General features: G+C 43.3%; 1 protein-coding gene across 2 annotated transcripts; it reads right to left on the bottom strand.

The window, feature by feature from the left end:
* Positions 1 to 28,173: 28,173 nt before the first annotated feature.
* On the bottom strand, positions 28,174 to 52,619 carry LOC126327349 (uncharacterized). Of its 2 annotated transcripts, XM_049995880.1 has the most exons (3): positions 52,359 to 52,619; positions 32,854 to 32,928; positions 28,178 to 32,684 (listed from the first exon to the last, which is right to left on the bottom strand). In XM_049995880.1, the coding sequence occupies exon 3, from the start codon at positions 32,661 to 32,663 to the stop codon at positions 29,055 to 29,057; it is 3,609 nt and encodes a 1,202-aa protein (XP_049851837.1). In that variant the 5' UTR covers positions 32,664 to 32,684; positions 32,854 to 32,928; positions 52,359 to 52,619; the 3' UTR covers positions 28,178 to 29,054. The 2 variants fall into 2 exon arrangements, with proteins under 2 accessions (XP_049851838.1, XP_049851837.1); XM_049995881.1 differs by lacking the exon at positions 32,854 to 32,928 and having other exon boundaries at positions 28,174 to 32,684; positions 52,359 to 52,511.
* Between the last annotated feature and the right edge of the window lie 19,470 nt (positions 52,620 to 72,089).

Here is a 72,089-nt window from a genome sequence, read left to right as displayed (position 1 = left end):
TGATCTGTGCTGTAATAAATTAACATATGTTTGTGTCCCTCGTCACGGAAATGGAACCGCATAATGTTGCGCTATGGCATGTCATTTATTTTTGCGTTAAATTGGGTGAAAACGCGACAACTTATGATAAGCTTCAGATGGCTTTTGGAGAGGAGGTTATGTCAATAGGTCAAGTTTTTCGTTGGCATAAAACGTTTGGTGAAGGCAGAACGAATATTGAAGATGAAGACAGCAGTGGACGACCATCAACCTCACGGAGAGATGATAACTTGGCTAGGGTGCGTGAACTCGTACGATCTGACCGAAGATTATCTGTGAAAATGATAGCAGAAGAACTGAACATCAGTCGAGAAACGGTTCGTCTAATAATAACTGAAGATCTTGGTATGAGAAAGATTTGTGCAAAAACGGTCCCCAAAAATCTCACACCACAACAGCGAGAAACATGGAAAAATGTGGCAGCCGAACTGTTAGAGCAAACGGAAATCAATGCAGAATTGTTGAGCCGTGTTATCACTGGTGATGAAAGTTGGTTTCTTCAGTACAATCCAAAGACAAAACGCCAAAGTTCGCAATGGTGCTCAAAGGGATCACACAGACCAAAAAAAGCTCGCAAGTCAAAGTAAAAAGTGATATGCATGCTTGCGTGCTTCTTTGATTCCAAGGGAATTCTTCATAAAGAGTGGGTGCCTCCTGGACAAATAGTTAACCAATATTACTACAAAGATATTTTAGAAAGACTTCGTAAAAGAGTTTTTTGTGTACGTGCCAATATTGATGATAATTGGATTCTGCATCACGATAATGCGCCATTCCATACTGCTCTGTCTGTACAGCAAATTTTAATCTCAAAACAAATTTCAGTACTACACAGGCGCCTTAATCACCAGATACGACTCCATGCCCCTTTTTTCTATTGCCAAGAGTAAAAAACGGCGGTCAAGAGACACCATTTTCAAACAAAACAAGATGTCCAAATAACTGTGACGAGGGTCTTGGAGGAAATTACAGAAGACGAGTTCCGGAAATGTTATCATCAATGGCAGAAACCCTGGGAAAAGTGTGTCCAATCAGAATGACACTACTTTGAAGGAGACAACACTAAACTTGACTTAAACGGCAAGCAACATTTTTTTCACATCAGTCTTATTACTTTATTGTCGCACCTGGTAGACTACCATAGACTTACTTTTTATTTCTACGGCCAGTTTATTTTTGTCTTCCTGCCTTCCACACATTTTAAGGCAGTCTGGTACTGCTCTTTTGATAACTATCAGTAGAGTCCTATGTTTTTTTTTCCAAAGATGGACATAACGTTTCATCACGTGATTTCCTTTAACGTTTCTCTCGTACACTTCTTTATTTTGTGTCACTATCCTACCCTTTTTTTATTTCCTCACGTTTTTTCGCTAGGCCCTTTCTGTTCAGTAACATGGTCCGTGATCGCACAGAGACCTTCTGCCTTTATTACGACGGTATGAAAAAAAGGTATTTCCTACGATGTTCCATTGCGTGTGTTTTTCAGAAGTACGATGCGAACACATTTCACGTGAAATGGTTAACGACAAATAAAAGGTTTGGGTCTGGCGTGAGACATGCTCAGATAACTTAAAGGTAAGGCAGTCGCTCATGATAAGCGGGAAATCTGAAATCGAGTCCCGATCCGGCACAGATTTTCATTCTCGTCATTCAATTGCGCAACTAACGGTTGTGCACATTCGCAGATGCGGAATACTTTATAACTGTTGCAACTAAAGGAAGTCCGGAGGAATTTTGCATCTTATTTACAAAATACGGGCCCTGCAATAACGTATTATCCGTGGACTATGGAGATACAACTTTCAATTAAAATGTCGCCCCTGTACGGGAATACATATACGAATGCACGAGCACAGGTTGCAAACACGTAGCTGACGACATATGGAAGGTGTGAGTTTGGCTGTGAGTTGTACTCGCACATTCTTACCGGTAAGGCAACAGCTCCCTATAAGGGGAAAATCTGGGATCTAGCCCCTTCTGGCACAAGTTTCATAGAAGTCACTCCATTCTACAGCTGACGGTTGCCCGTAATTGCAAATGCGAAAAAATATCATGTAAAGCCATTTCCTTATACAACTTTTGTTATACCTTGTTCTTCCTTCCCATTTCAGATAGCACTTATCTCTGGTGTTATGCTGTGTACTTCTATTTACCTAGCATTTATGAGCATTCTAGGATGTGGTAGTGAGTCATCTCGTGTTATTACACTTTCTGTGTATTCATACGCAACCGCCACGTTCAACTGCTGTTAAGAAGTTTCCTTTAAGTCTTCAAGTTTTGTAACTTGTAACGCGACATCCCCCTCTAGCATCAGTTTTCGTCAACAGCTGTTGTCGATACCAGTATTATTTTTCGAATGTTGGACAGGTCAATATTATTTCATCTGCTTTTCGGAAAACTTTTATATAATTATAAATACAGTATGCGATACTTCAAGCTAAAATTTATGGAAAGGAATCACTTTATTTTCGACGTTATAATCGATAAGTACTAGTTCTGAATGCACAGTTAAAATTATTATTTTAGAAACATTTGAAATTACGAACTATTGGCACACTTACAATTTCTATTATTATTGCGTAGCACTGTATTGGTTACTATATTTATAGATTCATTTATGAAGTAACAATCGGAAGTAATGATATAACAAAAAAGTAAACTCTCTGGAATATTGTTATTTCCGCTGAGTGGGACAGTAGTAAGCAAGACACTGATGTGATCGGACCTATTTCTGTATTTTGTGCGAACAATGTAATTTCGGCCTTGTTAATGTAAAAAATCAAAAGACTATATAATATACTAAAATGTGACAAAGTATATCAATGGAACAACAAAAATTCTGCAACAACGATCTTCAAATTTATTAAGATCAATCCAACCTTGAGGACCTAAAATGTGACATCGGCAGCTTCAAGAATCAGATTTCTCGATAAGAATAACTGGAGCTACCTCTGGACGAAAAACTAAGTAAACTAGAAAGTTTATTGTAATCTTCGTTCCTATCAAATATCTCATACAAGACTTTGCTTGTTGTGGACAATAGCTGCAAATAGGAAGGGGACTACAACTGGTGTGTGATTTTTCTCTCTTTTTTAAGTAATATCACACACATTACCAAAAGTTTTTAAACTGTTGACGTTAAGCAATACAATTAGTGCAATCAGTTATGTCCAAGCGTTTGCACCATCTAGTTCAAACCCGTGCCACTAGCGCGGCTTATCCACTCGCACGCACATAGTACTGTTACTGTGCTGGGCGGACCAGCTCTGCTGATCGTTTTCTGCCCTACATCCACATATTGTCAACGTAGCTCTGTGCTGTGAACACCATGTTGATCCTGCTTTAGTGCACGTAACGTACCTAACTGGTCTATTATTTTAGATATTTTAGATTCCTGTTTCTCCCGCCATCCATCATTAACCTCGGTTAATTATGCTTTTCTACTCTTACTTCCCGAATGGCTCTGAGCACTATGGGACTTAACTGCTGTGGTCATTAGTCCCCTAGAACTTAGAACTACTTAAACCTAACTAACCTAAGGACATCACACACATCCAAGCCCGAGGCAGGATTCGAACCTGCGACCGTAGCACTCGCGCGGTTCCGGACTGAGCGCCTTAACCGCTAGACCACCGCGGCCGGCTTACTTCCCGTTTAGGTCGTTTACGTATCTGGTTAGACATTTGATGACCGGATGTTCTCTCCAGAAGCTCCTTATTCTTACTTAATGCCTTTCAGCAGCAACTGACGGATGAAAATTATCCCACCGCGTTTTTACGTGACCTTACGCTTATATTCTGTCCATTGTACGCATAGGTGCAATGCTTAAAAATGTCTAATTCTTTTTGTCATTTGGAAAATAATTTTTTTAAATCTCTGTTGATCCATCATGGACAGGGGATATCGGCTGGTGAAGTAAATGTCAATGTCAATGAGCAATTGCTATCTAGTAATGGAACGGAGCACTAGTTTAACTACTGAATTCACGACATCCAGAGATTTATGGCTCTATACGGCATTTTCGTTTATTCTGAGAGCTGTGTGAAGGCCTCAAGATGGCATAGTGAAATAATGAAACTGGTAGTCTTCAAAATAAAATAACACCTTAAGTTACACGGCCGTTGGTGAACTACATTGACATTGACAATTATTAATTTTTTGTTCTATTGTCTCCGTATACACTGATGATGCCTACAAGGGTGAAACGCGTAGCTGTTAAAAGAAACAGTTTTGTAACTGACACTGTTTTCACTGAAACAAAATTCATAACCGGTTTCTGGAACAGACAGGCAAAATGAAGTTTAACCAATAGTTCCATTATTATCTGTATGGAGTTGCAGTACAGTTTATTGCAACCATAAAATATTAAACTTCTGGCAAATTTGCATGTTACTGCACGCCATATTAGACTTTCATGCTTCAGGAATACAGTATCCGAGTTATCCACACTGATGGAAAAGAAAATATTATCGCTGACTATCATGCGTTCCAGAGAGACTCGGTCTAAGAATCACATTTGACAAAAGATCCACTGATTTTTCAGTACTATTAATGAAAAATGACGTGCACTAGAGGTACTACCTCTACTATGCCAAGATGTGGCTAGGTCACAGAAGTTAAATTCGAGGTGCCATCCAGTATGGCACGTTTTGCAACCGTTAAATTACAATAGCACACATCAGTATTATAGGTTAGTGAAGGACGTATTGTTCCACCGATGGAATGAGAACACTCAGAACTGGTGTGTATGTAGACCTTCTTATTGCGAAGAAAAACTTATCAGATACACTGACAACACATGGGGCAGTCTTTACGTTGTTAAATGTTGTAACAAACTACGAAGAAATGGCAACTTTCCGAATCTGCGTATAAAACTCTAGTTAATGCTGAAGATACTGTAACAACACCAGAAATCAAAATCATATAATCCATGTAGCAAGGTCCTATTACATGCATTCGTTCCACATAAATTTTTAACAGCACATAACTGCTCTCTCTGACTTCTATACCGACTACTTGATTTTTCATTATAACCACTCAAGACTGCCAGTGGTCCAACAATTATGAATCCACTGATGAACAACTACATTCTACAAACGAGCTAGCCATGCGCCTTACTGTGTGACAATGCGTCGAACTTCGTCAGCTACAGTTGGAGGAATACCATAAAGCAAAGGCACATCACATAAATATTCAGATATCGTCCTGAGGCTAACTCGATAAAAATACTTTTGAAGAGTTGAAATGGTCATTGAGAAATTACTGAAAGCTCGACAAACCTTGCCGCTTAATTAGCTTCAGCAATTTGAAGAGATTGTAAACTCCCTTCGTCGGTTAACTATCCAGTATACGACTTCAGTACTGCCGTTTATAAAAGTGGAATGGAATGAATGGAGAGATAGATAAGATTGAAATAGTTGGCTGTGAGGAACTTAAGTTGGACGAAAAGATGAAAAATGTACTAGTCAACTTAACAGACTAGACTATACTACGAAAACAATGCAAATTACAAGAACATTGTATGTGTGCAATGATGTCACGATAGGGAAAAGGTATTATTTAAAACCCATCATCATTCAGCACTATAGGAGATGGCAGTTATTATATGGAGCACTATTTGAAGTACATGGGATATCCAGCCTCAGAGCGCGCTTGGTTCTTTTTATCCAGACAGTCATAAGATCGAAGTACCTCATTCCCATCAAGACATTAAAATCCTATGCAAGACGGAAACTGTGAACAAACAATGTGAAGTATTGATCTCCAAGGTCTGTACGATATACAATATGGTATAAGTTTTACTTCATCTTTCTGAAGTAACGTTTTGTTAAGAGAGTCGTAAGAAAGGCTACATGTATCAATATGTTTTTAATAGCCCAATGGCAGTTTGTATCAGAACGGGTTGTTATGCCTGATATACACTCCTGGAAATTGAAATAAGAACACCGTGAATTCATTGTCCCAGGAAGGGGAAACTTTATTGATACATTCCTGAGGTTAGATACATCACATGATCACACTGACAGAACCACAGGCACATAGACACAGGCAACAGAGCATGCGCAATGTCGGTACTAGTACAGTGTATATCCACCTTTCGCAGCAATGCAGGCTGCTATTCTCCCATGGAGACGATCGTAGAGATGCTGGATGTAGTCCTGTGGAACGGCTTGCCATGCCATTTCCACCTGGCGCCTCAGTTGGACCAGCGTTCGTGCTGGACGCAGACCGCGTGAGACGACGCTTCATCCAGTCCCAAACATGCTCAATGGGGGACAGATCCGGAGATCTTGCTGGCCAGGGTAGTTGACTTACACCTTCTAGAGCACGTTGGGTGGCATGGGATACATGCGGACGTGCATTGTCCTGTTGGAACAGCAAGTTCTCTTGCCGGTCTAGGAATGGTAGAACGATGGGTTCGATGACGGTTTGGATGTGTCGTGCACTATTCAGTGTCCCCTCGACGATCACCAGAGGTGTACGGCCAGTGTAGGAGATCGCTCCCCACACCATGATGCCGGGTGTTGGCCCTGTGTGCCTCGGTCGTATGCAGTCCTGATTGTGGCGCTCACCTGCACGGCGCCATACACGCATACGACCATTATTGGCACCAAGGCAGAAGCGACTCTCATCGCTGAAGACGACACGTCTCCATTCGTCCCTCCATTCACGCCTGTCGCGACACCACTGGAGGCGGGCTGCACGATGTTGGGGCGTGAGCGGAAGACGGCCTAACGGTGTGCGGGACCGTAGCCCAGCTTCATGGAGACGGTTGCGAATGGTCCTCGCCGATACCCCAGGAGCAACAGTGTCCCTAATTTGCTGGGAAGTGGCGGTGCGGTCCCCTACGGCACTGCGTAGGATCCTACGGTCTTGGCGTGCATCCGTGCCTCGCTGCAGTCCGGTCCCAGGTCGACGGGCATGTGCACCTTCCGCCGACCACTGGCGACAACATCGATGTACTGTGGAGACCTCACCCCCCACGTGTTGAGCAATTCGGCGGTACGTCCACCCGGCCTCCCGCATGCCCACTATACGCCCCGCTCAAAGTCCGTCAGCTGCACATACGGTTCACGTCCACGCTGTCGCGGCATGCTACCAGTGTTAAAGACTGCGATGGAGCACCGTATGCCACGGCAAACTGGCTGACACTGACGGCGGCGGTGCACAAATGCTGCGCAGCTAGCGCCATTCGACGGCCAACACCGCGGTTCCTGGAGTGTCCGCTGTGCCGTGCGTGTGATCATTGCTTGTACAGCCCTCTCGCAGTGTCCGGAGCAAGTATGGTGGGTCTGACACACCGGTGTCAATGTGTTCTTTTTTCCATTTCCAGGAGTGTATATAATACTCTACTAATGGCTTCTCTTTCCAGAGTTTTATTCATGATTAAAATAATTTTGTGTCATAATTTCTTGTTAATAATATTCCTTTTCTACAATCACTATTAGCAGCAGATAAAATTATTCATAATGTTTTTGAGTAGCAGTAAGATTTTTCAGATTATATAACCTCTTCCTACCATAGAGATTAACAGGAAGTTCATAATGTCAATCAGTACAACGAGTCTCACCTTTCATTTCGGAATTAGAGGCGTTGTCAATTTAATCACTAGCTGGAGTAATGTGATGGTACACAGTTTCGGTGTCCAAGTGGTTCAGCTTGTATGTATTAGCGATATCAAGGTGGTAAAAGTGTGGTAGATTATGGTGGCTATTGCTTTGTTCTCTGCACTCTAAAACCTGATCGTCCAGCGGAACCAGTTAGTTGCTTACGACTGTGCGTTTTCCATATGGTGTCGTTTAATTGACGTTGGTGAACTGAATTCACAAGGATTCGGGGAGGTAGCTTCTTGTTAGAGTAAGCTTATTCCAATGTTTATGGAACCTCTAGGTGACAGAAGCACACGAGAAACCAATACAAAGTGGCAGTCAGTAGACAACGAACAAATAATGAAGATTCTAAACATTCATGGTGGTGTCTGTCTGTTCTATATCGTGTCTCCCTACCACTTTCGCGCAACGACGCTCTGAGCGTGTTTTTTAGGGAACTGACTAGTTTGAACCTGGGATCTGTTGTTGGTAAGGAGACGCCAGACCACACTTGACATGTAGAATTCAGAAGAGCTCAGTGATCCTAGCGATGATAAACCAAATATTTAATGATTTCAGCGTCAGCTCCACTGCACTCCCTGTAAAAGAATCTTAATACTAACTAAATTTAGTGGAAGGGGTTCTAGGCTTTCCTATTTTTAGTTAGCTGGTAAAATAACGTCGAAAAGCAGTTAAGTTTACCATTGGAAATTTTATTCTACTCACAAAACATTGTTTATAAATTGCACTATTGATAAAAGGAAGTGTTTTAATACAGGATGGTAAAAACCAACTGTGTTCAACAAATGTGAACGAATGTTCCCTGAATGGGTTTCCAAGTTCTACAATGGATCGAAGGGTGACCTATGCCATATCACATCTATAATTTAGGTTTTAAATAAGTTTCACAAAAGAGCAAGCTATCAAAATGGTCTACAGTGACCCTCACTTATCTTTAATTACTTATCTAATTTGTCGTAAATTACACTGGCTGATGTGGCGTCTCAATAACTATATAACAGAAAAATCATCGCGTTTCAGATCTTTACTTCAAGTGGCTAATGTGAACAGCATGAGTTTTAATTAACGATCGACACTAGTATTACGCAAAAAGGAGGTGTAACAGGTGAGACTTCTGCAGTTCTGAGTGACGCCTTATGCGCTCAGAAAATGCGGCATCGCGTGAGTTCACTACCTTGTCGCTGTTTAGGCAGCGTCAGGGCGGCAGCGGCCGGCGCAGCAGCCATCCAGCTCGCGGTCGCGGAACTAACTCTCTCCTAACTTCTCCTTACTACAATTTACCGAAGTTGGTTTTAAAAAAAAACTATCTGACTGTGTTTTCATCTGACCAATCAGGGTCTCAATGATAACCTTAAGTTCCGCCTACAAAAATTCTGTCCATCCTAAGAGAAACATTATACTTTTCGTGGTGGGGCAATGTTTTTAAAGGTTGCAAAGTAACAGAGACGCGAAAATGTCTCACGCTAAAACTTGAGGGTGGTGTCGTTCTAATGGTTAGCTGGCGACGTGGGTGTCCAGTCCGTCCCTTATCGTAGGGCCTTCCAGCTTAACACGGTTCAGCTCTCAGCTTCTGTTCTCGTTTCTCCCCTCGGAACTGCGTCAGTCTCACGGTGGGAAGGTATGACATGCATTTAGGCATTCTTGTGTTAGTCTGTGGTATTCAATTTGCTCACTCGTTACTCGTATTACTATGGTTCATTTAATGTCACGATTTATTCTGAGCTATGTGACATACTACTGGATTTGCTTATCATGTCAGGGTTTTCATGGAAGGTGTTGGATTTGCCTGACACCTTACAAGATGATATGATCTGTAACAAGTGAAACAGTTTACGAACACGTGTCTTTGCTGTATCATATTTTAGTACGCACAGGTGAGTGGTTGGTTGGTTTGTGGGGATTAAAGGGACCAGACTGCTACGGTCATCGGTCCCTTTTTCCAAGTACTAAAAACACCCACAGAGGATAAAAACGATCAACAGACGATAAGACAGACGACACAGAACAAGAGAAACGTAGACAAAGACCAGACAAGACGAACTAAAATCACACAGAGTATTACGGTGGTTGGCCGACCATACAAACAAAAAGGGAAAAACCAGCCACCGAGAAACACATGAAAAAAAAAATCAGACAAATCGTAGGCCATAGGCCAGAATCAACACAAAAACACACACTTACATTAAGCGATAAAATCCCCCTGCCCCAATAAAACGCAGAACTAGGTCCGCTAAGGAAGATTTATCAGATAAAAGCGCAGAGAGCGTATCAGGCAGCGCAAAAGTCTCTCCTGAGCACAGTTAAAAGGGCGCACTCCAACAGAATATGGACCACCGTCAAGGACGCCCCACAAGGACAAAGAGGGGGATCCTCACGACACAGTAAATAACTGTGCGTGAGTCGGGTGTGACCAATGCGGAGCCGACAAAGGACGACTGATTCCCTGCGGTTGGCTCGCATGGATGACCGCCACACAGCAGTCGTCTCCTTGATACAGCGGAGTTAGTTTGGCACGGGCAGGTTGCGCCAATCAGTGTCCCATAAATCGAAAACTTTGCGGCGTAATAGCGCCCGCAAATCAGTCGCCGGGAGGCCAATCTCCAGAGGTGGTGCACTAGTGGCCTCTTTCGCCAGGCGGTCAATAGATTCATTTCCAAGTATCCCAACATGGCCCGGGGTCCAAACGAAGACCACTGATCTGCCGCAACGGGCAAGAGTATGCAGGGACTCCTGGATAGCCATCACCAGACGAGAACGAGGGAAACACTGGTCGAGAGCTCGTAAACTACTCAGGGAATCGCTACAGATAACGAAGGACTCACGTGAGCAGGAGCGGATATACTCTAGGGCACGAAAGATAGCGACCAGCTCAGCAGTGCAAACACTGCAGCCAGACGGCAACGAACGTTGTTCAGAATGGTCCCCTACAGTTAGTGCATAACCGACACGACCAGCAACCATCGAACCGTCGGTATAGACAACGCCAGAGCCCTGATACGTGGCCAGGATGGAATAAAAGCGGCGTCGGAAGGCCACAGGAGGGACTGAGTCCTTCGGGCCCTGTGCCAAGTCGAGCCGAAGGCAAGGGCGAGGCACACACCATGGGGTGTACGCAGATTGGCCCGGAAAGGTGGTGGTACAAGGAAACACCCAAGCCCTTAGAGAAGCTGTTTGACACGTACGGCGATCGGACAACCCGACCGGGGCCGACGTTCTGGCAGAGGAAGACTGACTGCGGGAACAGGACACGATAATTTGGATGCCCGGGCGAGCTAAACACATGGGCAGAATAAGCAGCAAGTAATTGTTGGCGTCATAACCGCTGTGGAGGGACACCTGCCTCCACAAGTATGCTGTCCACAGAGCTGGTCCGGAAGGCACCAGTGGCAAGGCGAATCCCGCTGTGGAGGATTGGGTCGAGCAGCCGCAACGCAGATGGGGATGCTGGGCCATAAGCCAGACTCCCATAGTCCAGACAGGACTGGATCAACGCATGGTAAAGCTGTAGGAGAGTAGATTGGTCGGCGCCCCACCCGGTGTGACTCAGGCATCGCACAGTGTTTAGATGCCGCCAACTCGCCTGTTTAAGCTGCCGAGTATGAGGCAGCTAAGTCAACCGGGCATCAAAAGCAACCCCCAAAAACCTATGTGACTCCATCACTGAAAGAAGCTCGCCGTCAAGATAAAGCCGCGGCTCCGGGTGAACAGTGCGTCGCCGACAAATGCATAATGCATGTCTTGGCTGCCGAAAACTGAAAACCATGCGCTGCAGCCCAAGACTGCGCCTTGCGGATTGAGCCCTGTAGCTGACGTTCAGCAGCTGCAATGCTAATAGAGCTGTAGTAAAGGGAGAAGTCGTCAGCATACAGCGAAGCGGAGACAGAATTTCCCACGGCCGCAGCGAGCCCCTTAATGGCTATTAAAAGCAGACAGAACAGAACCCTGTGGCACACCGTTCTCCTGGACTTGGGGTTAAATATACGAGGCTGCGACGTGCACGCGGAAGGTACGATTCGACAGAAAATGGCGGATATAGATCGGCAGAGGGCCCCGAAGGCCCCATCCATGAAGCGTAGAAAGGATGAGGTGACGCCATGTCGTATCATACGCCTTCCACATGTCAAAAAAGACAGCAACCAGATGCTGACGGCGAGCAAAGGCAGTACGGATGGCCGACTCCAGGCTCACCAGATTGTCGTCGGCGGCAGAGCGGCCTTTACGGAACCCACCCTGAGACAGAGCCAGAAGGCCCCGAGACTCCAGTACACAATTCAAGCGCCAGCTCACCATCCGTTCAAGCAACTTGCAAAGAACGTTGGTGAGGCTAATGGGACGGTAGCTGTCCACCTCCAAAGGGTTCTTCCCCGGTTTCAGAATGGGGACAACAAGACTTTCCCGCCATTGCGACGGAAACTCACCCTAGACCCAAATGCGGTTGTAAAGATCGAGGAGGCGTCGCTGCCAGTCCACTAAAAGGTGTTTCAGCTTCTGAGAGTGGATGCTATCTGGGCCAGGAGCGGTATCAGGACAAGCGGCGAGGGCACTTCGGAATTCCCACTCACTGAATGGAACATTGTACAATTCAGGATGGTGAGTGCGAAAAGAAAGACTTCTACGTTCTATCCGCTCCTTAATGGAGCGGAAGCCCAAGGGGTAGTTGGCAGAAGCGGAATTCAGAGCAAAGTGCTCTGCCAAGCGCTTTGCAATGACGTCGGAGTCAGTACAAACTGCTCCATTCAGTGAGAGCACAGGGACGCTGACAGGGGTCCGATAGCCATAGAGGCGGCGAATCTTGGCCCAGACCTGCGATGGAGTGACATGGAGGCCAATGGTGGACACATACCGCTCCCAGCACTCCTGCTTGCGTTGACGGATAATGCGGCGGGCTCGCGCACGCAGCCATTTGAAGGTGATAAGGTGTTCGATTGAGGGATGTCGCTTGTAACGCTGGAGCGCCTGCCGGCGAGCTTTAATCGCTTCAGCGATCTCAGGCGACCACCAAGGCACAGTCTGCCGCCGAGGGGACCCAGAAGAACGGGGAATGGCAGATTCGGCGGCAGTAACGATGCCGGTGGTAACCGATTGAACCACTGCATCAATGTCATCCTTAGAGAAGCTCAATAGCGGCAGTGGAGGAGAATAAGTCCCAGTCAGCCTTATTCAGAGCCCATCTGCTAGGGCGCCCAGAAGACTGACGCTGTGGTAGTGACAGAAAGATCGGAAGGTGGTCACTACCACAAAGGTCGTCATGCACTCTCCATTGGACAGACGGTAAGAGGCTAGGGCTACAGATCGAAAGGTCAATGGCGGAGTATGTGCCATGCGCCACACTGAAGTGTGTGAAGGCACCATCATTTAATATCGAGAGATCGAGCTGCGCCAATAAATGGTCAACGATGGCGCCTCGACCTGTTGCCACAGACCCACCCCACAGATGGTTAAGGGCGTTAAAGTCGCCCAGTAACAAGAAAGGTGGCGGCAATTGGGCTATCAGAGCAGCCAGGACATGCTGCGCGACATCACCATCCGGTGGAAGGTAAAGACTGCAGACGGTAACAGCCTGTGGCGTCCACACCCGAACAGCGACGGCCTCGAAAGGTGTTTGGAGAGGTACAGACTCGCTGTGAAGAGAGTTCAGGACATATATGCAGACGCCACCAGACACCCTTTAATAAGCTGCCCGGTTCTTATAATAACCCCGGTAGCCACAGAGGGCGAGGGTTCGCATTGCCGGAAACCAAGTTTCCTGCAGAGCAATGCAGAGAAAAGGGTGAAGGCTGATAAGTTGGCGGAGCTCAGCTAGATGGTGGAAGAAACCGTTGCAGTTCCACTGGAGGATGGTGTTGTCCATGGCTGAGAAAGGCTTGACGGGACTGGGAAGGGAGATTACGCCGCTGGGTCACCTGCTGCCTCCGATTTAGCACCTGTGATAGTGCTTTCCATGGCGTCTGATGGACCGGCGAGATCGAGGTCCTCAGCGGACGCCAGAATCTCCACCGCATCCTCGGACGCAGAGCTGGAAGGTTGCGGTGGGATGGCTGCCACCGCGAGGTCCTTGCGCTGAGAGCTCTTCTTGGGTTTCTCACGCCGTTCCTTGGGTCGCACCGACTGGGAGGGCTTCACCGATTCAGTCTCCGGGACGGAGGAGGATCGTGAAGCCCTACGACCATCTGATTGCGGGCACTTACGCCACTGTCGGTAGTCAGCCTTCTCGCTGGTGGAAACCTGGGAAGGGAAGGACCCAAGGGACCCCTTGCGAGCTTGAGAAGCCGAAGAAGTTGGACACTTCTCCGGCTTAGAAGTGGGGACGGACGTCTTCGATGGGTGGGATGGTGTTGCTCCTGAGATAGGTGGCGCAGGAGCAACCTGCTGGGTAGAGCCCCCCACTGACGAGGGGGCAGGAGAAGTTTCACTACTCGTCGATCCCGCCACAATTGGAGAAACAGACGGGGCTAGCACAGGTGTTGTAGCAGCAGCGTAGGAAGATGTCATTCTCACAGTATGGAGTCGGTCGTATTTCCTTTTGGCCTCAGTATAGGTTAGTCGGTCCACGGTCTTGTATTCCAAAATTTTACGCTCTTTCTGGAAAATTCGGCAGTCTGACGAGCAAGGTGAATGGTGCTCCCCGCAGTTGACACAGATGGGAGGCGAGGCACATTGAGTATTAGGATGTGAAGGGCATCCGCAATCTCGACATGTGAGGCTGGAAGTGCAGCGAGAAGACATATGGCCGAACTTCCAGCACTTAAAGCACCGCATCTGGGGAGGGATATAGGGCTTAATGTCACATCGGTAGACAATCACCTTGACTTTTTCCGGTAATGTATCCCCTTCGAAGGCCAAGATGAAGGCACCGGTAGCAATCTGATTTTCCTTCCGACCCTGATGAACGTGCCGGACGAAATGTACACCTCGCCGCTCTAAATTGGCGCGCAGCTCTTCATCACACTGCAAAAGAAAATCCGTATGGTAAGTAACTCCCTGGACCATATTTAAACTCTTATGGGGTGTGATCGTAACGGCAACATCCCCCAACTTGTCACAAGCGAGTAACCGTCGTGACTGGGCAGAGGATGCCGTTTGTATCAGGACTGACCCAGAGCGCACTTTTGACAAGCCCTCCACCTCCCCAAACTTATCCTCTAGATGCTCGACGAAGCACTGAGGCTTTGTGGAGAGAAAAGACTCCCCATCAGCCCTCGTACAAACTAAGAAGCGGGGCGAATAACTGCTACTGCCATCCTGAGACTTACGTTCCTCCCACGGTGTGGCCAAGGAGGGTAACGTTTTCGGATCGTACTTCTGAGCGTTAAACTTAGTCCGAGAACGCTTAGAGACTGCTGGCGTCTGGCCACCAGCGAGAGACGATTTACCACGCTTCATTGCGGGTCATCCGCCCTGATGCCACCTAGTCTGACCAAGGGCCATCCCCACGGGCGCCACCCAGCCACGGCAAGAGCCACCTGCCAGGATGGCCGTTCCCGGGAGTCCCGATACCCCAGGAGGATAGGCATCTACTCCTTGGCATACGTGGGGAGTTAACGGCGCAGGCATCAGTAGAGCGATCCCTGTGTTGTCAGGGGGCTACAACCAACAGGGTACATGGCGGCCCCACCACAACGGACTGGCTACTGTGCGGGATGTTAGGTAACATGTGGTCCATGGTCGCCGTCGGTGCAGAAAGAGGCACTGCACAGTGCAAGGCATAATCTGCACGCAGAAACAGAGTCATGCCCAAGAGATGGAGAGCTGACAGGACTGCAGTTCAACGGTGTATAAGCTGGCGAAAAGTCTGATCGTAAGATGGACACAATGCACCAAGTAAGGCGCCCTTCCCCAATCGGCTCGCTCTTCGGAAAATTTTGAGAGATGGAGGTCAAACCCAACAGGGGACCATCATATAAGGCCGAAAAGTTTGAGACTCCTTTTAGTCGCCTCTTACGACAGGCACGAATACCGCGGGCCTATTCGAACCCCCGAACCCGCAGGGGGAGCACAGGTGAGTGAAATTGCCATCTGTTGAAGCCAAAGTGCAGATCGACAATCGACCAATGTAGACTATTGTTGTCGCAGTATGGAAAACATTGCGTTAACGGGTCTTCTTTCCTATAACGAAACTGTGAATGACATCCAGTGACAGTGTAATACAGTCACCCATCAGTTCTCCTGTGGAACGTATCCCAAGGACAATGTGTCTATGAAGTTTTGTGCCAAATACTTGACTGAAGCACACAAAATTTCTCACACAGAATGGTCTAAATGTCGTACATCCCCCCTTCCGGGTCAATAGAATTGAGAGTAGGCCACATTATATTAGCAGGTTGCATGTACTAATATCCATCTGATAGCTTGTAATATCATTGTGAATTACTTATATACGTCCCGAATGCACTTCATGTTCACATGCCATCGCCGTGGGCATAACTCTCTGACGGTCAGTTGCACACCTCTGTCCATCCCGAGAATCATCCCTGTTCCTGATCATCCCACACTCTTGCCAATATCCCAAAGGACTGCTATGGTCACAACTTAATCTCCACCTGTTGTTCTGCTTCGGAAAGACATCGTGGTAACGTCATGATACGTCTTGTCTTCGCTATTGTCTATTTCTGTGATAGAACCACCGTCTTCACCAATTAACACTTCATACAGTTAACTGATTTGAAATTTGCTATGAATTTCTTTCAATATATGTAGATGGTTATTTGTATACTAAATGAACGAAAGTCCAGTTTGTAACATACGAGATCTAAACCAAGTGTGAACGAGCTTCATTCCAGATTGTACGCAACAGGGATGTTAACAGAGTACTTAGGTCCATGGCTGCACTAGCTTCTACTGATGCAAGAAAAGCATAGCTGCCATAATTCGTCAGACTTGAAGATTTGATAGCAAGTCAAAACTGCCATCAATGAGTAACTGTTGCACTTCAATAAGCTGCCAGTATTCCCTTTCGCAGCCCATAGTAAAAGTTGCAGTTATCAGTGTTTCAAGCAGATGTTCGGCGTTTTATCAAATGTCACCAGTTATAAACTTTTTCACAAAACTGAAATAACAATCCACGATTCGATGATAGCAAGAACATTTAAAAGTAAAATTTTGCTCCCATGGAGAGTGGGGCAGGGTTGTACTGCCAATTTTCGTACTGGCCCTTTCTTGTATCGTATCGTTGAATACCATAAATGAATGTAAAAATGTTACGCCGAGCGCAGATTGCACGCCAACGATAATATATGGTCGTGGAAGAAGGTATTCGTACATCGTTCTTCATGTAGAATAACTTTATTTATTATAGCTAAGGTTCACAACCAGGGAAGTCACTTTACCACTCCTAATCTGTATATACCGGGTGATCAAAAAGTCAGTATAAATTTTAAAACTGAATAAATCACAGAATAATGTAGATAGAGGGGTACAAATTGGAAAGACATGGGGTTTTATTACAAGCAAAAACATACAAAATTTCAAAAAATGTCCGACAGATAGCGCTTCATCTGAGAAGAATAGCAGTAAACAGCATAACAAAGTAAGTCAAAGCAAAGATGCTTTTTTACAGGAAATGCTCAATATGTAAACCATCATTCCTCAGCAATAGCTGTAGTCGAGGAATAGTGTTGTGAAAAGCACTGTAAAGCATGTCCGCAGCTATGGTGAAGCACTGGCGTCGGATTTTGTCTTTCAGCATCCCTAGAGATGTCGGTCAATCACGATACACTTACGACTTCAAGTAACCCCAAAGCCAATAATCGCACGGACTGAGGTCTGGGGACCTGAGAGGACAAGCATGATGAATGAGGCGGCTGAGCTTCATCGGTCCACAACACGTTACCCAACCAATCGTCACCTTCCGCCATCTTTTGAAACGCCCACACCGCAATTGCCCTCCGCTTCAGTAAATCGCCAGGTGACAGTTCGTGATGCCCATGAATTTTGTACGTATAACATCAGAGGGCCAAACAGTAGTGTATGGAATCCCGGTGCGACGTGCGACTGCACGAGCGCTGACTTCCCGTGCATAGACGAACCCGCTAGTCTCCATTTCTTCCTGAACTCTCTCAGCAGCATTACGCCCGTGCTCGGTCGGCCAGTACGTGGTCTGTTGTCTAAACAACCAGTGACTTCGAAATCATTCTCGCCACAGCTGCATTTGTCAACGGACCTTTACCCGTTCGAATCCCCTTCCTGTGGCGACAGTATCGTAACGCTGAACTAGCACATTCCCGATTCTGATAATACAGCTTCACTAAAAGCGCCTTTTCAGGTAGCGTCAACATGCTGCGACTGCTCGTGCATGTGACTCTCTCACTACAGTTCCTTTTATACACGATTGTCATGCGCAGTCACTGACGTTTTGCTGTCCAGCTACATATGTCTGACATTTTGTGAAATTTTTTGTTCTAATAAAACCCATGTCATTCCAAGCATGGGTCAATTTTTAGCCCTCTGTCTACATTATTCCGTGGTTTATTAAGTTTTCAAATTGATACTGACTTTTTAATCACCCGGTATAAATCGATTGACTAAATTAGCCTTGTGCAAGAGTAAATAACGATTCTGCATTTTCTAGTTTCACACATTGAGGAAAAAGTGTTTATACACTGAAAGAAAATGAATGTAAGTGAATGTAATGACAATGTTAACACTTAGTAGGCATTCATCTACAATGTATCACGTCTGTTAAAATCTCTGGCACGGAGTGAATGATTTTTGTTTGTAGTCTCTAAGGTAATATTTTGTCGTTCTTTTTGTAGACGTTGTTTCAGAGCAGTCTTATTTCGTATTTAATGTTTTAGGAGCATTACTTCAATCGCACTTCAAAGATGTTCAACTGGATCGTCTGCTCTCTGCGCTGGAAACTTGAGAATATGAGTAGTTTGGTGTAACCACCACAGATGAGCAGTTCCCCGTGTATGCGTAGGGTCATTATGTTGTGGAAAGTAGCAATAGTATATAAACCTAAGCTGTAACTCTTTATTTGTTGATTTCCTCTAGGATGTTTAAAAAAACTAGTGGCCCCAACCCCAGATGTAGTCATGCATCACCATTCCATAATTCCTCCTCCACCATGCTTTACTGGGGTTTGAATGTGTTTGGCATCCAGCTCAGTATTTGGTCGTCTACACATCAATATTATGCCATCATTTACAGACATGCTAAACATGCTTTTATCTGTGAATAGTACCTTGTTCGAGATATTTATTGTTGCTTATACACTTTCGAACGAATTCATATCTCAGTTTAGTGTTGTTCTTGGTGACCTAGATCTATATCCTGCACTAGTTAGAATATAGCAGATGGCCCTTGGTGTGATTTCCCTCACGAACCACTCATTAACATGCGCGGACAACGCAGCAGCTTTTGATTTAATATCCCTGTTTTTGCCACGCTTATTCAACGTACTACGTTCTCTTGGAATTAGCTTCTGTGATTGACACCATCTTTCGCGGTTAGTGAGAGTTTCTATCTCGAAATAGCGGTATTATGCATTTCACAGTCGCCCGTATCGTTCCAAGAAAATAAGGTACTACTTAAATTATTTTCCATTTTTATATTGTGCAGCAACTATTTGTCCTTCCTTTGCAGTTGTTCCGTTTGCCTTGCAGCCCATTCAATCGTATCGAAACCAACAATCAATTTGCAACTCGCCACTGAAGGTGACCCTTGCTCCAAGCTGTTTGTTAGTCTTTTCAAAATATACATTGCAAGTAGTGTAGGAACACACTTTAAACACTGTGCGAATCCAGCTGGTACAGAATGTTTACTTTCTGCAGACGCTTAATTTAGTTAATCCTTTTATATACACAGATCAGAAAGTAAACCCCCATATGTTTAGTTCACCAAATAATCTCTTTTTGTGATCTTTAGTTCTCACACAAAGTTATTCTGGATGGATTAATACTTGTCCCATGACAATGTACAATGACAGAGCTATGGGCGCTCTGGACTGCGACGGCATTTTTTCATTACCTATTATTCAAAAAAAAACATGATAGGCAAATAAACTCTAACATAATTTTACAGCAGAACGATAGCGAGTACTTTTAAAATGACAACTACCATTTCTGTATTCGCCCTTAAGACAACCGATTTGAATGTAAAGTCGACGTGCTTATGTGGACTATATTTCAATTGTGACTGGCGTCTGGCGTCATGGATGGGGAAAGTGGCTAGATATTACTGGAGAATGTAATTCTAGTTTGAAGGTACATTTGTGTTCATTATTCCAATATTTCTTTCATGTAATGTATTGGAGTTTTTGCTCTAAAGAAGAAAGGCCGCTGGACCCGATGGGATATCAGTTGGATTTTACACAGAGTATGCGAAGGAACTTGCGGCGCCCCCCCCCCCCCCCCCTTCTTGCAGCAGTGTGCCGTACGTCCCTAGAAGAGCGTAGCGTTCCAAAAGATTGGAAAAGGGAACAGGTCATCTCCGTTTTCAAGATGGGACGTCGAACAGATGTGCAGAACTATAGACCTATATCTCTAACGTCGATAAGTTGTAGAATTTTGGAACACGTATTATGTTCGAGTATAATGACTTTTCTGGACACTAGAAATCTACTCTGTAGGTATCAGCATGTGCATAGAAAAAGAAGATGTGTGAAACCCAGCTCGCACTATTCGTCCACGAGACTCAGAGGGCCATGGACACGGGTTCCTAGGTATTTGCTGTGTTTCTTTACTTCCACAAGGCGTTTGATACAGTTCTCCACTGTCGTTTAGTGAAAAAAGTAAAAGCACATGGACGATCAGACCAATTGTGTGATTAGATTTAAGAGTTCCTAGATAACAGAACGCAACATGTCATTCTTAATGGGGAGAAGTCTTCCGAAGTAAGAGTGATTTCAGGTGTACCGCAGGGGAGTGTCGTAGGACCGTTGCTATTCACAATACATATAAATGACCTTCTGGATAACATCGGAAGTTCACAGAGACTTTTGCGGATGATGCTGTAGTATATCGAGACGTTGTGACATTGGAAAATCGTACTTAAATGCAAGATGATCTGCAACGAATTGACGCATGGTACAGGGAATGACAATTGAATCTCAATGTAGATAAGTGTAATTTGCTGCAAATACATAGAAAGAAAGATCGTTTATCAATTAGCTACAATAAAGCATGTCAGCAATATCTGACAGCAGGCATTACGAGTGATTAAAACATGGAACGACGACATAAAATTAATCGTCGGTAGTGCAGATGTCAGACAGAATCCTGAGGAAATGCAGTCAGAAAACAAACGCAGTAGGTTACAGTACACTTGTTCGCCCAGCGCTCAACAGTGTGCAATCCATACCAGACAGGGTTGATAGAAGAGATAGAAAAGATCAGACGGGGGACAGACAGACAGAGAGAGAGAGAAAGTGGTGAAGAGAGAGAGAGAGAGAGAGAGAGAGAGAGAGAGAGAGAGAGAGAGAGAGAGAGAGAGAGAGAGAGAGAGAGAGAGAGAGTGGTGGTGGTGGTGGAGAGAAAGAGTGGTGGAGAGAAAGAGTGGTGGTGGTGGTGGAGAGAAAGAGTGGTGGAGAGAAAGAGTGGTGGTGGTGGTGGAGAGAAAGAGTGGTGGTGGTGGTGGAGAGAAAGAGTGGTGGAGAGAAAGAGTGGTGGTGGTGGTGGAGAGAAAGAGTGGTGGAGAGAAAGAGTGGTGGTGGTGGTGGAGAGAAAGAGTGGTGGAGAGAAAGAGTGGTGGTGGTGGTGGAGAGAAAGAGTGGTGGAGAGAAAGAGTGGTGGAGAGAAAGAGTGGTGGTGGTGGAGAGAGAGTGGTGGTGGTGGTGGTGGTGGTGGTGGAGAGAGTGGTGGTGGTGGTGGAGAGAGAGTGGTGGAGAGAGAGTGGTGGAGAGAGAGTGGTGGAGAGAGAGTGGTGGAGAGAGAGTGGTGGAGAGAGAGTGGTGGAGAGAGAGTGGTGGAGAGAGAGTGGTGGAGAGAGAGTGGTGGTGGTGGTGGTGGTGGTGGTGGTGGAGAGAAAGAGTGGTGGTGGTGGTGGTGGTGGTGGTGGTGGTGGAGAGAAAGAGTGGTGGTGGTGGTGGAGAGAAAGAGTGGTGGTGGTGGTGGTGGTGGTGGTGGTGGAGAGAAAGAGTGGTGGTGGTGGTGGTGGTGGAGAGAAAGAGTGGTGGTGGTGGTGGTGGTGGTGGAGAGAAAGAGTGGTGGTGGTGGTGGTGGAGAGAAAGAGTGGTGGTGGTGGTGGTGGTGGTGGAGAGAAAGAGTGGTGGTGGTGGTGGTGGTGGTGGTGGTGGTGGTGGAGAGAAAGAGTGGTGGTGGTGGTGGTGGTGGTGGTGGTGGTGGTGGTGGTGGTGGTGGTGGTGGTGGTGGAGAGAAAGAGTGGTGGTGGTGGTGGTGGTGGTGGTGGTGGTGGTGGAGAGAAAGAGTGGTGGTGGTGGTGGTGGTGGTGGAGAGAAAGAGTGGTGGTGGTGGTGGTGGTGGTGGTGGTGGTGGTGGTGGTGGAGAGAAAGAGTGGTGGTGGTGGTGGTGGTGGTGGTGGTGGTGGTGGTGGTGGTGGTGGTGGAGAGAAAGAGTGGTGGTGGTGGTGGTGGAGAGAAAGAGTGGTGGTGGTGGTGGTGGTGGTGGTGGTGGTGGTGGTGGTGGAGAGAAAGAGTGGTGGTGGTGGTGGTGGTGGTGGTGGAGAGAAAGAGTGGTGGTGGTGGTGGAGAGAAAGAGTGGTGGTGGTGGTGGAGAGAAAGAGTGGTGGTGGTGGTGGTGGTGGAGTGAAAGAGTGGTGGTGGTGGTGGAGAGAAGGAGAGGTGGTGGAGAGAAGGAGAGGTGGTGGAGAGAAGGAGAGGTGGTGGAGAGAAGGAGAGGTGGTGGAGAGAAAGAGAGGTGGTGGAGAGAAAGAGAGGTGGTGGAGAGAAAGAGAGGTGGTCTATGCAAAGTGATTGTTATGCATGCTTTTTTATGACATATGAATGCATATAAATCAAAATTAATGTGAGGGATCGAGATTCTGCATCGGAACACTCTGAATAATCTGTCAAGCCCTGCCGCCCTCTCGTCAAGGCCCCCCCCCAAAAAAAGACAATGTTTCTCCATTGTTGTCTAAAATAGTGTGTTTTACGACACCCGCGACACCCGCGACACCCGCGACACCCGCGACACCCGCGACACCCGCGACACCCGCGACACCCGCGACACCCACGACACCCACGACACCCACGACACCCACGACACCCACGACACCCACGACACCCACGACACCCACGACACCCACGACACCCACGACACCCACGACACCCACGACACCCACGACACCCACGACACCCACGACACCCACGACACCCACGACACCCACGACACCCACGACACCCACGACACCCACGACACCCACGACACCCACGACACCCACGACACCCACGACACCCACGACACCCACGACACCCACGACACCCACGACACCCACGACACCCACGACACCCACGACACCCACGACACCCACTTGCATTTCTTGTCAGCGAACTTTTTGTTGGAGCAGTTAGCTGAGAGGTAATATTTCTTTAGTAGTTGACAACGCTTAAGTTCAGGACCGGCGGCGTATTGTCGGCGTATGGGTTCACCAAGGAGACATCTTAGCCAATGAAACTCGAAGTAATCACCTCCCGCTACCAACGATTAGGACAATCACAGGTAGGGAGAACAAATTTACCTCTTTGGTATTGCCACACTCCAAGCGTTAAAAACAATGCTGCGCCGAAAAGAACAGTAATACGCAATCTCCGGTATTTCATTTATTCAGTGCCATTACTAATAAAGCATGCGAGAACTGTATTGACTATTCCTAAATTGAATAATATAATTGCACTCTGTTGCTGTTTCAGAATTGTAGTAATAAACTCAATTAATCGGGATTTGGTATACCTGTAGCTGTGCACACAACAATAGGGACTGTCTCACCGTTAATAGAAGCATGAAGTCAGTACAAATAAAGTTTGACAGGCTTAGACACTATGCGAAAGGTGTGAGATTAAAGAGCTATATATTGGTGTGCAAAACCTACGGACAAATATTACTTTCGCATAATGTGACACAGGAGAGTAAGAATACGATGTAATTTGGTTCATACATATACAGAACTGCTGCGTTATAGTACAGAAACTAAAGAAAATGCGTCATGAGACGGACATAAATTAGTATTTTATTCCAAGGCAATAATTATACTGACATCACTGTCGTTCATGATGGTCCCCTGGACATTACAAAAGGAGGGGCAGGATTCGTAATAGGGCATGTTATCAACATGGACAACAGTGCATGCTGTGCAACGTGCTCCGAAGCTGGCCACAATGTTAGTATCGAGTTAACGTGGTAGGGCATTCCAGTCCTCCTCCTCCGCGGTTTCCAGCTGCTGGATAGTAGTTGGTACATGTGGACGAGCCCAAATACGCCTCTCCTATGTGCCTCACACGCGCTCGGTGGCATTGACGTCGTGTGAAAATGGCATGGCAGACCAGTCCAGTGTACAGTGTTCAATGATCTTCGATGGGCCAAAAACATAGAGACTGGTCCAGCGAGGGGTAGTGTAGCGCACTCGTCTCTGATGACGGGAGACGCGGTGACCATAATGATGATCGTTTCCTCATACGGTCAGAGGTGGGAAAACGCAAAGCACACAGGAACATTACCGAACATAGTAGTTTTGATAGCCCAGGTGTTATAGTGTGAAGAAGCACAATGTTGTATGGGCGTACAAAACGCCTAGTCTTTGAATACGCACTGGCGGATTGATGGTATTCCCTACCTCAATAGTCTCTTACCAACCTTTACCAGCACGTGAGCAGATTTCGGAACACGCATTGACGCCCGTAGCTATCAAAAACCCTTTTACAAACCAAGCCCTGCCTTTCGTAATGCCCACGCGACCATCACAACAAGCAGTGACTTCAGTTGTCTTTGAATAATAGTGTAATTTACGTTCGTCTCATTATGTATTTCTCTTATTTACCTTCTCTACTATACTATAGCAATTTTTGCTATGCCTGCCTTTCCATTAACACATCATGCGAAATTTATTTTCGTGCCTACTATTCGCCTATCAGTGTACTTCAGCACTTTGGTTCACTTGAAAATGTGTGCCATATTTTACGAGATCGTATCGGAGTGACCATTGTTAGGTTGATAAGCAATTTGAGTACTGCTGTGTTATTCAGCAGTGCAAATATGTTTTCGCTAGAAGGCAACCAGGATCCGTATGCATCGTAAAGATCGTTTACAAACGTGACAGCTACCGAACGGTGACATGCATATACTTGGAAACCCCTTACCCAGATCAATGGTACTTCAATACTTATCTTTGCTGTAAAGAATGAGTCCTCACTGAAACGGGTGATTTGTATCTGCCAGCATCTCTCCCCCGAACTGTGTTGCCAAATCGGATAGGTAGTCCAAAATTATTAATGGTGAATACATCTGAACTTCGAAAATTTTGAATTGAAATTGGACTGGGCCCTAGATAAAATATATGCAATAATAATCAAGTAGTGATACAGGAAACGAAATCATTTAGCCAAATTCGGCGGAACTGGTGAGTTTTGAGTACATACGGTAAGTGGCAACAAAACGACTATTCACGTTGGTGTGTAGAATATATGAGTCTAGCGACATACCATCTGACTTTCGGAAAAGCATCATCGACACAATTCCGAAGACGGCAAGAGCTGAAAAATGCGAGAATTATCGCACAATCAGCTTAACAGCTCATGCATCGAAGCAGCTTACAATAATAATATACCGAAGTATGGAAAAGAAAATTGAGAATGCGCTAGGTACGATCAGTTTGGCTTCAGGAAAAGTAAAGGCACTTGAGAGGCAATTCTGACGTTACGGCTAATAATGGAAGCAAGGCTAAAGGAAAATCAAGACACGTTCATAGGATTTGTCGACCTGCAAAAAGCGTTCGACAATTTAAATGGTGCAAGCTGTTCGAGATACTGAAAAAAAGTAGGGGTAAGCTATAGGGAGAGACGGGTCATATACAATATGTACAACAACCAAGAGGGAATGATAAGAGTGGACGATCAATAACGAAGTGCTCGTATTAAGAAGGGTGTAAGACAAGGCTGTAGCCTTTCGCCCCTACTCTTCAATCTGTACATCGAAGAAGCAATGATGGAAATAATAGAAAGGTTCAGGAGTGGAATTAAAATACAAGGTGAAAGGATATCAATGATACGATTCGCTGATGACATTGCTACCCTGAGTGAAAGTGAAGAAGAATTAACTGATCTGCTGAACGGAATGAACAGTCTAATGAGTACACAGTATGGTTTGAGAGTAAATTGGAGAAAGACGAAGGTAATGAGAAGTAGTAGAAATGAGAACAGCGACATCAGGATTGATGGTCACGAAGTCAATGAAGTTAAGGAATTCTGCTACCTAGGCAGTAAAATAATCAATGATGGACGGAGCAAGGAAGACACCAAAAGCAGACTCGCTATGGCAAAAAAGGCATTTCAGGCCAAGAGAAGTCTACTAATATCAAATACCGGCCTTAATTTGAGGAAGAAATTTCTGGGGATGTACGTCTGGAGTACAGCATTGTATGGTAGTGAAACATGGACTTTGGGAAAACCGGAACAGAAGAGAATAGAAGCATTTGAGATGTGGTGCTATAGACGAATGTTGAAAATTAGGTGGACTGATAAGGTAAGGAATGAGGAGGTTCTATGCAGAATCGGAGAGGAAAGGAATATGTGGAAAACACTGATAAGGAGAAGGGACAGAATGACAGGAATCTGCTAAGACATGAGGGAATCACTTCCATGGTACTAGAGGGAGCTGTAGAGGGCAAAAACTGTAGAGGAAGACAGAGATTGCAATACGTCAAGCAAATAATTGAGGACGTAGGTTGCAAGTGCTACTCTGAGATGAAGAGGTTAGCACAGGAAAGGAGTTCCTGTGTCAAAGTGATCACACGTTATTTTTGAACTTCACAGATTACAGACTTTAACTACGTTACTAGTTGAAGTTCGTGAAATTGTCTGACTCGTCAGTTTTCTCAGTGGTTGAATGCGGCTCGATGTCCTACAGTCTACCAATTTTTCTTGCACAGGTGGTGTATTCTCTTTGTTTTGAAAGTTATTTTGACAAGCCGAAGTCGATTTCATGGCGCTTTGAATTTATTACTTAATTTCTCAGCTTAATTGTAACTACCTCCGCAGAAACTACGCATCTAAATGTATTCTTCATGGGCTGGCCTTTTTGTACTTTCTTCGATCGTCCTAACATTGGACGGTAACACGCAACATAATCCTCCCTAAGGCGTCAATCTTGGCATTAGTTTAAGGAACATGACATGGGTTTAAAATTTTTTATGGTCGAAATCACAGAAAGGAATGATTGTCACATAGTGCAAGGATCCATCCTGTTGTGCCATTAATAGCTGACAATTACGAAGGTTATTCGGGAAGTAAGGAACGATTGGTCGCGAAATGGAAAGCACATTGAAAATCCGATGAAGTTATGCACGGGTGTGTTGGGCAGTGTTTCTAGTATGCCCGTCGATTGCGTTACGTCGTTATTTTACTTCTGATCACACAGGGAGGACATAAAGATACCTACAAAAATAGTGTCTCCCGCCAAAAACGAGGGCCTGGTGAGAAATTTCGCCTGAAGATATGCACCAGACGTTAAATAACTGCCGTGCGTTTTCTTCAAGAAAATTCCCAGCCGCATTCTGCAGGGGCAACGAAGATGCTCTTGCATCGTTTTGGATTGGAAATGTTTGATTACACACAATACAACCCGTAATTGTCTCCATCTGAGTTTCATCACATGAACCGCTCGCTATGAAGTCAACATTTTGGCACAGACAAGAGCTGTAAGCCAGGGTAGAGAATTTGCTGAAGCACTGGTGGCTGCCTTCTATAATGAGGGTATTGGAAAGCTCGTACAACTCTACGACGAACGTCCAAGTCGGATCGGCAATTATGGTGATAAGTAGCTGGAATTTGAATCTAACTGTTACAAATAAAACAGTTTGGATTTTCGCTGTTGATTCCATTTCGCGACGTATCGGTCCTTACTTTACGAATAGCTGTAGTATTTGTCTTGGGCAACGTCTTTCAGTGTGTGCTGCGCCCCCCCCCCCCCCCCCTTCTAGATACTAAGAGACTGTAGGGAGTAGAAACCGTTTAACGTAGTACCACATTTGTTCACAGAGAGAAACGGTATTACTTATGAGTACGCCAGTCCTTTGTGGATGAATTTGATGCTAAAATGTAGGTACCTTGATAGTCACTGAATATATATCAACGAATTAACATTTGGCAAATGTTTATCACACCCATGTTACTGTGAAGAAAGTGGGAACGGTTAGTGGATCTTTACGTGACACCAACGCTGAATAAACTATATTCACATTCTCCTTTTTCAAAATCTGTGAAAAATGTTGATATTCGTCCTGGGATGTGTTATGTTGCGGCACCATCCTCCCTCCAACACAGCAACTGTCACGCGGTGACTTGTTCCAGTCGTGGTAACGCTACAACTCTCAGTCCCTTCTGGAAAATACCTATCTGTTTGGTACCCATTAAATCAGGTTGGTTCTGTAATTATCGCTTTATTTTTCTGTAAATTAAAAAGATGGATTTGCAATGGGTAAACATGGAAACATTTAGAATATTTTTAATTAGTTTGGTAGAGATTACATTCTTCCAAGGACAATGTATGAAAACACGGTAACACATATGCGTATGAAGTTACTGAAAACTCATTACGAACTTCACAAAATTTCGTGACGACACAAACAGTGTCAGTTTTTTGGTGCTAGGAATAATTCTTATTAACAGATTGTGCATGTACCAAACCCAGTATACGTAAGCTGTGTGATTTCCTTACACAGCAAATATGTCGGGCGGAGATGGAAGAGATTAAAAGCATCCCTCAACGCGGGAGAAAATGAAATGGCCTGTCAAGAATGGATGCGTTGCTAACGCGTTCCAGTAGCTGTTCGTCTATGGCCGTTTTACATTAAAGCAATTTGAAACATTGTAAGAACATTCAAATTTTGTCAACAAGTAGTGTTCAACAGTAAAATGCTATTAACACTTGAAACGACAGTAAACCTTTATGTGGCACAATACTTTGGCGTATCATCTGAGAGCAAAAATTATGCTGTCAAAAGTTCACAAGAAAAATGAAGAGGGAAGGCGGGAGCTACCATTTACAGATTGTCAAATCTGAAAGGAATATACTTTTGCAATCCTAACGCTAGAATTTTCGAGTTAATCAAAACTTTTAGGGGATATACACGCTAGCGTGATGATAATACAGAAGGCTGTAAAAACTAGTCACGCAAAAGTTAAAATGATGGTTCGCTACCTGGATATAAATAGTTATCTTAAAATCTAGTAGGTGTTGTCTCAGGACTTTTCCATTTTTGCGACTTCGTTGAACAGTTTCGACGAACAACGAGTCAAGACTATCTCCCCAGTTGTGTGACATTGAACAACATCGAAAAGGATAGTTTCCGAAGCCCTTGCAGAGTTACGTCAATGGCCGTGATTGCACTACGGGTGGCCCAAAACAGAGCTTGGAAAACATCCCTCGGAGCGTCGTCACTTCTCTGATGGACCATCGTCGATGTGGAGAGGAACTCGTTGGTATCTCTGCTCAAGACTGCCCATGACGCGTCGACTGGGACGTCCCTGCTCGCTTTGTCCAGGTAGATATCGCAAGCGCTCTCCACCGCCTCCTCGACGACATCCACGTAGGCAATGATATCACTGAGGTCATTCCTGCCGCAGCAGGCCTCCAGCCGCAGGTTGTACAGAGACCTCTCCGCCTGCCTCAGTGCTCTCACGACGATCCTGTGCAGTTCCACCGCCTGCTCCATTTCGCTCAGAGCCGTCTCCGCGTGGTTGGTAGCAGCCATGGCCAGCTGCATCGCGGCTACCACCACGTGGTTTGTATCTGGCAGCTGGTGCCTCAACGCCTCCTTAACCGCTCGCTGAGCCATCCTGTTCGCCTCCAGCCCCAGGCCCAGGACGTTTAGCACTGTTTTGAAGCAGCTGAGCATCTTCCCGTTAATGGCTCTGATTCTGCACACACGCTCCTCTGCTATAGAGTAAACCTTCAGCACAGCTTCTCGATGGCATGTACTGTCGTCGACATATCGGCATTGATGGATCTCCGAGTAGACGTGCTCACCCTCTCTGACATTTTTACTGTAAGTCCCATCGTAAGTTCTGTCTGGTGCTGTGATCACGCCATCCCCGTATTCTCCACTGCTGAATGGAATCCCTCCCCTAGCACGGACTGTTTCCTGCAGTATACATGCAGTCAGCCTGGTACAACTAATGGGTTCACCTGGAACACCGTGTTCCTTAGCTAGGAACTCTTGGCGGATCGTTTCTGCAATGGCTCCTTCAGCAGTATTCTCGCACGTCGTTCTTATGTAAGCTTTCACAGCTAGAAGTCTTAATTTGTAGCAAGAGCCGACGTCATAAAGGTCAACCTCCTCATCGACGGCCAGATACAGAACCGTCCAGCTTATGTCGTAAAGTATATTCCCTGCACCTTGCGGAGAGGTGAAGATACGTGCTGCAACAAGGCGAAGGTTGCCGATCAAGTCGGTGGCCACATCCACATAGGTCGTGATCATGCTTAAGACATACTCTTCACTTTGATTCTCCTCGAGATCTTCAAAATAATCGCTGTAGAAGTCTACCAGGCTCATCAAGCTTGCAAAAGATTCCGCCCTGTCCGTCTCGTCGTCTGAATCGAAAAAGCTAAGGCGCGAAGAACAGATATTAGGACTTCCAATGGCACTGTTGTTGCTGCTGCTTTTGCCACTGCCACTCATACTGTTGCTTCTTACCGTTGCTACTTGGTTTCTAGCTCCAGACATGTCTTCTGGAGTAGGCGCTTCATTCCTATGTGTATGCTCATTTTCTTCGTGTTTCGTGACACCAACGAGAGAAGTAAACACTGCAGTATCGCTCAGACAGTTACCTGCAGTCGATTCATGTACACTTCTCTTCCTGTCATTCATCTGTAGTACTGGAATTCCTGAAATGCCTTGATCCTTGAAGGCGTGCATCTGAATACGTAGTGCAAGAGCCTCAAAAGCTCCTGGAACACACACTTCCTGCTGGGCAGGAGACACTTCCTGAACCGAGAGGTTATGGAAATTGGTTTCCACAGCCACTGAACAATCTTGGACGACTGGTGCCAGCCAATCCTGGGTTCCTGACATGCACTGTTCTTCAGAAGCGTTGATCAGAAGACCTTCTGCAAGAGTCTCGAAAGCGCCTGGAACATTCTCATCTTGTGGGACTGCAGAGACATCCTGAATCAAGGGACTACCTGCATCGCTTTCTAGAGGTAATATGGATTCTTGGACAACCGATAGCACCAAATCTTGAGTTGCTGACGTGCACTGTTCTTTGGAGGCACCTGTGTACAGAGCTTGTCCCAGAGGCTCGTAGATTCCTGGCTCAGACAAACTTCGCTGTGTGGTTGAGACCTCCTGTGCCAAGGGATTATTTGCACCACTTTCCACTGTCTCCAGGGACTCGTTGTTAGCCGATACCGGCATATCTTGCGTGAATGACGTGTCCTGATCGACAGAATACATTAAAAGAGCTTGTGCAAGACAGTCGAATGGATCTGTTTCAGAGTCACTCGGCTGCATTGGACAGACCTCCGGTTCTGCGACATTATTTGGAGTGATTTCTGCAGGTAAAGAAAAGTCATGAAAACTCGATATCATCAAGGATTTAGTTTCTGATCTGCTTTGACCGTCAGATGCAGGTGCCTTGCGAGCGTCTGGAACACTATCATCCTGGTGTGTTGAAGAAACGCCTGGTTCCAAGGAAATTTTGTGGTTGCTTTCCACAGGTATTGAGGATTCGAGTTGAGCCGAAACTACTAATTCTTCAGTTGCTAGTGTCCCTTCGTCTTTCCAGGCATTGGATGGAATAGTTTGTGCAGGCATCTCTAAAATGCTTGGAACATACTCTCCCCACGGCGTTTTGGACATATGCGGAAGCGACAGATTGCTTTTCGCCGACAGTTGGGATTCGTATTGAGATGATGCCATGAAGTCTTGAGTTTCTGTGGTCGTTTGATATTCGAAGGCACAGATTTGAAGCGATTGTGCTACAATTTCCAAAGCATTAGGACAACATGCCTCCTGCTGCCTAGAGGGGACTTCTCGTTGTGACGGATTATTTGGATTGCTTCCTACAGATGACTGGTAATCTTGAACATGTGATACTAAGGTATTTTCGGTTACGGATGAGTCCCAATTTTCGGAGACGTAGATGTGTGCCCTCTGCATGGTTCGGGACATATCTGCAAGCGAAGAACTGTTTGGATAGCTTTTCGAACGATGTAGGGATTTGTAGCCATCCGGTAAGTCCATGTCTGGGATTCTTAAGATGCCTTGGTCTTTGGAGGCATAGTCCTGAAGGAAATGTGTAACTGCCTCGACATTTCCGGAAACCCACTCTCCTCGATGGGTTGGAGAGAGAGCCGGAGCCGACGGATTATTTTGACTGTTTCCCGGAGTCAATTGGGATTCATGAACTGGTGATACTAGCAATGCTTTCGTTACGGCCGTGCTCTGGCCTGAAGAGGCGTAAAAATCTTGCGCATGAGCCTCAGGGTCTTCTGCAACACGCTCCTCCTGCTGTGTCAAATAGACAGCTGACTCCAAAGGTTCACTACAATTGCTTTCTGCAGGCTGTGAGGATTTCTGGTGATCCGACACAAGCATGTCTTGGGTTCCTGACGTGCCCTGGTCTTCAGAGTCATGTATTTGAAAAGTCTGCGTTAGTGCCTCCACAGCAAGTGGATCACATTCTTTCTGCTGCACTGGAGAGATGTCTGGATCACATTGACTGCCTCCATAGCTTTCGACAGGCGCTGGAGATTCGCGTATAGCCGATACTTGCTGAGGAAGGTGTGACTCTGATGTGGGTGCTGCTGATATGCTGTCGTTACAGATGCCTGTCTTTATCGCTGGTAATCCATCCGTGGTTTCCGACTGCTGGGTTGTTGCCCAGGCACCGTCCTCTGCTCCCATTTCCTGCTGTCGATACAATACCTGCAAATATATATTGAGATGAAAATTATGACCTGTAAGAAATGTCTACATTAAAGTAAAAAGTATTTAAAACTAGTGAACGAAGCTGATGAATATGTTGTCAGAAAATAGAGAAATGTTTACAAAGATTAAGGGACGCTTGTAAGAAGAAACCTCGTTCATGCTCTACCTGAGTACTTGAAGACCAAACTCGGCGCAATGGCTGACGGGGGCGGCTGTAAAGGTATTTCCCGTTTACCTGAAACTTAAAAAGCTTCAGGTTGGTTACAGTCATTACGTACCTTGGCTATCTTAGCAATGATTGACGAATTGAGTACAAGAGCTGGACACGGTTGACCACTCATAGTCTAGGACGCCGGTCCAGCATTAAATTTGTTACCCTATACTTTTACGGTGAACAGTATCCAGCTTCTTGAGATTCTGTAGCGTGAGGGTGTATGGAAAGGGGGGGGGGGGTGGGTATGATCCATGAAAAGCGCTGTCATTGTCAATGCCGGACACTACAAATACTTTATATAACTGCAGGAGGAGACGATTGTCACATCGCTCCATCCTGAACTGCCCAGCCGTATCAGAATATTTAATAAATATTTTGTACAATGTCTGTTTAGGTGATAATTTAGTTAACTTTGAGTCAATAATTAGCAACAGAAATAGTAGAGACTTACCGTCGAAATGCTGTCCCATATTCAGAGCTGCAGTATGTCACAAATACGAGCGCGGATTTAAAATTTACCGTTTTGGAGTCATCAGTCTTCTGACCGGTTTGATGCTGCCCGCCAAGAATCTATCTCCTGCGCCAGCCTCTTCTTCTCAGATTAGCCCTTGCAGTCCACCCCCTCAATTACTTTCTTGATGAACTATAATCTCTGTCATCGTCTACAGTTTTTACACTCTTGATCTCCCTCTAGTACCGTGGAACTTATTCCCTGGTGTCTTAACAGACGTCCTCTCATAGTGACCCTCTTGTCAGTGATTTGCTCGTACTCCTTCCATTTCCGATTCTGCGCAGAACTTCATTTCTTACCTTACCAGTCCATCTACTTTTCAACACTCGTCTGTAGCACAACGTCTCAAACGTTTCAGTTCTCTTCTGTTCCGGTTTTCACACAATCCGGGTTTCGATACCATACAAGGCTGTGCAGCAAACTTAAGTTCTCAGAAATTTCTTCCTCAAATTAACCGCCTTTATTTCATACCATTAAACTTCTGTTCAACAGCAATGCCTTTTTTCTGGTGCTAGTCTGCTTTTGATGTTCTCTTCTTCGTCCGTCTTGAGTTATTCAGCTACCCAGGTAACAGAAATTCTTAACTTCAGCTACTTCGTGACCATCAATCCTCTTAAGTTTCTCGCCGTTCTTGTTTCTGCTACTCCTCATTACTTTCGTGTCTCTGCGATTTACTCTCAATCCACTCAGTATACTGTTCGATCCATTCATCATATCCTGTAGTTCTTCGTTTTCGCTGGGGATAGAAATGTCATTAGCCAATCTTAACGTTGATATCCTTTCATCTCTAATTTTGATTCCAATCTTTAATTTACACTAGTAGGTTCATAACCTATAAACTGACAGGTATGGCTAACGTGACAAGTTTGATATACCGTGTGTGGCTTGAGAACGAGGGTACGGTGGAAACTGGAAGGCTGCGTTTTAGGTCAATGACACCGCAAGATAGAACTAACACCAATAAAGCCTCTTACGTAACCGACAGCGGCAGTGTTTCATAGAGAAAACTAAGCGAGGAACCACATTTCAAGATACACTCTGAAGGTTGAATAATACATGAGCTACAAATGATGAATGATGTAGAAATACCTTTTTTAACGTTATGATTTTCAGAAGATCATATGCGATAATTATGAACAATGGACCTACTTACAGCATTTGACGAGCACTATTAAGTCAGCATTACATTGTCTAGTAAGTAATAACTTCCACGATGAGCTGAACGTTTATTCCAATGATTAAAATATTCAATTTATATTTTGTGATTTACTCTTGTAAGTTACTCCGTAACCAGCTCGAAGTATCTGATAATTCCTTAGAAATTGTCACCGTCAGCTTCGTTACTAATTTTTGCGATCAAGACCATTTCAATAAAACATTTATTATGGAGAAATTGATGAAAAGAATTTCCCTACAAATCTGTATGAGAAATCGGACATTGAAGATAAGACTTTAAAATCCCGAAACCGGTCGCTCTATGAATAAATAATTAATACAGCTGAAACGGAGTGCTCTAAATTAATTATGATGCTTGAATACTGCTTGCGACATTAAATAATTTCTAGGATACGTGTACAGCCTAAGCAACTAAATGGAAGTCTCTGCTTTGTGTAACACGCTTTTGGCTTATCGTTTTTCTAAGCAGATTCAGCGGCCTGTAAGGCGTGTTTGCTTCCTGTACATAATAATTAGTTTATTAGCCACAGACTTTTTTCTTATTTTTAGGTAAGAAACAGCTTTTCGAAGCGCAAAGAGCTAAATCACTATTTGGCTCTATTTATGTCTTGGTAATATTGCCTAACTGTCGTACGGGAGTACAGTATTTAGTTGGCCTTCATACACCAAGATGATTTTCGGTGTCTTCGACCACATTTAACTGAACGCTTCACGTTCACTGCGCATTGGTTGTGTGTGTTTACTGTATATTGACATTGTACAGCGATGCCAATTGTCGGTGTTTTATGGTATGTTTTTTGTTTGTGTTGTGGTATCTGTATATAACCTGTCATTCGTTATTCGTTATTGGTGTGTATGTGTTATAGTACGTAGTGGGCCTCCTGTGAGAGTATATGAAATTTTAAATGAAGGGAATCAAGAGTTTTTTATATTTTTAAATCTGTGGGAAAATACTATTTATTTTGGTTATGTCCCACGTCTCTGTTTATGTGGCTTTAGTGATTAACATTATTAGCGAGATGTTACATATATTGGTTAGGTCAGTTATTTTCTTGTGCATTGCAGGGCCACGTTGGGTGCGAGTTCTCCTGCACTATTCCGAGTTATCTGTTGCGATATTTCATCGTAATAATTTTCATATCCTTTTCCATGTTTTATGCATACCCACGTTACTTGGGACCCAGAGAAAGGCACTACGCCTAAGATCTTAAGTAACTGATAACACAGAGCGACAAAAAAATGGCTCTGAGCAGTATGGGACTTAACTTCCGAGGTCATCAGTCCCCTAGAACTTAGAACTACTTAAACCTACCTAACCTAAGGACATCACACACATCCATGCCCGAGGCAGGACTCGAACCTGCCACCGTAGCGGTCACGCGGTTCCAGACTGTAGCGCCTAGAACCGCTTGGCCACTCCGGCCGGCCACAGAACGACAGGAGTAGAGCTGATCAATAACCTAGTGACTTCTCACTGTATCACTACAAATTATAACCAAGTCAAGGGTTATCTCTTTAATAAAACGTAGGCCTTGATAAACGATGCCAGGTCCGCTGTGAACGTACTACACTTTCCAGGCAGCAAATGATGTTGCTGACCGACGGGAGATATGAAATAATATATGGTCCTATCCGTTATTTGGAGACATCAATGTAAATGTCGGTAGCACCCTTACCCTCCTGAATGACAGGAAAAGACGTAGAAACATACGAGGACGACGAAAACTTTACGATCTTGCAATAGATCCGTTCTAACTCAAGGTTTGGGTACTACCCAAGGAGGGATGAACGAGACACCAAGGGAACCCAAATGTCGGGAGAGGTCCTGGGCGAAGACCCTGAGTAGCACTATAACTGGTAGTCACATCCTTTGATAGGTCAGGCGATGGATCAACCTCGTTTGAAGAAAGTATTAGGGAAGTTGGATGACCGGAAAGTTGTCCGATGGACTTTGTGTAAGTGAGCAATTGCTGGAACTGAAGAGGTTACATCCCCACTTTGGCAAGCAGACTGGGTATTAGGGTAGTCCGGAAGACACCACTGGTGAACATTACTCCATGATGATGGAATGGATTGTACAATTTCTTAGTTGAATGCGACGCTGAGCCATAAACTTGGCAAGCACAGCCAAAGTGGGAGGAGACCAATACATATTAATTATGGAGGTGAGTAATGTGGTCCTCACTCAAGTGTGAGCAAGCAAACAGCTTTCGCATCCAGCTACATAACCGGTAATCCAGGAAGTCCATCTCGCTCTCTAGCGTGGGTTTCAACTTTTCATCGTTGGTGGTAGGCAGAACGCGTTTTGAAAATTTTTGTTGTGTTTACATAACATTTCGGCATGAAGTATGGGTAAGTAATTATTGTGTATGCTTGAAATCGCTGTAATTCGGCTTTATTAATATTATAAATGTGAAGCTATTTCTGCTTCATAAATCACTGTTAAATTCGTTCACAAAATCCTGCAACGGCAACACGTCCTCAATTATGGAGAGCATCATGGCTCATTCCTGGAGAGGACTCCCAACGACATGTTGGGTCGATGCCACGTCGAGTTTGCTACACTACGCAGAGTAAAATTACGTGTGACGTGACATTAAGTGGTGTCCCATGACGTAAGTTAACTCATTGTATAGGAACACAAAGCTCGTGGAGGCGAGTCTCTGTCTGGCGGTCAATAGAACAAGTTCCATCTGGCTATAGAGGCGCTGAACCTATTCTGAATGGACAAGCTGAATGGGTGCCTCCAGAGTAGCACGTGAAGCAGGACACGACGCCGGCGCTATGCCTCTGCAAGCGTTCAGACTGGAAGCGAAATGGGTGGCTGTTCATCGGGCGAAGGAATCTTAGAGTTAATGGTGCGCGAGGGAAGGAAGATTACGAGTTATCACCTGAAGAAGGCCCTGTTCAAGGAAAAAGAACTGAACTTTATGTCCACGTTTCATAAAACTTCCTGGTGGTGGGCGCTGGTGCCGGGGTGCCAACTTTATGTTGTAATACACTCTGGCTTAGAGCTGTTAGCCCCTTCTTGACTCCCTATCAGTCAGCCATTGGTTTCTTACTTGGTGTCTGCTATTGGAGCCAACAGACTTAGAAAGAGTTGATTACTTACTATTTGGTGTTAAACTGCATCCGACCATTAATTTGCTCCTGTTATCACAAGTCAGATTAGAAGTTATTTGCCCTAGGTTTAGAACTGTCATTTACCGGGGTGAACAGTGATACCAGGTTTTAGTGGGCTCAACTTGCTCATTGAGAGCTTCTGGTTTTAAGGTTTTTGTCATGCAAGTATTGTAGCTTCTCCTAAACCCTTTGTTTCACTATATTCGATTAGGATTCCGTCATCAGCAGTGTCTAGCAAGTTTCAGCCGAGCTACATTACGTATTCCCGATCATCATCTTGATATATTCAAGAGCCTATTGGCACTAGACACAAGCGCTGTTGTTTTGACTTACCCTTATTTGTTGGGTTAAATTGTTTACCAGTTTTGTTAAAGATTTTGAATTTGTCTTTTCGTGGAGGCAATGCAATGTGTAATCCTGTGAAAATTCGAAGAGCCGCCCGCTTTTGTGAACTGGTTATTGTGCGTCTGTGTAATAGGATCTACCTCCATGTTTTAGAAGAACTCTGACAGCATCCTTCAGAACGGAGCGTGCTGGGCTGTAAACCAGTTCCGGGTTTGAATTCTGCTCACGGTTTTTTATTTTATAACCAAGCTAACTGGACATCTTTTCAAATTTACACGTAAGAGCCAAAGAAACTCTTACATCTGCCTAATATCGTCTTCGGCCCTCGCAAGCACCCAGAAGTGGGGCAACAAGACGTGTCATGGGATCGACTACTGCCTGAAGCAGTGCTAGACGCAGCTGACACCATGAATCCGTAAGAGTACGACGGCATGGAGATCTCTTCTTAACAGCACGTTGCAAGGCATCCCAGATATACTCAATAACGAAGTCTGGGTAGTTTGGTAGCCACCCGAAGTTATTAAAATTGGAGGTGTGTTCTTGTGGAACCCCTCTGTAGCAATTCTGGACGTGTGGGGTGTCGCATGGTCCTGCTGGAATCACCGAAGTCCGTCCGAATGCACCATGGACATGAATGGATGCAGAACGCTAACGTACGTGTCAGTCGTACGAACGTATGAGGGGTCTCACGCCTTACCCTATTCCACAGCCTCCACCAGCTTAACAGTCCTCTGCTGACATGCAGCGTCCATGGCTACATGAGGAGGTCCCCATGCCCGTAACCATCCCTCCGCTCGATACAACATGAAACGACCCTCGTCTGATCAAGCAACATGATTCTCGTCAACAGTCCAACTTCGTTGTTGACAGCCCCTCTGAGGCGTGAAGCTTTGTGTCGCGCCGTCATCAAGGCTACACGAGTGAGCCTTCGGCTCCGAATGCCCATGTCGATGTTTCATTAAATGATTCGTACTCCGACACTTGTTGATGGCCCAACATTGAAATCTGCAGTAGTCTGCAGGAAGGTGGCACTTCTGTCACGTTGAACGACTCTAAAGAATCGTCATTCACGCAGGATTTTTTGCGGCCGCAGCGATGTCTGAGTTTTGACGTCTTACCGGATTCTTGATATTCACAGTACACTCGTGAAAGGGTCGTACAGGAAAGTACCCACTTCATTGTCATCCCGGAGATGCTGTGTCCCATCGCCCGTGAGCCTCTTCACATATGTCTGCGTTTTAGTACGCATGCCTATACCAGTTTCTTTGGCGCTTCAGAGTAGACTCATACTGGTGTAACGTCATGCTGAGAACTTATTGAATTCGATGGCATGCAACCGAATAAGAAACCGTCGTGGAGCTGACGGTGAAATCGTCCATCCTTTAAGACGTAGCTGCAGGTTATGCGACAATGTTTCATAGACACGGAAGAAGCAAACACCTAGATGCAGAATTTTTTCAGTGGTTCCAGGTGGTGTGAACTGCGATGTCCCATACTTTTCAGGAAGGTTAGTTTTGTGTAAAGAAGTATGACAGATTTTCATAGGCAGACCAGGAATCAATCAAAAGCAAGTTATTTTGATCAGTCACGGACTGACTGAACACAAAAGTAACTGTGTAAGACCGGTCAGATTGGTGTGGGTCCTAGACACCAACACCACCACCACCACCACCACCACAGAATCTCACGTCCTCCAATTTCTTTCAATTCGTAAGTAAGGAGACCAGCAATGAAGTGATTTACGAACAGTAAGTACAGGATGTTGGCAGAAACACAGAAACACAGAAACACCGAAATCGATACATTACCGTGCCCAATACGATGTAGAATACCTTTTGCTGTTTCATACAGCTTCCAGTCATCTTGGTATGTATGAACATAGGTTCTCTACGGTTTTAAAAATATTAATCCACTCATCCTGCAAAACAGTTGCTATTTCAAATAACAATGGTAGAGGTGGACAGTGATCACCTACTCATCTGTAAAGTAGACTATAAAAAGTCAATAACTGGCTTTAATGAGACATTCCAGAATAACAATGGGGCCTCTGGAATACCGCAATATGGATGTCCAAATTGTCACCAAATCTCTGCCATGTTTAACTCTTGGGATGTGAACTACTCCAGATGTTAGAAACTCTGTGAAATAAGATTTATCCGGTCAGATGACTTTCATCCATTTTCCATAGGCCACGTTTTATGGCTTCGGCACAAAGTTTACTTGTTACAGGCATTTGCATCTCTGATGAGCGGTTTTTAAATTCCAGGTCGCCATGTAATTACTAGTTTATAGAATTCCCTTCATGTTGTTTGGGTGCTGACGTTTCGAAAATGCAACATTTTGTTCTCCGCCACAATTCTCTTCCCTATTCTCTTCAATAAAACAGCAAATGAATGCAGCATGAATACCTTGTATCTTGCCATATTTGTGTATTTATTTTATGAATATGTTGATATATTAGCAGGTATTTATTTCACTATTACTTACAATTGCCAGTATAAAATCATGGTGATTTAAGAGGCGGTTTGTCATGTCTATCACCTGATACCGCTTTTGAGAACAGGTCCAAAAGATGCCTCTCTCAAGCAGGCTCAAGTAATTGTTTAAAAGCTATTTATCGATAACCTGTTGTCATCTAACTTGAGTACACTGGCTTATTTATTTATGAACAAACATTTATCTATATTGCGCATGGTTTGAGCATGACCAAATTTTTATAACCGTTATTTAAATATTGTTGTTATACATCAGTTTAGTGCGGGGAGTTGCGTCAAACCACGTCTGTAGAAAAGAAAGATATTTTTGATGAGGCCAGTGGGAAGGAAGGCGTGTCTGTGTAACTTACGAACGACGTATTTTTGATGGGGAGGGCCTTCAACCAATGGAAAGGCATGCAGTGGAGGAATACCACTGGAGTCAACTGGAAACGGATTTTTTTCTGTTTGTGGGCTCAAGGCAGCGACCACGGGCACATTTTCGTTTTATCTTGAAGTACACACTATGGACGCTACTTTATTGCATTTAGTAACGGTATTTCTGTTATTTATCGGCGAATCACTCTTTATTTGAGTTCTACACTCTTGAACATATTTTTCAGGTAACTCTCTGTAGTCTGCATCAATTAGAGGCATTAGAATTTTGTTTATTAATTATTCATTTTTCTTTATTTACTATATCTGTTTAGAGATGTAATAAATAAAGTATAGCAGAAGAGTTAAGTGAAGTTTGGCAGGTAGGAGACGAGGTACTGGCAGAATTGATGCTGTGAGGACGGGTTGCGCTTCGTGCTTTGGTAGCTCAGTCGGATGCCGGCACGGTAGCTCAGTTTGTTCGGTCAGCGACCTGGCTAGCCTCTCTGATAAAAGAACTGAGTGAAAGAATCAACAACGAACTTCAATGGATGTCTTGTGATGTCCGCTATGAACAAATACAACGGACGACGAAGAAAATGAAAAGAACTGTCGGCTAAAGGTAATGGTACAGAGTTCGAGTCTCTGTCCAGCACACAGTTTTAGTCCGCCACGAAGTTTTATATTTATATTATTACTTCGCAATTCCGGCCAATACACATACAGTTCTACGGTAGGACCACAGCCTCAGGTTATCATTTGTAGCGGATTAGCAGTCGGGCACGAAACCATACATGCACAGCTCTGCCCACTACTACACCGGGCTATTCTTTTCAAAACAGAGCCGTCCACAACCCAACTACCTGAAGTATGAGCAACACCAGGAAAACAACAACAGGGAAATTCGCAATTGGTTGCTCATATGGATTGCTCGTTAAAGAGCAACTACTCAGCAGAAAACCATTGGGTAACTTCACAGCGTCTAATGATCTGCAGCTTTTACTAGCGTGCTATGGAGTTTTATCCACTGGTTCTTCACATTTTCCTCTCCAGAAATCAATGTTAAATGCTTCCTACTCCGATAATCTGCAATACATTTACTTGAATTTTTGCTAAGTAAGATTATTATTCTACTTTTCACGTTCATTTAAATCCTGTAATCACTAATAAAATATCCGCTTGTTGTTGTGTCCCCTCCCCCCCCCCCTCCCCCCCGGGCCACTGCTTAACTGTTCGTCAGCAGCTGCGCTAGTTACTAGAGAAAATTTACGATGTTGCCCTCATGAATCAATTTTTTAACCCCTCGCAGTAATTTGTGAAGAAAATGTTAAAATTTCGCATAATTCCCTGTTCCTGGCAGCGGCTTTAATACTGCAACTGTCTTATTCCGTGGGAGACGAATTAATGTTATTACAATATCGTAATCGGGAATTTACTAAGTATTCAAGTTTCTAAAGCGTCCTGACACTATAGCACCTGAAGGAAACCATCTATAAAAGCGTCTGATTACCATATTTGATCCTATTTTTGCCTTTATCTCAGATTACTTCACGTTCGGAGTCTCTAACCAACTCACTTGATACGCTGCCACCATGTGCATATAGCGTCCCCTTGCGATACATACGTAGACTTTAACTTCACTTCCAGTTTCAGCCCGCTTTCTGTTCATAGCACCAACTGCTCATTGCTATCTCTAATAAAGCGGGACAGCCGTGGAACTCAAATGTATTCCGGCGGTTAAGTAATCTAGTAGAAATATGTCTTTCCGATCTGCCAGGACCAATGTTCTCACCTGTGATTAACGAAACGAATCTACTCCTGTCTACGATTACTGAACGTAATTCATGATCTGAGTACTGATGGGTTCCTTTGTGTTGACATGTCAGCTCGCTTATTTCCCTGAATCCCACACGACTCGGTATCCAACAGTATGATGCGAGTAATTCTGTGCCTTAATATAATACGTGAAGCCGTGACGTGTTTCAGGAGCGACCCCGTCAGCTAGTACTGGTAGCTATTGCGAACATATTAAGCAACGTAATGTAAAGAAAATAATTAACCTTCAAGCTGCACAAGTAGATATAGAATTTTAAGGTTGTCTTCGTCTAATCCACTCATTTAAAGAAAAATGACTTTCATACACGCTGAAACCCCCCCATGAACCATAGACCTTGCCGTTGGTGGGGAGGCTTGCGTGCCTCAGCGATACAGATGGCCGTACCGTAGGTGCAACCACAACGGAGGGGTATCTGTTGAGAGGCCAGACAAACGTGTGGTTCCTGAAGACGGGCAGCAGCCTTTTCAGTATTTGCAGGGGCAACAGTCTGGATGATTGACTGATCTGGCCTTGCAACATTAACCAAAACGGCCTTGCTGTGCTGGTACTGCGAACGGCTGAAAGCAAGGGGAAACTACAGCCGTAATTTTTCCCGAGGACATGCTGCTTTACTGTATGATTAAATGATGATGGCATCGTCTTGAGTAAAATATTCCGGAGGTAAAATAGTCCCCCATTCGGATCTCCGGGCGGGGACTACTCAGGAGGATGTCGTTATCAGGAGGAAGAAAACTGGCGTTCTACGGATCGGAGCGTGGTATGTCAGATCCCTTAATCGGGCAGGTAGGTTAGAAAATTTAAAAAGGGAAATGGATAGGTTAAAGTTAGATATAGTGGGGATTAGTGAAGTTCGGTGGCAGGAGGAACAAGACTTCTGATCAGGTGACTACAGGGTTATAAACACAAAATCAAATAGGGGTAATGCAGGAGTAGGTTTAATAATGAATAGGAAAATAGGAATGCGGTTAAGCTACTACAAACAGCATAGTGAACGAATTATGGTTGCTAAGACAGATACGAAGCCCACACTTACTACAGTAGTGCAAGTTTATATGCCAACTAGCTCTGCAGATGAAGAAATTGAAGAAATGTACGATGAAATAAAAGAAATTGTTCAGATAGTGAAGGGAGACGAAAATTTAATAGTAATGGGTGACTGGAATTCGAGTGTAGGAAAAGGGAGAGAAGGAAACATAGTAATCATAGTAGGTGAATATGGATTGGGGCTAAGAAATGAAAGAGGAAGCCGCCTAGTAGAATTTTGCACAGAGCACAACTTAATCATAGCTAACACTTGGTTTAAGAATCATGAAAGAAGGTTGTATACGTGGAAGAACCCTGGAGATACTAAAAGGTATCAAATAGATTATATAATGGTAAGACAGAGATTTAGGAACCAGGTTTTAAGTTGTAAGATATTTCCAGGGACAGATGTGGACTCGGACCACAATCTATTGGTTATGACCTGTAGATTAAAGCTGAAGAAACTGCAAAAATGTGGGAAATTAAGGAGATGGGGCCTGGATAAACTGAGAGAACCAGAGGTTGTGCAGAGTTTCAGGGAGAGCATAAGGGGACAATTGACAGGAATAGGGGAAAGAAATACAGTAGAAGAAGAATGGGTAGCTCTGAGGGATGAAGTAGTGAAGGCAGCAGAGGATAAAGTAGGTAAAAAGACGAGGCCTGCTAGAAATCCTTGGGTAACAGAAGAAATATTTAATTTAATTGATGAAAGGAGAAAATATGGAAATGCAGTAAATGAAGCAGGCAAAAACGAATACAGTCTCAAAAATGAGATCGACAGGAAGTGCAAAATGGCTAAACAGGGATGGCTAGAGGACATATGTAAGGATGTAGAAGCTTATCTCACTAGGGGTAAGATACATACTGCCTACAGGAAAATTAAAGAGACCGTTCGAGAGAAGAGAACCACGTGTATGAATATCAAGAGCTCAGATGGTAATCCAGTTCTAAGCAAAGAAGGGAAGGCAGAAAGGTGGAAGGAGTATATAGAAGGTTTATACAAGGGTGATGTACTTGAGGACAATATTATGGAAATGGAAGAGGATGTAGATGAAGACGAAATGGGAGATACGATACTGCGTGAAGAGTTTGACAGAGCACTGAAAGACCTGAGGCGAAACAAGGCCCCCGGAGTAGACAACATTCCATTAGAACTACTGACGGCCTTGGGAGAGCCAGTCATGACATAACTCTACCAGCTGGTGAGCAAGATGTATGAGACCGGCGAAATACCCTCAGACTTCAAGAAGAATATAATAATTCCAATCCCAAAGAAAGCAGGTGCTGACAGATGTGAAAATTACCGAACTATCAGTTTAATAAGTCACAGCTGCAAAATACTAACGCGAATTCTTTACAGACGAATGGAAAAACTGGTAGATGCGGAACTCGGGGAGGATCAGTTTGGATTCCGTCGAAATGTTGGAACACGTGAGGCAATACTGACCTTACGACTTATCTTAGAAGAAAGATTAAGAAAAGGCAAACCTACGTTTCTAGCATTTGTAGACTTAGAGAAAGCTTTTGATAATGTTGACTGGAACACGCTTTTTCAAATTCTAAAGGTGGCAGGGGCAAAATACAGGGAGCGAAAGGCTATGTACAATTTGTACAGAAACCAGATGGCAGTCATAAAAGTCGAGGGGCATAAAAGGGAAGCAGTGGTTGGGAAAGGAGTGAGACAGGGTTGTAGCCTCTCCCCGATGTTATTCAATCTGTATATTGAGCAAGCAGTAAAGGAAACAAAAAAATTTGGAGTAGGTATTAAAATTCATGGAGACGAAGTAAAAACTTTGAGGTTCGCCGATGACATTGTAATTCTGTCAGACACGGAAAAGGACTTGGAAGAGCAGTTGAACGGAATGGACAGTGTCTTGAAAGGAGGATATAAGATGAACATCAACAAAAGCAAAACGAGCATAATGGAATGCAGTCAAATTAAATCGGGTGATGCTGAGGGAAATAGATTAGGAAATGAGACACTTCAAGTAGTAAAGGAGTTTTGCTATTTAGGAAGTAAAATAACTGATGATGGTCGAAGTAGAGAGGATATAAAATACAGACTGGCAATGGCAAGGAAAGAGTTTCTGAAAAAGAAAATTTGTTAACATCGAGTATTGATTTAAGTGTCAGGAAGTCGTTTCTGGAAGTATTTGTTTGGAGTGTAGCCACGTATGGAAGTGAAACATGGACGATAACTAGTTTGGACAAGAAGAGAATAGAAGCTTTCGAAATGTGGTGCTACAGAAGAATACTGAAGATAAGGTGGATAGATCACGTAACTAATGAGGAGGTATTGAATAGGATTGGGGAGAAGAGAAGTTTGTGGCACAACTTGACTAGAAGAAGGGATCGGTTGGTAGGACATGTTTTGAGGCATCAAGGGATCACAAATTTAGCGTTGGAGGGCAGCGTGGAGGGTAAAAATCGTAGAGGGAGACCGAGAGATGAGTACACTAAGCAGATTCAGAAGGATGTAGGTTGCAGTAGGTACTGGGAGATGAAGCAGCTTGCACAGGATAGAGTAGCATGGAGAGCTGCATCAAACCAGTCTCAGGACTGAAAACAACAACAACAACATGCTGAAAAGTAAGACTTGGATGCTGAAAGAAAAAAATTCAGAAGCGCCATGGAATGTTGTAAGCACGTTCTTTAACTCAAACTCATCCCCTTTTCTAATCCATGTGAAACGACTACTAACTCCAGATACACTACTGCTTAATTTCATGCGGCTGCACTGAAGGCTGCGGAAAAAATGCTTGTATGTGTGAAGGCTGACGTCGTACAAAAACGTGCAGAAGCTGTCGATGGCATAGCGCCACTAACGTGACTCAGTGATTTGACACAGGATTTGGGCGATATTTTGCTGTAAATTACCAGGGCGAACATCCGAATTTTTTGCGAAAACAAACATTTTTAAATAAAACAAATGTTACTAACATTGTACATATTCAGTCTTCATATTCACGTACTTGCAATCTCCTAAGACTAGAGGACTCCGAAATGGAGCGTGTAACATGGTGGTGTATGACGAAAGTAATTGCATGATAAACAATGTGCTGTAATGGAGTTTCGAATTCTGCCATTTCGTCCATACATGGAGTCCTCTGGTCTTCAGAATGGTAAACCCTGACCACACACGAGTGCTTGAGACATCTGCAGCAACTCGACCCCTTGGGTTCACTGTCATCGTCCATCCTCTATACATTCCCGACCTATCCCCATCCGATTTTCATCTGTTCGGAAAACTAGAAGAATACCTTCGAGAACTGGGAGAAATGATTTCGTGGTCAGGGTGACTATGCTGAGAAATAATGTGTACAGGAAGACTAAAGATGCAGATTGTTAATAACGTTTTACATAAAAATCTTTCAAAGGTTTCGCATAAAAAATCAAAGGCGCTATTTTTCAGCGTGCCTTCGTATAAAAAGCTAATATTGGATTTATGTTGTGAACGTGGAGTAAATGTACTACAAATACATCCTAAATTAATTTTTAACTGTCATACTCCAAAAACCATATGCTAATGGATTTTTAATCGCTCAGATAGAACATCTCAAAAACTGACTACTTTGTTTAAAACATGTAAATCAGATCTAAGATAAAATTGCACTAAAAATAGTTTTTTCAAGACAGATGCCTTCGGAAGATGAGCCATTTTTCATAAATACTGGGAAAAGGTAAACGAAACAATTATATGCGGCGGGGGAGGGGGACCCTCACCATCTAGAGAAGGTAACTTTAGTTCCTCACTAATACATTCCCTTTGGATCCCTTACGAACTTTAGGAATTTTATAAGTTCTTTTAATGTCACATAATTTGCCTGGGGTGGAGACCCAGAGGCGTCATACCTGTAAGGCTTCTGTGCAGGGCCATGTTGAGACAGGCACGTGAGAGCAGGATTTCTGTATGATGCGTATCAGAATTAGTAGAAAAAAGCAAAGTCGGCTGAAAGCGTTCGAGGGTGAAGGTGGAAAGCAGTAACGCCAAGTGATAAGTCGCTTGTGGGAGAAAAATGTTCTCGAACACGCACTGGTTCAGTTGTTTCTGTGATGTGGCGAAACTGACACTCGGTTGGCCGCATCAAGCCACTCAGTAAATCTGACATTACTTGTATTACACTAAATTACATTGCAGCTAACAGCAACTTCGCGGTGTTAACGTATAGCAATAGTAACTTTCAAATTTTATAAGAAGCTTAATGAAATTAACGTAATAACCTTTTCAAAGATATTGAGTACTGAAGCAGTGTAATTTTTATATTGGCTTCTTCAGTAAGAGAATGCACTGTAAATTATCTTTTAATCGATATCACTATACACCCTTGCGTAATTACCCATGTATAAAAATGTGTATATTGTTTCATTGTGTAGGGAGTATAGAACTATTTTGGTATCATTTTATTACTGTGTGCCCAGCTTTATGGTCGTAGCGTCAGTGTAAATTCTACGCGAAGGAAACGGCAAGGATTTTTAAAATTTAGAAATTAAGAACGATGAATGTGAATGTTGACCACAGTGTGTTTATTACGACAGAGCTTGCGAGATTATGCGAAATGTAGCGCACTGGCTTCACGACAAACTATACGCTGTTTTCTTATTGTGTCACTGTACTTCCAAAATGAGAAACTTTGAATAACTTGTTTAATCTAGGCCATCAGTGGTAACTCTAAATTCGGATGTTCATATCTGCTGGTTGAATTTACTTCAAAAATCCTAACCATTTCTTAGCAAACATGGACTCCTGCCACTAACTTTAGAATTAAAGCTGAGGAAACATATCAAAATGCATCACTGAAACAACCATGTTTCTCTAGTTGCTTCCTAATATCTAATGTCTCAATTAACACTAACACTCCAGTTTCACACTGCGCTCATTTGACAATTCAAAAAGTTATGCAAGTATAATAAATATTACGTTTAAATGAGATTAACTTTTTAAATCCACTACGTTTACGAAGATAAATTATTCACGGGCTATACATAACTTGACCACGACGAAAACCTAGAACGCTGATCTAGTATACCTGCACATTCATTCATTGGCATCCTTTAACATTTCTTAAGGCGTTTCATTAAATAACTTTTAAAGCAGCAGCCCCACAAATGTAACATACAGTGTGCGAAGCGTGATTCAATTCTGTATAACGCCTGTTACATGTACATTCCGTACACTTCCTTTCAGGTGTTATGTACGAGCAAAATAATGAAACAATTTTTATCAAAACTTTCCTTCTTATCTGTGGGATAATATTAACAAAACGAAGATAAAGTTTATTATTACAGGAACTGCGGCTATGGTTATGGAGTGCCTTTCCAGTTCTCTACCAGTGGGGACGCTCTTATTTTATAGTGGTTCCTTATTTTTGCCGTAACTGAATGGCTTTTACTTAACTGAACTAATATCATCGCCCTGCTAATGAATTCCCTGTTTAACTTGTTACGATGTTACACACGGTGACCCTAAGTAACCAATCTTCAAGTGTTAATTAAAATAATTTAATATTTGTTCTTCTGTATTAACGCCCCTGTTAGTTCACTAAAATTTTACAGTCAACTTGAGCATTTAATTCAATAAATCTCATCATTCGGGTCAACCTTACCTTTCCACCTTGCCTCTTCACGTTAATTTTAATGGTTTGTGGCTTTAATCATGTTGTGGCACCTGTAGCAGGAGAGACTTCTGTACCTAAATTTTGAACGCTTTCCAAGATGCAGCAACTTACTTTAGTTCATAAGGTGTATGGAATTTTTATTTTCTGTCGTATGTGCCGTAAGCCAACTTTGTTCCATCCACTCACTGGAGAGAAATGTATAGTGTTGCGAGGTCAAGTGAAAAACGAGACACTGCAAGAAGACGAGAATCCATCACAATCCGAATTCCAAAACGCTTTTCTCGATCTCTGAACGAACAGATGTTTATTTCTTGACAAAATCACAGCAAAGCTTTTGCCGGTAGGTGCCTAAGGGAGAAGAAAGAATTTTAACCCGCGCAAGTGAAAAGAAAAAAATTCACCGCACAGTGTAAAATTTATGAAACTAGGGAAGTTCCAAAAGATTTTAAACGAGATTAATACGTTTCCAGTTAAGAGCGATGAAGCGAATTTTATCACATAATCAGGCTGTCATCCCAAACGCCAAAAACGCAAGCCTACTTTTTCGAAGTATGGCAGAGAAGAGGCGGTACACTAGACACTCGAGTAGCTTTAGCGTTGGGACTAGTACATCAAAGCTGGTTTAGTGAAAACGAGGAAAGAAACATGTCACTTTTAGATCATTGGGGTTCGATAACATGGAGCGGAATAAAAGGTTTTCTGTTCGTAAACCATTTGGTCAAGGGCTATAAACAGGTTAGAGAAAAATTTAAAATATTGAAAATTAGATCCAATAAATAAGCTATGGAGAGAATAGAGAAGTGGCCGGTTGTTAGGATATATACTGAGGCTCCAAGAGTTTAAAGTGGTTACGTAGAGATGAAGGGGCTTACACACGATATATTAGCTTGGAGAGAAGCATCTGACCAATCTTGGAACTCTGAATCTTAACAGTCAGTTTAGTATTCTATTCTCTTTATAGGAAGCAGACTAGTAATCAGCTCTGGAGATACTGTTCAGTTGTTCGTTGTCACCACTCATTTCTGTACAGTGGGGTAAGGAAGGAAGTTATTACCTTCACGTTGCAGCTTTTTGTTACGAACTGAGTAATACACTTTGCTGCCAGCATCTTAAGAGAAACTTAATGGTAAGTGAAATGGGAAAATGGGTAGCCGATGGCCTTAATTTTCGCACAAGGAGTCAAATAACGATGTGCGCAACAGGTTGGGCACGCTTGATTGCTAAATGATAGATTTTGTTAAGATACCAAGAAGTTGAATTTTTCTTCGTCGGTAATATAACTACTAAGGGAAAGGTATAGTAGCGAGAATTGTGCAATGTAAACTGGATTTAAAAAATAATGTATTTGCTGACATCCAAAAACCATCTTTAGGACCAGTAAAAGAATGTCATTTCTCCGCTGTTTTTTCCTCATACACCTGACGTCTGTCAGTTACGCTGCACGCTAATGTGCGACTAACCCAAGACTCATAGCATAAATAAACTAGTAATACTAGTGGCAAAGTGTGTTGGTCCACGTTTTGCTTCACCGAATGCCGGTGGTGAAGAAATAAGTTATCAAGGCATACATGAGGAGCCAATCTGGAGCACCGTTCTTCGTGAGTGAGAAACCTGGTCATTAAGCGAGACAAATAGAGCCAAACTAAGTTTTGAAACTGTATTGCTGGTAAGCTGACTGTCCATCATATGGATTAATCGAGTGTGTAACGAAACTGTCTGCAAAAAATATCAGCAGAAAGAAGCGTGTAATGGACATATTGAAATGGAGAGAATAGTTTGACAGGCATTACGTGAGTCGCTGCTAACCCTTTAGTCGGAAACATAGTTGAAGTAACAAGAACAAAGTGAGACGCACAGCACAAGATCGGAAAGCGGCCGGAGAAAGATTTTAAGCCGCGCTCTTTCGAAGGAAGATATTCGCCGAAAGTCATTTAGAATTTTAGGATGGCCAGATGTAAACCGCAACACTCCCGCATACATGTCGAATGTTTTATCACTGCCCCGTCTCGATTGCTAACTGTGGATGCAGGCAGTTGGTTGATAGGGGTGCAGATGGTAAGGTAACCGTTATAACGTGGGCAACCCTAAACTAGCAGGGAAAAAAAGGACTACATCAAACCAGCTTAGTGAAGACGTGACTCAGTGATTGCTCCTGGGGAGAAACAACACTACGAATTCTGGTTCGTACAGTCGTGCCCCAATCTACACGCAACATTCAATAAAGGGAACCATTTTGTACGTTATTTTGCATCTCGTGGCAGTTGTATAAAGGTAATGGCGTCGAAATTAGTAACTGTGATTCGCGCCTATTAACACTACTTCACAACTATCAACGTCCTGCATTAATGAAAGTCCGTGAACTATTTCACTTAATGACCTTTCGCACCGCTCTTTTCGTACTCAAATGAAAAATGCCACAGTTGAGTTCCATTCTATCATACGATGAACCCTAATTAAGATCCGTATTTATAGTACTGGACCGTAAGGAGGTAGAAAGATCACTACTGAAGTGCATGCTATCTGAGCGTCGTGAACCTATGTTATTTTCCTGCTTATTACGTATAGAAGACTGAAGGCTACATACGCTATAAATTCAGAAATGTCAATGGTGAATGAAAACATGGAAAAATTATTTCTCATGCTCCTTATAAACAACAGTATGTATCATTTACCTGCCAACCACTATTTACATATGCATTCAAATTTATACATCGCGTATTTTGGTTAAATACAGACGAAATAGAAACATAGCTCCTTATTTTCTGTCATCTTCCTGAGGCGATAACTTAGTCCTGAGTTAGTTTTACGTAGAGAGAAGCATCTGGAGAAACTCAAAATATAAAATCAGTACAGAAGCACTTCAGTGTATACAGTTAACGTTTTTTCAGTACAGACTATAATAAACAAGGATTAATATAACGATGTGTGTGTCTTTGTCAAGTGAACGAGGTGTATCATAAAATATCTAAGATTCTCACCTCCTAAAGACGGAGCAGCTTATAAGGCGGGCACGCCAAAATCGAGACGGTCCTTCGGGCGACGACGCTTACCGGGGAAGGAGTAAATGTGCTCTGCCTCCAGTCTACAAAGGAACAGAAGCCGCGCCGCCTTGTGGCCGTCTAACGAACTATGGCAGTTTCGGTAACCGTAAAGGCTCCTACACACGGACCGACTGACCGACAATTTGGACGTATCTAGGCGCCTTGGCCAACCGATCGACCAGTTTTCCTTATCGAGATGACGGTCGGGTTGGACAACCCGACAGCCGATAGCCCGGCCTCCTCCTGCCACCACAGTTCACCACCAACGCAGCAGCGCTCAAAAAATGCCAGTTGCCCGACAAAAGGCCGTCTCTTTGTAATGAGCGGGTGGGAATGGGGGAGGTAGAGTGGGGGTTAAATGCGCTTCTACTATACGTGTCAGAGTGCTAGGTGGACGAAACTTTAATGACAGGGTTTCTGGAGAACGTTAAAGACTACAGAAATTGGTGGGATACGTCGTACAAGGAGTATAGCTACAGAGATACAAGAAATGAAGCACATGATTCACATTTTAACGAATACATAATGGTTTTATGTTGCACGTAGAGAGGCCAAAAGATATACAGGGTGAAGCGAAGTTCGCGCTCTCGGGCTTTGTAACTGGACTCCTCACATGCCAGCGATAAAAAATGTCTCTCGCAAAATTTCGTCCGGTAGAAAAAAGGACATTAAAAAGTTGGCAATCTGGCAACACTGTAATCACATGTATGGTAACTAATACTGTCTATATATATTAGCCATGCTGTATAGTCGATGCAGTGGATAGAGTTTTGGGTTAGCGTGCCTGTGATCGAGATTCGATCCCAGGTTAGCATGCCTGAGATCGAGATTCGATCCCAGGCTAGAGCAATTTTTTTTTTTAATTTTATGATTTCATTCTGATATTTCATACCGTAATATACTTGAGTCACATGTATCCTAAATTTACAACATTATGTAACTCTGAACATAACAAATATGTTGTTAGACCAATAAGAAATAGACAGTTAAAACAAATGATCTGTCATAGGACAAAATAACTGCGAAAGCAATATCAATTTCGAGATGCTAAAGATGATAGCACAGTACAATAACACGACATTTACTTGTCACTCATACAACATGTGATATGAGCGCTCAGATCTCGCAGATTAGCAACCAGTGACAGTAATAATGTCTATATTAATGGTCGCATGACCTTCAGAATAATACATGCTGAAAGCGACCTCCCTGCACCTCCAGACATTGCGCAACCCACCGGAACCTACAGCACTGGACCCTTTGCAGAAAGACTGCGTCCACAGTAACAAGAGCAGCATGAAGACGCGCTACCAATTCCTCCACACTCGTCGGCGGAGTAGAATACACGCGCTCCTTCACGTGTCCCCACAGGAAGAAATCCAGGGGACCTAGGTCTGATGAACAGGGTGGCCATACAACTGGACCTCCATGCCTGAGCCATTTCCCTGGAAATTTTCTGTCCAAATATTGTCGAACAGAGCGTGGAGGTTCTCCATTATGTTGGAACCATATTCTCTGCCGAACATGCAGTGGAAAATCTTCCAGCGCATAAGGAAAATAATTTGAGAGGAATGTATGATACCTTCGTGCAGTCAAACGCTCCAGCAAGATGCAGAGGCCCAAACACCTGTCGCCCTATATTCCGGTCCAGACATTGATACCAAAGCGAACTTGATATCCATGGTCGCGGATGACGTGCAGGCTAATCTCACACTAATGGTGGTCATTGACCTTATTGAAGATAGCCTGTCAAGTGAACGCTGCTTCATCCGACCATATTACCGTGTTTACGAAGTCATCGTTGGCTTCCTGTTGTTGTTGGAACCATTCACAGCATTGCATCCGCCGGTGGTGATGTACAGGATGCAGGTGTTGTGTGAAAGCGTTATGAAAGGGTGCAGGCCATGCTCGTGCTGCACGTTAATGATCGTGCGTTGCAAGGCATGCAGCTGCCTTGGTAAGCTAGTTGTAATTTGCTGAGGTTTTTGGTGCATGACCTCCTGAATACCTGCCTCAGTAGCTGGATTATGGCGAGTCCGTAGACAACCTCTGTCATGCAGTAGTGGAATGAGATAACCTGACTCCAGAAGGTGCTGCTCCAGATGAAGGAGAGAACCTGACTCAGGAAGGCGCAGCTCCAGATGACGAAACTTATTTTAATCTGGATGGTGCGGCGGGGCGGGGTTGATGCGCTGCGTTGTGATTTAATTATTGATGCCTACCTACCTCAGTAGAGCATCCATTCACCACCCGTTGCTCTGCATTCGTAGGTACTATGTAGACGGTGAGAAAAGCAGCTTTGAAGAAAACTACCGCTCATAGTTACGATTACAAAACCCACGTAACTCCAGTAACAAGATAAACCTGTAAATCTCTATTAATAACGGGCAAAGTGGGTGCTTCCTCCCTTCACTGAAAATGTTTGTTTGTAGATATTGATCTTTTATTACCATCCTTTTTATTTATGGTGTCACCAAGCCCACATTTGCGTTGGTAGTACATCTACTACTAGTTCGTGTAGCTTATATCACACGTAAGACATCCACAAATCTGCTAAGTCCAACCTGAAGTATTACGAGATTCACACAGGCAGTACTCTGTTGCAAAATGAGTTCACATTCGATCCTTTTCAGTGGATTCTCCGAAAGAAGATGCTCGCCAAAATGTTCTTTACATGGATAAGGAACACGCCACGTAGAATATTCATAAAGTTCGATAGTTTCAGACGCGGTTTATTCTGCAACCTACATTCCAAAACCTCTCAAAACTTCACCGAAATGTCCGTAATTGCATCTGCTAGCACGTCGATATAAACCGAGCGCGATTTAACCGTCATTTCTTCATATTACAGATAATTTTTTCGGACACATTTAACATGACCTTCTCGTCCGACAGCGAGTCCACGACTTCCTCAATGCCGTCGCTCACAGGACATATAACTCATTCAATTACACGGGAAAGACTTCTCTCTCGTTGGTTGATCAAAATTATCATCCAATCAGATTAACATTTCATGATCCAATACGCGCGCAAACCACTTTACTCCAATCAGCATTCTCAGATTCATACTGTAAAAATTCACAAAATGTACCACAAAACCAAACGAAACGAAAATATACTTTAGAACTAAGTATCCTCTTATTATCTTTCTGGCTGCCTTATTACAAAAGCAAACGCTCCTAGACATACGTCATCCACCAATTACCGGGATTCACCGTTTTCAGGACATCCTGGTTGCGTAGCACTTGCTAGTTGCGGATGGCGTAACACATTATAAAATTGAAATTTGACGTAGGTCCCCACATACACATACACATTCATTCTCATCTACTCCCACCCTAACACAAAGTATAAATATCAACTTTTAAACTATTATTCTCCTTACGAAAGCAAAATAATTACAAGTTTATAATCAAAATTCCTAAAACATAACTTGTGCGCACTGAGAGTGCTGTCAGTATTTTCAAATGACAAAGAAACTTAAACTGTCGTGATTCCTATCTGAATTTACTTTACTTAGTGTCGAATAAGTACCTTTTTAATAGGTTTTTAAATTTTCAAAACTACTACAGTTATCCGCATGAAAATTTTATACGCTGTTCTTCTAAATTATACCAGTTCCTATACCAAATTTGAAAACGAACAGATCATATTTAGCATCGTTATTTAGTTTCTTAGGTGAGATGAATAAGTGATCTTAGTACGCTCCACACACACAGCAGTTCTCACGGTCCGCACACCGCGACAGATGGCATTATGGCACCAGCATTCGACTACACAATCGCAGGGGCTGGAGGCTTCATTGTCAGCCTCCAATACAGCTTGACCTAACGGAATGAAACTTACTGCAAAACTCTACACCCCTGTAAATAGCTGCGACGTTACAATGGCACTGATGAGGATACTTAGCAGCATGTTCGTGAGGGGCAACACTAGCCCGGTTATCGGATGCACCAAGGACCAGAAGCATATCCACATGTTCACCGTCTGTGTATGCCCTACATGTGCCACACTGGTTTAGAGGTTTACAATGAGAAAATTGAATACGTGTACGCTTGTACATTGGAGCCTGTCACGGGGGCGTTACTCCACTCGCAACTAGTCTTTGTCTGGTGGACAGTACATGAAGTATAAACACACCGTTATTACTGCACGCTGTTGCACCTAACGCGCATTATCCCTCTGACTGACACTGTTCTGCATGATTCATCCCGACACCGCTAATGTTCGGTTTCGAATTACTCTGTTTCCCTAACGGTAATAGATGTGATGTTCCCACAATCCCACTGATAGAATAATAATAATAATAATAATAATAATAATAATAATAATAATAATAATAATAATAATAGTGCATTGAGATATTTAATAAACTGCTTGCGGTTGCCAGAAAGGCATAATTACTAGGACCATAATGATAACAATACAAATAATAACACAAAGTTTGAACATTATTCGCAAAGAACGTTGCTACACCTACTGGTAAAATAAGGCCCTAACGAAATGTAATGGAGGTGAACGAGCCAAAAATATTAGTTCGAACTAATCTATGGGACCATTGGAGGACAGTATAAAGAAAACAGGTTTCACATCTACTAGATGAAGTGGTGCGAATAAATTCACGCCCACGATGTGGAAAGGACTTCTTTCAAAACTGACCAATCTTCCATTTCTCCGATTGTAGTATATAACTTCAAACGCTTTCTAGAGGACCTGCTACAATCGCTGTTGACGATTAAGATGCCAGATACTCTACCACCTGAATTACATATACCGAATAAAAAACATATACCTCAACCTAGGATCGAACCATCGACGTCTTGCTTGGTAAACCAAAACTCTACCCAGTGTATCAACTGTACACCACGACTAATATGTGCTGCTGACAGAGGCACTCACCGTGCATGTGGTTTCAGTGTTGCCAGATTTCCACTCTTTAACGTCCTTTTCCTGCCAAATGTACTCGCCAGGCGAAATTTCGAGAGCGAGATTTTTTTTTTTACCGCTAGCACGGGAGGAGTTGCGCTGTGAAATCCGAGTGTGTGAATTTCCCTTCACCCTATATATTATGAATAAAGTCCTTCGGAATTCTGTTTCTGTTTTTTACGTTTTATATCTGATACTTATCGGAAATGAAAACTAAATATAGGCAGATTAGATCTTAGATTTCAGTTCCGATACATATTCGAAGTAAAACCTAAAAACCTAAATACAGACAGTCAATGGATATCTATTAATTAAATAAACTTGCGTCATTGTTATAAGTGTTAAAAAGTCCACCCTATATCCCAGACTTCTGCTACGGAGAGCAAAGTGTAGGATTTTTTCCTTATTTTGCGAGTTGCTACGTGCATCAATTCTTATGTATATGTTACTGTATTTATTAGGCTTTAGACGCCACCACTACTGATAATTTTCCTTCTTTTAATTTCAAATGAGTTCCTTAAACTTTTAGGAGCATCGTTTATGCTACATTTGTAAATAAATGAATAAAGTTTACACTAACATCTCTTGTTTTATTTCTTTTACTTTACCAAGATGTGTTTTCTCGGGCATCTATAAATCACGCCTCATGTTTCCGGAATAATTTTAGATAAAAATTTTGGAGGTACAACAGCACTGAAATTGAGGTCCTCTTACAGTCTGCCACTGGCTATAAACTGTAACGTAGCTTACGGCCTCTCTCACGACTGTCTTTTTGCGTTAAGAATAGTCTGACAATGTTCAGCAGCTTCGAAATGTGCGTGTGATTCATTTATAGGTAATTACAAACACCATCAGCTCCTAGCTCCTTGCGTAACAGAGGGTATGTAATTTCTTCCTTTTCATTAGTCACTTCATGTCCACGTCTTTCTCAAAGTCTTTCTTTTTTTGGGTGAAACAGCCAAGGGAAACCTCAGATTTTGTTTCTGTTAACACCAAGCAAGATCTCAAAACAACATAAAAGTCAATGAACGTAATATAAGCAATCCAGAACATAAGTGAGGCTCTGTAATCGCTGAGCGTAGTTGGTCTGGATACATGTAGGCTCCCACGAAATTGGTCGGTCGTTCGATCGGCCGATAAATTGTTGTGTGTGTAAAGCCCTTGAACTAGTGTCGTTCGTAATTATGCTTCTTTTCAGCTCAAACCATTATGTCCACGTAGCCGTCGTCGGTAACAAACGCGTGTCCGGCTGCTTCGAGTTGGAAGTAACGGTGTTCGAATTGTGATGGTGTATGAAATTTTCGCTGCCAGTGTTTGGGTGGCAGTGGAAGAAGAGGTGGTGTCGTAAAGTTCTTTATCACCAACCTTTGCGGCAATGATCTGCATTAAATTCCAAACTTCCTCCAATGTATCTTGAAGTGAGGGCATATGGCACGTTTGTTGGATGGGGACCGGAAGCTATGTCGCCCCACTTGATGCTATTCGAAACGAGTAGGGAATGTGCAGGAACCGGGTTTCAACCTCTCTCTACTCAAGTCATCATTCATCACAAACAAAACAATATTCTGTGCGATTTGTAAATAGACAAACGACACAATGCTCACGTATCCAAAAGGAAGGGGAACCAATTGTGAAATGAAAGAACATCCTTTCGGACGGGCGGCTAAATCCACCGCATGGTATTACCCCAGCCAACAATACCATAAGACATTTACATTCTTAGTAGTTGTGATATTTTTTCGAATGTAAATTGTTGCAATTTACATCCTTTTTTCCAACCGATGGTAACTAGAGTGAGTACCTTCTTAAGACTGACGTCATGGATGGTGGTGAATGTGGTACCAGAGGCCTTATTGAAGTAGAAAGGGTGGAGTGGAAGTAAAGTTAACATATGTATATGATAACTTTATGCTCTGTGATTACTGATTTGGTAAAAGAAATAATTTCTACAACAAATTCTTCCCAATAAATGAGCGAGGGGTGTGAAATAAGTAATGAAACACTCTGCCATTTACGGTTGAAAAACTGCGGAACTTGTTGTGGGATATCTTGAAACACTCCAGCATCTGCCATTATAGATTTATGAAGTTCCTGCAGATGGCGGAGCTACGTATACGTACCTTTGAAAATGGCGTCTTAAGCGGTGGTGCACTCCAAGCAGACAGTTGTCACTGAGTTTCCTTTGGCTGAAAACCAGAGCAACGCAAATATTCATAGGCGTTTGCAGAATATCGAGGGAGACCTGGCAGTGAGCAGAGGCATCATGAGTTGTTGTGCGAGGCGTCTCTCATCATCTCAACAAGGTCACGTAACCTTATGTGAGCTCCCACGTGCTGGCCGGCCGCACACAGCTGTCACTCCTACGAGGGTAATCCCAAATGTAGAGTCTATCTTTTTATAAGTACATAAACCTTTTTATTCCTACAATGGTTTACATCAGTTTACAACATGAACATTTAGCTATTTTTTGACATAATCACCATTAGTGTTGATGATTTTTGTAGACGCTATGGCAGTATTTGTATGCCCATGTCATTCCAGCTCGCCGCCATGCTGTTCAGAAAGTTATGAACTTCTTTCAATTCGTGGTCGAAGCTAAATTGCTTTCCGGCCAAATGTCCTCTTAACTTAGGAAACGTGCAGAGATCATCCAGGGTGATCTGCCAATCTTCAGGCATGCTTTGCTCAACATTCAGCACTGTCTCAGAAATTGACGGTCTCCCGCTCCTTTGCTCGTCATGAATTTCTGTCCGACCAGCTTTAAACTCTCTACACCACTTACGAACATTTTTGACATCCATGCACGACTAACCATACGCTTCCGTCAATTGGCGACAGATTTCAATTGGAGCAGTGCCCTTTGAGTTCAAAAACCGAATAACTGCGCGCAGTTCGCTCTTGGCGGTAACATCCAACGGGAGCTCCATTCTCAACTGCTGCCAAGCCAAGACTGTGCGCCTGAGCAGGACGTGAACATGATTACATACAGCGCGTGAAGCACTCTTCATTACAGCGTGACCAACTGCCACAAAAACAGAGGTCGGTAGTAAAAAAAAAAAAAAAAAAAAAAAAAAAATTAGACCTTACTTTTGGGATTACACTCGTACAATATTGAAACGTGCGGACAAACTCATTCAAGATGATCGATGGTTCATTACCAAACCCCTCGCACTGCAACTGAACATCTCTGTTGATAGTGTCGACACACACTTCACAAAACCTCATTGGACCGTTGTTCCTCACCAACCCTACAGCCCTGATCTCGCATCTACCGAGTTCTGTCTGCTTGCCCCAATGAAGAACGCACTCCGCGGGAGGCAGTGTGTGGGTGACGGGGAATTTATTGATGTTGGCTCTGACGTCGACCAGTAGAGTGGTACAATGCGGGTATACAGGCCTTCCCGTTACGGTGACGTAATGCCGTCGCACTGAAAAGACATAATGTTAAAAAATAAAGTTTCGCCAACAGAGTAGGAAATAATATGGTGCACTGGAATCCTGAATAAAGCCATCCTGCTTTCAGAAAAATGTTGTTACATTATTTGTCGAACACCACTCGTGAAATCTGTTCAAATCTAAATGTAAATCCCATTGCTATTTCTTTTTGGTTTCCGTCAGCCTTCTTGGCCTAATGATATGCGGACGTCTCTACCATTTATTTACTAGATCAGCTCCAGTCTTCACGACTTTGTTTCTTTCGTGACGTGGTTGGGAAGCTCGATTTGCAGCTACCTCCTTTTATTGAAATAAAATTCCAGACTAAAGTATTCTTGGTAAGTCTGTAATTACCAATTACATTTTAATCGTGATAATAGGTAGTCGTTCTCCACACCCTATGCTACATGACAGATGACGTTAACGATAATTCTACATTTCTGTGGCTATCTCACATACCAGCCAGAATGCTTTTGCATCAAACCGCAGTTCGTACCTTAATAAGCATACGAATTTTGGAATAAAACGGAATTCAGTCCCTTTTAATACTTTTAATCACATTTAATTCAATATTCCAATCGAGCCTTTTTCCAGTGACATGGGAACAGGGACCAGCCAAAATACTACCTATGGAGGGTGCTGCTATAGCACGTTCTGGCTACCACCCATTTGTATTCTTACAACTTCCCATGTCTTGGAACATGAATTAACAACTCTTTGATTTTGAATACGAGCACTCGCACCTCCTCAGGCTGTTGCTCGCGAGCAGAGCGGTTGTGGCCCTTGAATATACAAAAGGGCATTTAAATACACAGTAAAGAAATATTTAAAATTATATGTTCTTTACATTAGTGCAATACATGTAACTGAAATGCAACAATAAAAATGCAGCAACGTCTATTCCTTACTGAGGTAATAGTCAGTCGGATGCAAGACTGTAGTTATGTATAAAAATACAAAATGGAAAATGTTGACCAGTTAGTCACAGCTGATTATGTCAAGTTTAACGCAATAAATGATTTCACATGTGTGACATGGTGATGATCCTTACTCTTGCGTGTACATAAAATTTCCTCTTCCACGGCACTGTCATGTGCTGTTCTACATATGTGGTATTGTCCATTATAAATGAGAAAAACTTTGTGACATACGTTTTTACTTGTAGGTGAAAAGCGAGAGATTTCACTAAGACCTTGTGTGCCATGTATGACTTCTTTACAGTAACTCTTTCGGGTTTTAATTTCTTTGTCCTTCAGCGGTTCTACTAATATTACTCAATGCTAAGTTACCCATTTACTTGTGACGTAATCCATGTGATGTCAGAAAAGGTCCAAATTTTCTTAAAATGAGATGGTCGCTCTTTCTTCTTAAACACAAGTACATTAAATCGGAAAATGTTAATGTTTATCCTATGTCTAATGTTGGCGGTGATATTACAGTCTAAAGATGTTGTTAAGCTGTTTCATAATATATTCAGCCAGAATGGATGCTGGCCAATGAAGAAAAACGAATCAGATTTAATCCTATGATGACACAAGGTGCGGAACTATTGTCCTAAATCACTTTATCCGTATGCCTAATTTCTTACAGAAAATATTTGACAAATGTTGCAGATGTCCTCGGTGTGGTGGCCTTTCACAAAGGAATAAGTGAAATAAATATAGAGGTCAATTCAACTTCAATAAAGATATATCAAACTCCATTGTCTTTTCTAACAGTCGGTCCTAACAAATGCACAGCAGACAACTGATTTAAGTTAGCAGGAATAATGGGAAACATGGGAGCATGTTGGTGTGAGATAATCAGTGGTCTAGATATTGAACAAAGATTGCATCTGTTCAGAGATTAACAGACTCTTTTCTCCATATTATTTAAGTAGCAAGTCACGGGAAGTTTATGAAAACATTTCTTTGGACCAAAATAAGCAATGCTAAGGTGAGTATCCTTGGCGAGTTTATTCACGTCAGACAAGCATACGGCCTAAAGAGAACTTTTCACAGAACAGTGTTTGAAAATAATGTTACTATGAATGAGATAATACTATCTTAATGCAGTGTATGCTTTGTCACGTCATTTCTCTTTATGCAATTCCAAATCGGGTCTCTGTCTTTTTTCCTAGCAAATAAACGAAGAGAGGAGCAAATAAAATTCTGAAAAGCTGCTTTATGAATGTGCAACAAACTGAACTTCTTCTCTTGACTGTCTTCCATTCAATTTACACCAGACCAATTGGAGCGTGATACAAAATATCGACAGCAAAACTCGGCGAACCAGGAATGTAGACATGAGTTAATGTAAATTCCTGCACGTACAGAGCCCAACGTCTGGAATGTTCCTGTGTTGATTTAGCTGATATCAAAAACTGAAGTGCACAATGATCTGTAAAAGTCATAGCGTCCTTTGTATACAAAAATATAATGTCCATACAATACCTAAAGCCTGTAATTCAGCGATAGGAGAATTTCGTTCCGATTTTGTTAAGACATGACTAGCCAAACCTATACAGACACTCCTTTCTTTATATACAATGACACCACCCTCTTCTACTTCTTCGCGTAGTTGAGCAGAAAGACGAAAGTTTAAGGAATCCTCTCACAAACAAGAATAACTAGGTAGGTATGGATGAGATAACATAGGTACACTAATGAGAGCATCTTTTATCATCTGAGGACCCATCCGTTCATCCCAGTGCCACACAGAATTTCTTCTATCAAACTGAGAAAATGGCGGTACAAGTTTATTAAGTCGAAAACCCGTGAACACGATGTTTAAAAGCGGAAACATGAATCATTCTAAAGGATTATGACTTCTCTGGACCAGATTCGATACCCTCTGAAGAAACAATGTGTCCAACGAATCTGACTCTCGATGTTCCAAATTCCTACTTCTCAAGGTTGACTGCAATACCAATTTTCAGAAAAACTGGCAGTGTAGAGTTCAAGACATAACTGTCTTCCAACCAAGACTTTTCAGCAGTGAAGACGTTGTCAACATGAGAAGAAAGCAGCTGAAGAAATTTTAAGACTGAAAGGCAATACGTAACTGCTAACATTCTCCAAACCACAGAAATACAGTGTATTTTCGACAATCTGGACGTAGCTAGATCTGCCAGAAACTCCCTCGTAGGTCAACAGAGAATAGTACCTTTACACCAAAGAAGCGGTGAACAAGTTCATTTATGGTTTGTTGGCTGTCAGCCTAGGATAAAATGTAATATGAAATGTTGGTTCAATAATTCCTTGACCCAATATTGTTTGCATTTCTGCCTTCTTATTTATGTAGTGTTCTGGAATAACGGATGGTGTGATGCAAAATTTGTGTTCCGTGGTTCTAGAGTTGTATTGAAAACGTTCAACAGTGCCTGGTTTACGAAAACAAACAAGAGAATGCGATTGCAAAATGTAGTAAATGTGCTATCTTTCATCCTCAGAACGATCTTCCACTCTCGCAATTTTTTCCTGTATCATGCTTTGTATATGTATAACATGTTCTTTGTCATTACGAAAAAATTCACGTAGAATGTGTGATGTCTGCTACATCAAAACAATCAATTTACTTTCTCATACCACCTGGACATCCAATCGTTGAACTTCAAATATACTGAATTATTTTCAACCTCTGATACTATCTCCCCATCATTAAAATTCGAAACCGCTTCATGGTGACTCAAAAAATCTACCCCTAAAATTATTTCAGTGGACTGAAGAAAGTACAATCAGAAAATCCAGAAAAAATAATGGGCTAGACACTCAAAATACTGTATAAGCAGGTCTTTTGTTTCACATCTACACTCTTTCCAGAAGTCGCAACTTTCACTCTTGCATTCTTTAATGATAATGTTGGTCAATCAGTTGTTTTCTCATATTTGCTAAATGCAGAGTCGTTAACTACCGACACAGGACTACTTGAATCCAAAAGATCAGAAAGAATAGTATTTCTTACTGAAATAGTGGTAACAGGGTTCAAAAGAAAATTTTGATCAATGTCATTGTCTCATTGTCTTCTAGTAGAGTCTCTAATGTCTTCTACAAGAACGAAAGTTAACTTCTACTTCTAACTGAGGACTCGCTCTGCCATTATAATGCCAATTTCGACCTGAATCTAGTCTCTACCTGGGTTGTTGTGACTAAACCGATTTACCTTACCGTAATTTCGATTGTGATACGAATTATACCCTTTGTCTCTGCCGCGAAAGGCACCTCTGTTACGAACTGTATTTGTGTTCGTTCGGTATAAATTGATTGTCTTTCTTTTTGTAATTTTGTTTGGAAATAACACCACCGTTTCTTCACAGGCGATCATTATTATCTACTTCCAGTTTTTACAAAACCAACTTGAATCGTTTTCAGATAGTCTTTGCAAGTAAAATGTATTTTTAAAGCGTTACTAGTTTTCTCAGAACGATACGTATGAGCTCAGATGGACTGTAGGGGTGGGACAACTACTGGTTTTGAGCACCATGTCGTCAAAATAACGCTTGAGCCTTGAAAGTCTGATTGATCGTAGTTTTCGAGCATAATAAATGCATGTTCTATGTTACCTTGCGTGGGATGAAACCAATATGCAGATAAGAGCAGGTGAGTCTCCTTTAATGTGACTTTCTATCGCTACAGAGTGCATCATTACACGTGGTTCATTTTCTACGTATCAGCACACGAATTCTACATTGTGCCAAGTGGTTAATTAGGTGGTAATGAAAATTCAAACTGGTTCAGCCAAGCTTATGGTTGAATTTTGTTGCCAAAATTTCGAAAACTTAAAATTTCTTAACCGTCAGGATATGCTTGTGATCGAATTTCGTCGTTCTTCAGTGTACTATAAAGTTCTTTACTGCACCTCTTGGGCTGCCAACTATCTTGTATGCGAAAATGATTTCGTTCCCTAGAATGTTCACCTGAACGCAATCAATTTCCATTTTCATTCTGGAAACATCCCTTAGGGTACGGCTAAGCCGTGTCTTCCCAATGTCCTTTCTTCCTGCAGTGCTAGTCCCGCAAGTTACGCAGGAGAACTTCTGTAAGGTTTTAAAGGTATGAAAGAGGTACTGGGGGGTTGGGGGGGGGGGGGGTGGTAAAGCTGCAAGGACGGCTCGTGCATCGTAGTTCTCGGTGTGACACAAAGTGTTAATCTGGCAGTACGTTTCATCTAAACTGATTGTATTCCCAAATTGACTAGCCTTGCCAATCGTATTTACTTTTCCTTTCTATCTTTGTCTGATTTTCATTTGACCGTCTGTACATCGTTCGAAAGCTTGATACAGGGTGACCACTATTTAATGAAGTAAAATCGTCGTAACTTCTGAAAGGTTTGCGTTAGGACGTTCACACTGCAAGGTTGGACACGGGGCATGATAGGAATTAGTGTGGACATGTGCACACTCCTTGGAGTTGTCGGCAATTTGCACGTGAAAATGACTTCAATAAGCAAAACTGGCGCATCTGGGGGACAGAGAAACCGCATTTCATGATCGAGATCGAGAAGTCTCTTCATCCTCAACAGAGGCCACTGGAATGGGCCTCAGTTGGCCACCATATTCTCTGGATCTGAACACAGGCGACGCTTTTTACGGGGCTATATTGAAGACAAGATGACAGCAACAACCCCAAGACCATTGCTGATCTAAAAGAGCCATTCGGGTGGTCATCGACAGCTTCGATATTCCAACACTTCAGCGGGTCAAGCAGAATTTCGCTATTCATCTTCGCCACATCATCGCCAATGATGGCAGGCATACCGAACATGTCATAACCTAAACCCCAATATCTGTAGTGACGTTTACGTGCTGAACAAAGTGCATGCACGACGTAGTTTGTAACTGATTTGGGTTTTCTTTCATACAGTTCAAATAACTTGCATCCTGTGTGCTTATGTTTCCGAAAAACGAACCGCTCAAGTATTGTCAGAATCTCTACTCTGTTAGCTCACAAATCTGTCCCTTTTGCAGTAACTTCATCGACTTTCTGAGAAATAGTACCCAGTTCATTCATTATTATGATCGTAATTTCGGTGCTTCGATACGGCCGTTTTGGCCGGGCGGTTCTAACCGCTTCAGTCTGGAACCGCACTGCTGCTGTGGTCGCGGGTTCGACTCCTGCCTAGGGCGTGGATGTGTTTGCTGTCCTTAGTTAAGTTTAAGTAGTTCTAAGTCTAGGGGACTGATGACCTCAGATGTTAAGTCCCATAGTGCTTAGAACCATTTGAACCATCAGTACTTCGATCTGCTCACCTATTTCGCGAACAGTAGCATCAACTCATTGCTTGTTTTGTTCTTTTACTTGAGTAATCACAGCACTCGCAATTATATTGTTTATCTTTGCTAAATATTCCTCTTTGATTTGCTTCATCTAACTATTCCTTTCCGATTCTGTTCCGTTCTCTTGATGGTGTTCTGTCTCAACATTACAATATTACACATTGGTTGGAATTTCTCACTAACCTCTAGCCTAATTTGCACTGACAAATTCTGTATATGTGTGACCTAGTATTTTCTTAATATGACTATTTCTCCCTGTGAAATGGCGGGATAGTCGCGTGATCGCAGGCTCCCTGCCACGGTTCACGCCCCCCCCCCCCCCCCCCCCTCCACGGTCAGAGAGGTTTGAGGCCTCTCTCGGTCGTTTGATTATGTAGTGTTTAAGCCTAGGGACCGATGACCTCAGCAGTTTGGTCCCATAGGAACTTACCACCAGCCCACTGTGAACTACAAGTTTCCGTAATCTCGTTCCTCATCTTTCATAACAACTCTACATTACAATTATTACTACGTTTAACGCTTGTGCCAAAAATGTGACACGGATACAGTTCGTAGAGAAGAGGTTTACGCAAAACCGAAGTTTTTTGCGAAGTTTCACTATATTATGATGTCTTATCTCCCGCTGACTTCTGCAAAGCCTAAGCTTCCACACTTTAAAAAATCTAACGAAACACTTCAGAGTTGATCGTTGCACCACTAGGGGGACATAAAAGAGAATAGCCCCTTCAGGGTACCAGAAGCCCACCACCATGTCTTTATAGGCCGAGGGCGGGGCTATGAAATTTTGGTTAGGAGAAAAGGTGGTGTGGCGCCACTCCATGGATTGCCATGTGGTTTCCATCGCCTGCGACGATACTGGACAAAATATTGTTGCCATCAGCCTCGTGACGCGCAAGCCATTCCGCACAAATAATTCATTGCTCGGCGAGGGACTCAGCGGGTAAACAACTGGTGGAAGTGTGTGTCAGCACTATCACCAGAGACGGCCAGTTATGCAGCGAGGTGTTCGTATCCAATGTTCAGCTCTAATGAAAATTTCCAAACATTCTGACATCGCAGGAGCCACAGCTGTGTGCGGCCGGCCGGTATGCGGGAGATCCAACAGGTTTGTGCTAACTTGCTGCGATATGACGACTCAGTGTGCATCCGTTCACTGCCAGAACTCCGTAGACTTCCTGCAAGTGCCTATGGATATCTGCAATGCTCTTGTTTTCCGTAGAAAGAAACGAACTGACAGCTCTCAACTTGGAACGCATCTCCGTTGCAGACACCATATTGAAAGCTGCGTACAGCGATGAGACCTATCCGAGCTTCATGAAACTATAGGGACTGAAGGTGGAATGTTCCACGGTGTCCTGAAGCAAATTGCCCATTTTTTCAACCTAAATTGGCCAAAAAAAATTTGCATCACTTGCTGACTTCAATCTGCACAGAAATACCACGCAAATAAGCCAAAAATTTCATTTGTAGCACAAACTTTGGAAATAAAAATGATAATACATAAATATAAATGTCCAGAAGTGTTCCACTCGTACAAGCCAGCAAAACAACGTGCGTGCAGGTTGTTGAACAAAGTGGTTGTTTTAATTTTGCTTGTGATATATTACAGCCATCTCACTATGACTATTACAGAAAATTCCTAAAACTTAACATTTTAGGCAGACACTTCAACAAGTGTAATAGTTAATTTTTAATGTGATGTTTGTTTTTGTTCATCTTCTGTGTGTAAATCTGATTCCTTTCTTTCGTGTGTCTTTGTTGTGACGTAACCTGAACATTGCAAGGGGTGTGCTCATGTTAACGCTAACTGACGAAAGGAGTCACCAAATACTTACGGAACTGTGTAACTGTACTGAAATTAATTTTTACGAAAAATATTTAGAAAATTTAAACCATACACTAAATAAGCTATCCTGTGAGATTCTGTATTTTCCAGTGCATAGAACAATACGAAAGTTACTGACGTCGTAGTGCTTCTACTACAGTTCTAAACACAAACTAACAGAATAAAAATTCTACAGCATATTAGAAAGCCAACTTTGAAAGAATAAATGCCCAGAATGCTCTTATTAGAATGCCCCGTAGCTTTACGTACGCATAAATAACCGAAACACTGTACGACGACGACGACGATAATGACAATGACACACACACACACACACACACACACACACACACACACACACACACACACACACAAGTAAATGACATCTGAACTGAATATACAGAGATATGAAAACAGGAAGAATATGGCGCTGCGGTCGGAAACGCATTTATAAGACAAGTGCCCGGTGCAGTTACTAGATCGGTTACTGCTGCTACAATGACACATCATCAAGATGTGATTGACTCTTAAAGTGGTGTTATAGTCGGCGCAAGAGCGATGGGACACAGCATCTCCGTGGCGGCGATGAAGTGGGGATCTTCCTGTACCAGGAATATTAGCAATCCGGTAAAATATCAAATCTCCGACATCGCTGCTGCCAGAAAAAGATCCTGAAACACCTGGACCAACGACGACTGAAAACAACCGTTCAAAGTGACAGAAGTGCAACCCCTCCACAAACTGCAGCATATTTCAGTGCAGGGCCATCAGCAAGTGTCACCGTGCCAAACATTCAACGAAACATCATCGATATGGGCTTTAGGAGCGGAAGAGGCACTCGTGTATTCTTCATGACTGCATGACACAAAGCTTTACGCGTCGCCTGGGGCCTTCAACACTGACATTGGACTGTTGACGACCGGAAACATACTGCCTGGTCGGACAAGTCTCGTTTCAAATTGTATCGAGAGTATGGACGTGTACGAGTACGGAGACAACCTCACAAATCCATGGACCCTGCATGTCAGCAGGGGACTGCTCAAGCTGGTGGAGGCTCTGTAACGGCGTGGGGCGTGTGCAGTTGGAGTGGTATGGTCCCACTGGTACGTCTAAATATGATTCTGACAAGTGACACGTACTTAACCATCGTGTTTCATCACCTGCATCCATTCATGCCCATTGTGCATTCCGACGGCCTTAGGCAATTCCAGCAGGGCAATGCGACACCCCACACTTCCAGAACTGCTGCAGAGTGGCTCCGGGAACTCTCTTCCGCTGGCCACCAAACTCGCCAGAGATGAACATTATTAAGCATAACTGGGATGCAACGTGCTGTTCAAAAGAGATCTCCACCCCATCGTACTCTACGGATTTATGGACAGCTCGGCAGGATCCATTGTGTCAGTTCCTTCCGGCACTACCGCAGTCATTAGTCGAATCCATGCGACGTCGTGTTGCGGCAGTTCAGCGCGCTCGTGGGGCCCTGCAAGATTAGGTAACTCATTCATCCATGGAATATCATCGAATCTTGACAGTAATCGATTTGGAAATTTGCGTATCAGTGTAGTCATGGAATTACTGACCGTATGGCCTGCAGCCGGAAGTTGCTGAAATCACGTTGGAAGTGGGACGTTGATATTTCTTTGGAAAGTTGTCCATTGATTCTGCTGTGGTGTGTATACACAATCTCTGAATCTGAGATATTATCATTGCGAGTAGTACCGAGCGAACAGTTGTTGAGATGAGTCGGAAATCTTCGGGCGCAGGCTGCGTTTGAGAGAAGCTGTTCAACATAAGAGATCTACACCTACATTTACGTCGACATTTACATCTACATGGATTCTCTGCAGATCACATTTAAGTGCACTGCAGAGGGTCGTAGCTTGCCTAGATTGAGCTAGTAGCGACGCAGGAGATTTGGGTATTAATTGAGGATTTTTGGTAACTTGCCTTCTTGGTGCACGTAGTGTGGATGCATATATTGAGAGTAATATTCGCATCTTAGTTGTGGCCAGAGACGTGATAGTTGATTACAGACATTGTAGAATAATAAGTTGTCGCTAATCATAAAGTCGAAAGAAAGAAAAGGTATGTGCGAAGTTTGTCATCGTTTAAATCATCAGTTTGGTGAATATAGTAAATTTGAAGTCTTTATTGGTTTCTTTCCGTTTTTTACACCGCTTAAGGCTTGTTAACCAAACAACTCCTGAACATTCAATTTCCATATATAAAAAACATGGCAGAAGTTGTCTCAGTAGTTGTGGCCTTGCATTGTACTCTGAATGGATCGCAGTATTTCTTTTGAATTATTTTAGCATGTTGGTGGTCACGTAATTGCAGCGGCAAGACGAGGTAAGTTGTCTGTTGCGTAGATGAACATTGCAGTATAGTTATCAGGAGACGTTAGACAGTATATTAAAGCTCTACGTCACATACTGGACAATTGATTTCTTATGCTTTGTAAAAGATCAATTAATTTCTGCTTTATTTGTTCTCAGTCAGTATACTATTACTGTCAGAGATGGAAATTCACAAATTTCCATATGTTTCTCACAGGAACAAATAAGAACAATCTGCACCCAGAAGCTTTTTCAAAAAATATTATCAAGTTTCATCTGTCGATCTCTCTGTCAGGATTTCGTTTTGTAGGATGATTTCGCAGTTATAAACGCTCCGTCTTGCTACTACATTTACAAAATATTATGCAGTAGTGGTTGGTCACTAGTAGCTCCATAGCATTTTTGTGGATTGCGCGCTGCTTCACAGTAGTTCAAAATTTTTATTTCAGCAATTTTCTGGCTCAGAATTTGTTTGTTTATTTTGTAGCAATGAAGTTAAAAGTTATGTGTTAAGGTATTTGCTTTGCGTCTTGCCATTTTCTTTATAGCTACAACGACAATGAAAACTAAAGCAAAGACATAAATGGACAAGACTGTAGAAGTAGCTAGACATAGTGCAGAAAATTCCTCTCAGAATGATGAGGTCAGGGTACTATCGAACAATACTGTAAATAATCAGAGTGAAGGCTATTATCTGCTAGTCATGCGTGGTGAACTGCAGCGAACCACATGCATTTCAGGAGGGCAAAATACTGTGACACAATCCAGTTTTGTTTTGAGAGAATCAGATTTGGATTCGACTTCTATAGACAAAAATTATGTTGTTTTCCCCTCTTTCGGTAATAATGTTACATAGTTATTTCTAACTCATTACTACTTCATGAGATTAG

This window comes from Schistocerca gregaria, chromosome 2 (assembly GCF_023897955.1).
Source record: "Schistocerca gregaria isolate iqSchGreg1 chromosome 2, iqSchGreg1.2, whole genome shotgun sequence".
NCBI lineage: Eukaryota > Metazoa > Arthropoda > Insecta > Orthoptera > Acrididae > Schistocerca > Schistocerca gregaria.
The sequence above is the reverse complement of the archived record's forward strand: the minus strand, read 5'-3'. Positions and strand labels throughout refer to the sequence as shown.

Bases quoted from the DNA above. Each gene is read 5' to 3' on its own strand.
- LOC126327349 (XM_049995880.1), bottom strand. From the start codon at position 32,663: ATGGGAGCAGAGGACGGTGCCTGGGCAACAACCCAGCAGTCGGAAACC.